Source organism: Dromaius novaehollandiae, chromosome 1 (genome assembly GCF_036370855.1).
Source record: "Dromaius novaehollandiae isolate bDroNov1 chromosome 1, bDroNov1.hap1, whole genome shotgun sequence".
In the NCBI taxonomy this organism is placed as follows: Eukaryota; Metazoa; Chordata; class Aves; order Casuariiformes; family Dromaiidae; genus Dromaius; species Dromaius novaehollandiae.
The window spans coordinates 155,459,664-155,531,752 of record NC_088098.1 but is presented as its reverse complement, the minus strand read 5'-3'; the positions used below and the strand labels follow the sequence as shown (position 1 = coordinate 155,531,752).

At 39.3% G+C, this 72,089-nt stretch overlaps 1 protein-coding gene across 2 annotated transcripts; it reads right to left on the bottom strand.

Annotated features, from left to right (window-relative positions):
• Nucleotides 1-34,221: 34,221 nt before the first annotated feature.
• Nucleotides 34,222-71,669, bottom strand: ANKRD10 (ankyrin repeat domain 10). Of its 2 annotated transcripts, none has more exons than XM_064503922.1 (6): nucleotides 71,287-71,669; nucleotides 65,121-65,273; nucleotides 58,378-58,469; nucleotides 42,764-42,999; nucleotides 38,823-38,918; nucleotides 34,222-35,921 (listed from the first exon to the last, which is right to left on the bottom strand). In XM_064503922.1, exons 1-6 carry the CDS (start codon nucleotides 71,485-71,487, stop codon nucleotides 35,437-35,439), a joined length of 1,263 nt encoding a protein of 420 aa, XP_064359992.1. In that variant the 5' UTR covers nucleotides 71,488-71,669; the 3' UTR covers nucleotides 34,222-35,436. The 2 variants fall into 2 exon arrangements, with proteins under 2 accessions (XP_064359992.1, XP_064359993.1); XM_064503923.1 differs by having other exon boundaries at nucleotides 34,222-35,903; nucleotides 71,287-71,668.
• Nucleotides 71,670-72,089: the final 420 nt, after the last annotated feature.

Here is a 72,089-nt window from a genome sequence, read left to right as displayed (position 1 = left end):
TATCTGACGATCTATGTTTTGCTTTTGCTGTGCTTCAGCTAACCACTCAGCTTCCCACATCTCATTTCTAGCAGGGTTCAGACAAACCCAAAACCTGATATCTATTTTTGGCTGCTGTTTTTTTATTACTACTCTAGCATTTTAATATGAACCTGCTGTTTGAAGTGCTCACAGTGGTAGGAAAAGTTTGATGCTGAAACACTCTACCGTACTGAATTTCTTAAATGAACTTCCATAGCAATGTGATTTTCTGAGCTTAGCTGTTCATGTGATGGAACAAAATGGAACTTGTTTTCTTTGTGTTGGTGTTTTCTTAATCTCGGTTTTCTTTTTCTAAATCCCATAACTCAGGAAACACAGGATTCAGAGTGAAGATACTGTATTTATCTGAAAAGAAGAGGAAGTTTTTGATGAAAAGGATGAGATAAAATAGCGTAAATTGTACATATAGGCCTATACCCGAGAGTCGGGAGCTGGCACCTCTGTCAAGCTGTCTTCTCTGCAAGGCAGGAGTTCCCATGCTGGTAAGAGCCCAGAGGCAGAGGAAGGCTTTTGCATCCCTGGGAGGTAAGTTACATACGCTCAGCCGTTTAGCTATACTCAGCCCTGGGACTGTGCCTTGCCAAATCCCTGACAGCGCCAGGAGCAGATGCAAGATCCAGTGCTTCACTCGCCGGGTAGGTGCTGCTGATCAGCCTATCTCAGGTACCCATGTGCACCTGGGCTCCCTTTGGGCTGTAAGAGTGAGCCTGCATGGCTTAGCTGGGGATGCAGAGGCAAAGGAGGCTTGAGAGAGAGGGCACAACCAAGAGGAGGCACCTGGCTTAAGCTCCAGTTTACTGAGATGGGGATACAGCTGGATGGCAGGGCTGGAAACATAGGTGACCCTATATTCAAGGTCAATTTTTTGTCTCACTAAAATAGATAGGATTGTCCTACGTAAGGGTAAATACAGGACATTGGGATATTCTCTGGAAGAAATTGAGAGAATGAAGAGAGTTTCTCCCACTTGAAATAATAGAGGGAAGACCCTCAAGAGGGAATGAATTTTAATTTGGAAACAGTAGAGGAAAGAGAGGGAGGGGCCAGCTCCCCCGAAGGCTGGATGTTGGAGTGTTTCTAAGAGCTGTCAAAGAAGGAGGCAGAAGCTGTTGAGTCCATTTCTTCCCACGTTGCAGGAAGCTGAGGAAGGGGACCTCTCTTAGAAAACACACACCTGCCACAAAAAGCAATTCCCACCACCACTGTGTGAATACTGCTTTCAAGGGAAATCCATTCCCAAAAGAAATCTTATGTCAGGAGCATCAAATTCATTTTAGCCAGCTCTGCTGCGCTGCCACTTCGGACAAGGTGCATGCTGGTGAGCCGTTTTGGTGTTCACAGTGGCATTTTCTGCTACTGTGATTGCTCCCTGGTACCTCTCAGCTGGGCACAGAAGCAGGATGGCCACATCCGCATGGCATTACATTTGTGTCATAGGCTCTGAGGAGAAGTGAAACTTTTCCTGCAGGGCTGAACCAAATCCAAGAGACATATACATGATGTCATTAGCTTAAGTGCACAGATTTCATGTCTGTGTCTGAACCCTGACATGAAAGGCTAAAGCACTGACCACATATGACCATGGCCATGTGCTAAAATACATATAAGAGCAGAGAGGGGATTGTCACACAGCAGACAGGTTTTGGACTGTTTTGAGAAAAGGTCCTTTGGTAGCAAGCTGCTGCTGGACATTGTGTCTCTTTACTCCTTCGGGATCGCAGATGGGAAGTACAAGTGGCTGGCAAAGCTCTGAAGTGGGAGAGGGGCATTTTAATCATGTTGCAAAAATAGAAGCTGCGAGCCTTGTGGCAGGGTGGCATGAGCCAAGGATCAAATGAGTGAGTCCTGCTCTCCCCACGTGCCCTGAGAGGTCGTTGGGCAGAGTGCTCCCAAAAGCCACAGCAGCCTGCCTACCCCCAAAGGGAGTATAGACAGTCAGCTCGCATTTTTCTTGTGTATGATAGTGTGCTTGTAAAACTGTAGTTTATTGGCTTATTAGAATATATCTGCTTTATGTTAACAGCTGTTTTTGCAACTTCTAAATTTATTTAACTCAAAGCAAGACCAGTCAGTTCTCTTGCATACTGGAAGCCTACTATAAGAAGCAAGAATGAAGATGAACATAAATACATCCAAGGAATAGGTGCTGCTGAGGAAGACTGAGAATTAGGACTAAACTGTCTTTTACATTCATAAGCACAATTCCCATTGATTTCATATCTCACATTTCTGATTATCTACGTGCACCATATCTTATTACCCCGTCCATACCAGCCTCCTCATCCTTCTGTTTCCAATTCTGCTTTCAGATGAATCCCTACAGCTTCTGCCAAAGTCAGTTGGAATTTTAATATGTTTTACACAATAATTTAAGTCAGTATTTTTCATTTTCAAGAACCAGTACAACTAGGGATTCATTTTGTTGTAATAGTGGGTCTTGATTTTTTCCTAAGGTTCTCATGATGCAAATGTAAGCAGGCTTTTATGGGATTGGACACATGAAATTACTCCCTACGATTCCCTCTCTTACTATAAAACATCTTACCCACAGCTTTCTGTAGTTTTGCTAATCATATTATGGGGATAAGGTTGTATAAAGTATAAGACAACTGCTAAATATAACAACAAGAAAAATAAATTGGCATTTAGCAAAGGTTGGAATTGCTAGTTAAAATGTTAAAAGTCTGAACCTCGTGGGATGCTAGCACTTAAAAAATCTAAGTTTTTGAAAAAACACAGTATCAAAGATTGAAGGAAAGGCAGGTAAATGTCTTGATACTTTCATATCAAAAAACTTTTCTCTGCTTCTATGTTCTGTTACCCATTAGAGAAAAGACCCTTTTACATTCCCCTAACTTATGTCAGATTAACATCTAATATCAGCTTCAAAATCCTTCCAGTTATCACTGGTTTATGATCCAAGAACTAGATTATCTGCCATGAAAAACTAAATACCTACTCTCCCAAACTACCATGCTCAAGGGTCCCCAAAACATGGTGGTCCTTCTCCCCTGATGCTGTCCAAGAAAAAACAGCCATCCCTCAGCTGCAGTTTTGCTCTGCAGTTTGCAGTTCAAGGCTAGACCTGTGCTAAAATTGGACTTGCTGCAATCCGTACTGGCTATGTGGAAGTTCCCATTCGCATGCAAACTTAGCACAAAATCTGGAGCATACCTGAGGGGAAAAGGAAAAGTTTATGGCCTACCACAGTACCTGCCCATGGGGCCACCCACTCTCTCCTTCCCGTGAGATGAATGAGTAAGCGTAGGTGAGACACAATGACACAGAGTATGCAGAGTAGAAGTCCTGTTACACATTTCCTTGTCACTGCCCCTGTAGACCTTGCATTTATTTGCACATGATGAGCTGATCCTTTCAGCAGGAGAGTGAAGGAGTAGTGTCAGCAGCTAGGGTAACAGCTAGGGTTATCTTGCCTCCCCATGATGAAGGGACCAGATCTGCAAGGGTTACATCTCACTCAGACCTAAAAAAGCTACGAAGTAAAAGAAACAAGTAGCAGCCAGTTGCAGAGAAAGAGGGGGAAAGAAAGGAAGACAGAAAAAAGGAAGATAAAAAAGTCTCTGTTAGTGAAAAGTCATGGAACAACGCTGCAGCTTTATTATTGATAATACCTACTGATAATACTTAAGTATTATCCTTCCATTTTTCCTAGGGTTTGTGTCTGTCTCGCTTTACAAATGCATGTCAGAGCTCCAGAGCAGATACTGCATATTTCCCAGCACTCCCTTAGCTTTTCTCTGGGCTTGTTAGCTCCTGGGGCTTCTGTTTGCCACAGTTATCATCAGTCCTCCCACTTCTGCTGCCCTAGCAAGCTGCACTGTTTGTCTGCACCGGGTTCATACAGACGAAATAGCTGAGGAGAGATGGATTAGCAGGAAAAAAACCATTTAAATAACCTGCTGGAGAGGAATGCCCAGCCCCCTTTCTATGCTCACCTACAAGGTGGCTGGACAGCAGGCCGTGGAGGTGGGTCTGGCGGCGTGGTGGTACCAGCTGCGCTTGGGGTAGCTACAGCTTGTAGGCAAAGCATTGCCAGCCTTCAGCTGAGCTGCGGTACTTGAGACACAACATGGGTAACCACATCAAGGCAAAGACTGGTAACTGAAGCCCCACCAAGATGCCAGTGTCGCATGGGGACAACCCCTGCAAGGGGGGTTAGCCGCAGTCCCCGATGCGCCATGTGCATGCTGCCAACCTTCCCAGCTAGGTGCTGCAGATGGTAATCTGTTTAACTGCAAGCCAGTTTACCATGGCACTGAAGATGCTGTTTTTAAAAGGGAAGCTTAACTCTGCGGTAGATCTGAAGCACCAGCAAGTTGTTGTGGAGCCAGAGCTACTTATAGAAACATTAGACAGTATAAAGTTTTCTCAGGGAGATCTGGTGGCAACCTTAATTCCCAAAGTACGGCTCCTTCAACTGCTGTTTCCTCAGCTTCTGCTGCACTGTATAGAAGATATAGCTGAGCTTGCTTTTGACCTGTGTGGTAGGATATCTTCAAATGACCTATATTCTTTTATGAAACATGTCTTTAATTTCCAAGCGGGACTCTTTTTTTCCAGAAACTATTATTTTTATTTATGCCCCTGCATAAAGTATGGGAAAAGGCATGCCCTAAGCAGCAGGCCTGGCTCGAGGCTTTTCCCCAGCACAGGCAAAAGCTGAGCCTTGGCAGAGGGCACGCGGTTCCTCCTGCTGTGGGCAGAAGAGGGCTAGAGGGCAGGAGACTGGCGGAGACACGGAGCAGCGCTGTGCTTGCTCTCGGCTTCCTGTCCCACCTCACTGCTCACCTCACTTACCTGCTGGTGAGAAGGGGGATCCATTAATGGTGCACAGATGGTCCAGGAAGAAAGACGACTAACGCTTTTTCCTTTAATTTCAGCTTTCCCACCTTTCTGCATGCGCATCAAGAGATGGTGATCTGCAAGTCCGTAATCCCTAATACAGCAGAGTAGAGCTACTGAGGTTTCTGCTTTCATGGTGTAAATTGTTGGTATAGCCTTTCTGTCAGAGTTTGGTTTTATGTAAGTTTTCCATTCCTTAGTAATGAACAATTCAGCAAACAGGCAGTGTTACAGGAAATGCTTTAATGAAATGTATACAAGCTGGTGTTTGTCTGGACAGCTAGATTCCCTTTTGAATACTGATGTTCTTGTTCTAGCTCTGCTCAAGAAACTTCTCTCATGCCTTTACCTCTCTCTCCCTCTGCAATGTGCTAGGAAAATAAATTTTAAAAAATCGTGGTGGCATTAGGACAAATGAAATCCACTCTTTTTAGAACAGTAGAAAAATATCAATATTTGTTTTTAAAGACTGAATACTTGTTACCTCAGAATTTCCAAGCAGTCTGGAAAAATAAAATTATCACCCCATCTCTATTTGAAAGAGAAAACTGAAGTACAGAGATGGTATCAACGTGTTCAAGGTGACACAGCAAGTCAAGGGAAGGCTGTGAAAGGAGCAAGCTATGAACTGCCTGCAGCGTATTCAGGGGAGAAAAGGAGGAAAGGAGGCTTATGGTTTGTCAGCCAATGTATTTTGAAATGGGACTCTCAATATATTTTTCCAGTAGCTTGAGGTTTGTTAAAATTGTTTTTTTTTTTAATTTACTTTGGTTTTTAGTAAGCAGTGCACTTGCAGAAGGAGCTAGTGTGCAGTCCCGCAGACTGGAGGGACGAGACGCAGCTCAGGCCCCAGGCTGGCCGTGGGCATAGGCAGCCCCGACACCTGCTCCCAGGACAGCAAAACTGCCCTGCAGAGGGGCAGTGAGGCTCCTTCCCATACCCACCCCAGCCTTCATCTGCACATGCCTTCACCTTCACCTTCATCGCCCTTGCCATTGCTGGGCCACCGCAAGCAGCCCCAAGCAGTGCAGGGGGCCCTGGCGTCCCCAGCGCAGCACTGGAGGGGAGCAAGCAGGTGACAGCTACCACATCTGTCATGGTGCTGGTGGCTGCCACAGCCTAGGTTTCTCCATGAGCTATCCAGGGAGCAGGATGTCCCTCTTGCTGTGCAGAAAACGCTTTAGCTGATGCTGCTTCCAGTCTAAGGGTCCCAACTAGGGCTGCATAAGGGTGGGCAAAGGTGTCAAAGGAGGATTTTTGCCTGTGCTCCAGGGTAACCTTGACACATCCTGGCTTTGCTGGAGCTTTTCTGCCTGTGCACTTCTTGGCCTGCCCAAGACCTCTTTCTGCTGGAGGCAGCATCAACCCGATGAAGGCAACCAGCGCCTTCATGGAGAGACTGCCAGGCTCTTGTGGTAGCTGTATTGCTACTCTCCTTAAAGCAGCTAGACTGGCAGCACAAAGCACCTTAAGAAGGTTGCTTGACAAACTGTTTAACTCTGATCCTCAGTTATTTTTGATTTTGCCTCAAGATTGGTCCATCAGTCCCTACGTGGAAGCCTCTATAAGTTTACTGTTATTACTGTTTCTCTGAACCCTTCTACTTACCTGCTTCATATTCTTAGAGAAGTTGCTAAATTAAAATCAGTTCAGTAAATTCCATAGATAATATACAGCTTTCACCTGCCTGAAGCTTTTATTGGCAACTGTTATCTGTAACTACAGATTTTTTTGCAGATGCTTCCTTCCCACTGGCTTGGTTATGGAGAGGCGATTGCTGAAGCAATAACCTTCTCATATACCCCTCTATGGTTTTGTTCCTTCAGCCCACGGGAGAAAGAAAGTCACTGTCTGAAAAGGTCATTCAAAACCAGATGCCTTGCTTGAAAGTATGCTGTAGTTTTGGTATGGAGATGGCTTGAAGCAGCAATTGCTGGGTAAAACTCCCTGGTTTGTGCTGTGCAGAAATCATGGCCTGAGGGGGTTCTCCTGGCATTAGTTTTAATGAATGGCATTTTTTTTCAGTCCTCTGCTTTCTACAGTAGCAGGGCAGGTGTTTGGTATTTGACACTGAACACTCTAAATGTCTGTGACTGCAAATGATGAACACTAGTTACAGATCTGCTCCTCACTAGTGCTAAAGAAGCATAACAAAGAGCCTGGTTCTCCCTTCATGTCTCTGACTGTATAGAGTGCCCTACCAACAGTGGGTGATAAAAAGGTACAGATAGTTCAAGGTACTATTTTTTAATATGCTTCCTGGTTTTCAGACTGATGTAAAAAAGAGTTTTTTTTCTGGGGATCTCAGTTCCCAGGACCAATGATGAGTGATGGAGATGTAATTTCACAGGATGAGAAGTCCATTACCATGGCTGTTAGAGCTGGGATCAAAGCCCATAGCAAAGAAATGGTGAAAATCCCCGCTATAGTCTAAAACTCCTTTGTTGGCTCAAATGTCTTCCAAAAATGTTGATGGGGTAGCTCTGAGTCACCAGAAGTTACAGCTGATTGTGTAACAGCCATCAGTGCCTTTGCTCTGCTACACCTCCCACCAGGCTATTCACCAACTGCATCTGCCAACTCCTCTCCTTCTTTTACTCCTGAGTTTGCCATGCCCAAAAGCATCTTTCCATGCTCTAAAAGCCTGGGCACTGGGCATCTACATTTTCTCTGGATGCTTGATGCAGGGGGGGCTCTGATGCTACCCCTAGCTGAAGTTATGTGTCTCCTAGGGAGCCTGAAATACCACCACAGCTGAGCTGTGCTGGACTCCATGGACAAGGAGCACCATGGGCTCCCTTGCCTTTCTCACCCAGTGAACTCCAAAGCGAGTCACAGAGGAGGTGTGGGAGCTACCGGCTTCTGGATTGCAGAAGAGTCTCACTGGCCATGCACACAATGACATGGATGTGGCAATAAAGCTCTACGGAGCATTTCAGCATCTGTCAGGACCTTGAGTAATAGTGGGCCAGTGGAAAGGCTCTGAATTAGGCTTACAGGAAGGTAAAGGGCTACCATGGCTGCGGCAGCTTCAGCACAGTAGTTGCCATTGTGTTTGCAAGTTTTAACTTCTGGCATCACCTGAAGCAGTTCTGCTTGCTGGAGGTGTTTAATTTGTTGCACATCCTCACCTCCCAAGCGAAAAAGAGTCGAGGGCAGGAGGAAAACAAAGTCCTCTAGGACGGTAAGTCAGACACTCACTGGAAATACAAACTATAGTACTATGTAATGCTTATGAAAATTCTAGGTACAACAAAGTAGATTGCCTAATCTATTCATCTCTTCCCTGATGAGAACTTACTGGTTTGGACTGGCCTCATTTTCTCTTTGACTGGAGCTCCCCGATTTCATCCTGTTTAATTTCCGCTTTCACTGACAAACTATGCTCCCGAATGTGAGCATTATTAATGTATTCTGTCTAATTATTTATACTAATCTTTGTCAAGGGAGGCTGAATTTGGAGAAATCCAGTTCAAACTGGTATTTTCCCTACTAGTCTTGTCTATCAGGCTGTCTTTTGTTGCAGCAGTGCCAATCACATCTGGTAAAATTTACATAACCCTAAGGCCACTGGTAGAGATGACCAACATGTAAAGCATCAGAGAGTGCGTGAAGGAGGATGAAGGGATTGAGGGGCTCCATCCTCCAACTGAAGGCAGCCAGCAGAGCTCTTCAGACTAAGGTTTATTTAAAGGTATATTCCTTCTAGAAGGGAAATTAAGGCATTTTATTTACAATACCTCAAGAGTTCAACAGCCCATCTGTCAGGGAGACAGGTAAAAAGAGATGCCTGGGAGCCCCTGAACAAACTGGTGCCCTGTTTAACTTGGCAGCAGTAGAGGTGCCACTTGTACCATGCCGTGGCACAGTCTGTTCTACCTGTTTTGGTTGGCCTGTGGGCACTGCTTGCACTGTTTGTTTTTACAGCTGTTATTTTCATGTAGAGTTTACTTGCACTCATATTTTCCTTACTTGATTCCATAATTGTGACCCTTCCTTAAAACCTTACTCTTTGCAGAGGTTTACGCTCTTAGCTTGATTGAATGTTTTCTGTATCTACATGCCCAGTCCTCCCCGGGAGGGTGGAAAGGGGAGAACCAGAGGCTACACAGGGCAGCTGCAGTCTGAGAAAGGCTTGGGGGAAGGCGAACAGAAGGAAAAAATATCACGCCAAACCAAATAAGAGTGCAGGGAGTGGATTATTTTCTGCCCTCCCAACACCAGTTACCAAAAGCTCTGAAGTAATAAAAAACTGTAACCCTACACATACAGTAATGTGTTTTCTCCAGGAAGAAATCAGAAAGAGCCTTCTTCAGGCAGTGAGCTTCCCAACTGAATAACAAACCCGAGGGAAATAGAGTAGGAAGGTCCTCTGCTGGCACCATCTATTTTCTATTGGTTTTGTGGATGTACCTGTCCTCTCATACAGCATCTGCCAAGTTAGATAAATGACACTTTCCTGGCAAGAACTAAAGACTTCGTTGTGAAGGGGGCAATCAGCCTGGCATGCATAACCTACAGTCTGTGAATGCCCAGTAGAGCAGGGGCCCTGTGAAGGGCCTTTGAGAGCTGCATCCATCTCTCCCCTTGCATATCATCAGCTAAAATGACTATCCACAGATCACCAACTGGTGCCTTGTCCTGCTGCTGCTGCTACCCAGTTGTGACACTTGAAGCGCATGGTGGCCAAGGCCAACAGTACAGGCAGGCAGTAGCAGGGAGGCAGTCTCATACAGTGGAGGTATCTCCTAGGAAGGCGCTGACACCGAAGGCGGGACCATCATGGATTTGTGCCCTCAGATGCCACTGCCCAATAAAGCTAATGCCCAGGCATCCTCCTGAAAGGTAGACCAGGGCAGCAGCAGTCTGGGGTATCTGCACCCAAGGCTTGGCAAGAAATCCTGACCAAGTGATTCTGTAACTCTTGCAGAAGCCATGTGTTGCCTCATGTGTAACTGCATCCTTGAGCCTTCTGTGTTTGATATTTAACTGCACCTCAGCATCGACCCAGCAGATAATCCAGTTTTGCATGGATCTGGCACTGCTGTTCATGAAGCCACATCCCATGCTCTGCTGAAGCCAGCAGCTCATGCTTCTGAGGCTTTTGGCACTTGAGAAGCATCAGACTCATAGGACAAGCCAACCACAACTCTGTTGGCTGTGCAAGGCAAGTGATACAAACGCAGGCCCATTATGACAGCTTCTTCCTAGAACTGTAGGAAACTTTATAAATGAACCATAGAGCAAAATTATAATTTTTCAGAGCTCACTGAATATAAAAATGGAATTTACCTACAGAAGTACTGCTTCAACAGTGTAAAGATATCTAGAATACCCTATTATGTTGATCCTTTGTAGCTGAATATTACATTACTGTTCAATGGCATACAGACGTCTTAAATTATTAATGGAATTCCTGCCTGTGGGTAAACATTGTAGATTCACATTCTGGGATTTTAAGAGCTCTCCGTTTGCTCACAACTAGGCCTGTTAAATACAGTTATTTGTTTTATTCATCCTAAATAGATCAATATCAACTGAAGAAATATTGGGGGATAGAGAGTGAGAGTAGGAGTAGGAGTAAAGCTACCACCAGTATTCCTCTAATCTTAAAGGATTTCTAAATCTGACTGAGGTTTTGTCCCTTAACCTCACTGTAACCTTGTCCCTGACCAGCCCTTGAACCCTGGGTGGAATTGATGCAGTTGCACTTGACACATATGGTTTAAGCAAAAAACAAACTGTCACCTCTAAACTAAGCTTTTCCAGGTATTTTCAAAAATTTGCTTTAAAAAAAGGGCTGTAAAGTGGTTCTCTTTTCTTTGACATGAAGCAGTTTGTCAAAGGCTACTTTAATAGAGAGCTCCATCTCTTTTTCAATAAATGTAAGAAAAGCGACATCTCAGGAACTGAAGTTTTCATAACCAGAGTAAGAGAAAACTCTGATGCTCGCCCTCAAACAACACGTTCCATCCTTAAAATATCCATTGCTACAGAATGCAGATCTCATAAATTACATACAAGCAATGCAACTTTCTGTTCAGCAGTTTGGGAACTAGCCTGAAAACTGCACCTTCATTTGCCCTTCCAGTCAAGGGAGTCCCATGGGCTCTTTTCCTGACTAATGAAACATAGTAGTGACAGTGACACTAGTGCAAGGATTTCCATGGGGGAGCTGGGTGCCCTGGCTCTGCTTATGAACCTGGAAGGAGAAAATAAGGCATTCACAGCAAGCCCTTGGCCATGAGCAGCAGTCCAGCCCCCAGAGCCACCGGGGATGCTGTCCTGGGCAGTCTGGCTTGCTCCTGGTCATGCAGAGGACTTGTCTTTGCGCTTCTCTCTTCATGCAAGAAATTATATTTCTCTTCTGCATCCTAACCTCTTTCCTTTGAAGCCACTAGAGATGTGACATGGGGCTCCAATCTGTTCATCTTTATTCTGCTTCTTGATTAGACACATGTATTTAGTGCTGCTGTTCTTCCTACTCTTCTTCTCAACAGGAACAGCTCCTTAAAGCAGGCTGTTGCATAGGAAAAATCACACTGGAGTAAAAGAAGCTGCTTTGCTTTCTCCTTTTTGGGTTGCCATTCGTGCTATCCCTCCTTTTGCAGCTGTCTCAGGGTAAGGTTTCATAAAATGGTGTGAGCCGACATAACAGCTCACTGGTGCCAGAAAGGGATAGTTCCCACTCCACCTCCTTGCCGAATTTCCTACCACTACCTCTGCTAGTTATGCCATGCATTGGACTTCTCTGTAAGGAAAACATAGTGGGTAGATTTTGCCATTTCGATGGTTAAATGGGCACAGAAAAGGCTCTGAAATGCACCAGCCATGCAAGGGTGGCGGTGGGATGGTGCAGGCTGCACCAGGGGCCATGGGACCAGCTCCTTTTCGTCCGCAGCAGGCAGCTATGCTGGCTCAGCTGCCTCTGAAACTTCAGCCACAGACTCTCAATCAGCTTTCTGCCTTTTGCAAGTGCTTCTCAGGTGCCTCCTTTTCTCCATGCAGAGCTAAAGAGTCTTTGGTGTGCTAAACCATCTTTGGGGCAGGCAATTCCACACAGTGTATGTCTCACATTGGGCCCAGGTGACTGTGCTCGCAGAAGAAATTCAAGGGAGAACAGAGAACTCTCCCTTTTGGAAAGACTGCTATATTTACTATTAAAACTCAGTTGCGCAAAAAGAAAAGCTCTTTGTCAAACAACAAGGACAAATAGAGTTGTGCAACTTCGAAAAGTACTCATTCTATGCCCAGACTTTGTAATATGGTTCTTTTTAATTCTCGTAAGTAAAAAAAAAAAAAGCTTTCTGTTCAGAGATCCCATTGAAAAGAGACCAACTCAGCTATTTTATTTTCAGTCTAAGTTAAACCTATACAGGCACTGACATATCCTTTCTTATATGAAGAATCATTCTAGCTGAATTAGGTCATTCCATTACTAACTATTCCATTCAATCCATACATTTCTTTATGCAGTCCTGTTGCCCTCTGACTTTACAACAAAGTCAGAAAACTTCAAGACTGAAGCAATGAAGATGGTGATTTAGTAGGTCATATAGAAAAAAGAAAAATTATTCTAAACTTTCTAAATTTGTGGAGAGAAGTGTTGTTGTATCTGATGTCTCATTTGCCACAAATAATATCCTAATATAGTATGTTTCACAATATGTTAATCTTAAATAAAGCCTGTAATTATTAAGACTGATGCTACTCACCTAAAATCATAGGATAATTATGGAAATGTGATACAATATGTTCACAATTCCCAAATAGTAAATCAAATAATTCCTTCCATCCCAATATCACCTATGAAGTGGTCAAATATACAATAACATTTCCAAATATACTCAGATTTGGACAATGAAAATGAATTTAACAAGATTTTCTGGTCTGAATGGATTGGAAAGAGTTTCAAAGTTAGCACTCAAACTAGATCTTTAATGGATTCTGTGTTACTTTGCAATGTGGTCCATACATAGTGAACTTGCACAGCATAACATTCAAAGATGATCAAATCAAAAAACCTAAGAATAATACCTTTGCTTTTCATGAAATTATCTCTTCAGAAAATTTCTAGGAGGAAAAATATCATACTAGCAAAGCACGATCATTCAAAATTCCCCCAGAAGCAAAAGTGTAAGGGATCTTGACACTAGAACATGCTTTTGAAGACTGAAAACTCAAATCTGATCCCTGAAGTCATATTTAGCTGGACTTGACATTCAGGCCCAGAAGGCTATGCCAAGTCATTTAAAAGTCCAGGACTTCATTTTTAGCCAGCCATTCCCACATTACGAATGCACAAACTCCATTCAAATTTGACCTAGAAAGACTTAGATAAGACTAATATTGCAACATGAATCCATCATCAGGAATTGTTACAAGTTCTGACTTTGTCTAATATGTCTTATTTGTAAAGCTGGGGCTTTAGTTATGGTGTAGTAGTTTTGCACTATAGTGCAAAAGTTATTTGACATAAGACAGGAAAAAGTAAAGCTGTGGTATTTCAGCCATCTGTCAGGGCTTCAAAATATCTACCAAAAAAAAAAGGAAAGTGCTTTAGGAAAGTGCTTTGAATACATCCCAGTCAGATATCCAACAGTGGGGGTATCAAGGTCAGACTATTAACCATCATCAAATCAGAGGTATTATAAGGAATTTTCAGACATGCACACAGTCCAAATCCTTAAGTGGTATAAACCAGCCTGTTTAGATTCAAGGAGATAATAAATGATTCTGTTAAACCAAAAAACCCTACCTGGCAAGTCACTATTTCCATCACAGACTCCTGCAAGGGCACAGGGCTGGCTCCCACAGCTCTTTGCCAGATGAGGACCTGAGCAAACAGCGTGCAGAGTACACAGGTGAAGGCAATCCATGCACATAATCAAGCAGTCAAGTCTAGGAGGTATATTAGGACTTCCACTTCTTGTGGCCTTCACTTAGTTGATTATTTTATTGAGCACTGAACATGTTCTACTTGGCTGTGGAAAAGAAGCTAATTTTTTTCAAAGAGGGTGTTAGATAAGATATTTCTTCTCTGGCTATCACCTGATATTACCAGCCCTTACACTTGCTGGGCAGCTTCATGAAAATCATGCACCCTTGCTCTTGACAACCTTCAACACGCATGTCGAAAATTAAACACTGGTAGTTTGTCCCAGTCCATCCTGTCCAGGAGCTTGCTGTTTCTCTAAGAAGCAAATGTTCACCATCTCCTGGCTCACTCTGAGATCACTTTATTACTAGGCAAGACTCAAAATGAAAATAAAACAGCCTAATTTGATCAAAGTAAAATGTTAAGCAAGTGATTAAAGTGTTAGCCATCCTCCATAAGAAAGGCAGGAAACAGACTGTACCTGACACTCATTGTGTGTTTTGTCTGTTTTCTCCTGCAGCCTTTGGTAGCTGCAGCCCTTGGTAGCAAAGGTCCCTCCTTGGTAATGCTCTACTTCAGACAACATCTTATCAGTGAGAGAACCTGGTCTCACCTTTTGTACTCCTGTTTGCACTTGGAAATTTTGTAGTTGCTCTCAGAGTGCCAAAGCATGTTACTCTACAAATGCAGGCCACCTCCACATTGTGCTGATGCTTGACTATTTACTACATAATCTTTTAACAGTATGAGAATACTAACAAAATTTTCTTAAATGTGACCGGTCCGGCAACTTGTTCCCGAAGGCTGAGTCTGACCCCAGATTTGGGGTCTCTCTAGTGCAGTGGGAGCTGGCCTGGGCCATCCCTGTCCCCATGGCCTCAAATGGTTGTTGGGCACTGACCATCTCACAGACCTGTGAACCGAGGTATGTGCTGTGCACACACTGGCTAGCACCTCAATTTCTTTCAGTGCTTGAGATGGCTTCTTTCTGAACACCTACCATGGTGTCAGAGCACTGATTTGGGAATGAAAATGAAACTTGCCAGCCTGCTAGACACACTGGACGTGGTCTATCACAGTGCTCGAGGCTTGGCACGTAAGGCCACAAGGCCCACGGCGATTGCAAGACCTTTAGAGCAAGACAAATGAAAACAAATTCAGTATGCATTGCCATATAGGATGTGGGTGTGCACCAGCCTCAACAGGGGCAAGTCAGCACAAAGAGGAGCAGAGTACAGGCAGAAGTCAAGTGGTTAATTGCTGAATTTGGACTCGAGTACAGCAAGAATGCATAAATGTGCGCAGAAGGTCCAAGCTCTCCACAGTTAGATCTGTAGTCCTTGGTTTAATGGCTAACAGGTACTAAATTGCTGATGAAACCAAAATCTGTAACCTGCACCTATAACACAGAGTTATTAGGTCTAAAAGCTGAGAGGTCTCACAGCCCGGAGGGCTGGCCTCAACTCCTGTATTTTTGACCTTCCCACTCCCTTGTTTTCCTCAGCACTCCCACTCTGCTGTACTTGTGAATTGGTATTATTTGACAGGGTAATAACCCACAGTGTAATAACTGTGTGTTTCAGAAACAGTTCCAGGCTGTGTCAGTGAACAGCTAACTACCTTCTACTTCTGGTTGTTTCAGAGCTTTTCTAGGTGAATTACCTGGATGGCTTTCAATTAAAACCTGCAACTTCTCCCTTTTAAAATGATGTATCTCCTCATACAGAAAATATTTTCTGAAATGTTACAGTAAAAGGCACACAAGTGACACATTTACACCAGGTCCATCTTCATTTCAGGTAGGTTATAGAAAAATATTGGGCTTATTCCAGCCAGAGGTTACCCTCTCTCTTCCCTAATGAAACTGTACATTCCAATTGCTCGCTGAGAGGAATGCAATAAGACTCCCTGTGGTGCTTTTCAGTACAAAATTGCATAGCCTAGTGTCTCCACAAGGCAGTATGAACTGTCCTCCTCCCTTTCTGAGGCTAAGATCATTTTTCCTGGTAGACCTGGTGAGTAAGCACCCTCACTTTTACTGCAAGCGATTTCACAATGTCAAGACATGGTATGACAGCACACGCTCTAGCTTACTGAGAAAGAGGGTTTTTTTAAAGAAAATTTTGTTCTATATCTAAGGTGTTAGTGTAATGCCTTTCTACATGCAGATGCCAAATGGAGATCAGCAGCTCTCCACTTACTGGATTTACACGATGTTATGCCACTTCTGATTTGCCCAAGAAGGAACCTGACCTTAAACACTTTTTTACAGCTTTCACTATTTGAAAAAGGCTTGTTCTGTGTAGTTTCCTGGTAAATTACCTAGGTTTATGCTGTGGGCATCTTATGATGTAGATTGGCCATCTTCTGATGTTCAGTGCAGACCAGCGGACAGTGGTGCCCTTAAATTTTTCCCCTACATAGTTCAAATTAACTATGAGAGAGATTTTAAGGAGAGTTGGTGTTTCAGTGAAAGAGGTTTTACCAGTGTTACAGTGCAGTCAAACTATCACATCACTAACGAAACATAGGGCAAGACTGATCAGAGCAATGTGGTCATGCAAACTGTATTTCAGAGCAGCAGCTGACCAGGAGCACTCCTGTACAAAATCAACAGCTTTTCTCTACAGAAAGTAGCACCTCTCTATCTTAATGGGTAGAAAAGCACCTTCTCCACAGAACTTGCAGAGCAGTTTGTGATAGACCACTTGTTACTTTATTAACAATTTCAATAGCAATTAAAAAAAAACAAAAGAAAGCAAGAAAGCATTAAAATAAATTAACCCTCATCCCAGTATCCATTCCATGCACCATTCCCAGCTGTTACCTTAATGGAACAGTTTTTCTGTCTGAAGGGTTCACATGAAACAGATGCTCCAGTGTCCCAAGCTGTATAACACACGTGTACAATTCGTTAGAGGGTAAATCGTGAAGATTCAGATGATCACCCCTAAGAAGTATTGTAGGCTACTTTTAGAAGTACTTCCAAAGAGTGTCTGTCTTTTGCTCTGATGAGTATTAAATAAATAAGAGCATCTTCCACCCCAGAGAACTGTCCCATGTAAATATCAACATTGTAGCTGCTGATATTCAAAGGCAAGGCAGCTTCAGAGGCTTTCATTTCAATTTTAGCTGTAGAGCCAGTACAGCTAAGAAAACTGTTCTCCTGAAGTCACAGTAGAGCCAGGCCAGGGGCAATTTAATCGAAAGGCCACGGGAAAGCTGAGAGGCACAGAAAAGTGCAGAGGTTAAGGTGATGCAACTTCTGGGGATGAATATATCGAAAATTCTGTGCCCCTGGGGGAGCAAAAGAAAGGACAGAAGTTGATAAAATTCAGGGAGAAAATGGTGAAGAACAGCTACAATAAGTTGAGTCCTATTTAAGCTGGACTTTCTAAAATAGGGATGGCACAGCATTAGGATGACTTTAGTGAGGACATTTCAGGCATCTCAGAGACTGAGAAGAAGGAATGTAGTCAATGGACATTGTAGTACTCCAAATGCTTGAGCAGACAGCGTGCGAGTGACACATTCAGGGGAGGTCAATGGTCACTCTGGGTACAAATTATTTAGGAATGACTCAGCAAGAGCTCGCTCCAGCTGGGGAATAGTACTATACCTCAAAAAATATTCTAGAATAAAACCAAGTAATACTGTCTCAGCTAGTAGCTATGGATAAAAGTTTCGTAGCTAACTAGGAGGAGGACAGTTTCATCGCTTTGCTATCTGCTGTCTGGCCAAGAGGATGACAGGGACTTTGAAAAGCCAAGAGAGGTCAGAAGTGCTGAAAGAATATTAAATATAATATATTTCAGTGATCCCCATGTTCACATGTGAAACATCACAGCAGAGCATGGTGTGGAGACAAATGTTAGACAACATAAATGCAAGCACAGTTAGTCAGAGTGCGCTATCAGAAAACTCAGAAGAAGCAATTATTGATTTAACCTCAAACAGTACACTGGGCCTGGCACATGTTCAATTTAAACATCCTTGCAGGAGTGGAAAGGTTAAAAAAAAACTCCATTACAGTAATGTTTAACTTCAGGGATATAAACCATGCAAAAACGAGTAAGCTTGTTTAAAGGTGCAGCCAAAAGGATAGAGCATTTGCAAGTGGAACTGAGATGCCTTTTGGATACTGTATTAGAAGGTGAGAGAAAACACATATTAGAAAAAAATTCTAAAAGGAAGCCCAAAAAGCTAGGCTTTTATCTTTTTAGACAGTAAAGGGGACTACAAGAAGTTAAGTAAACAAATAAATTCCTTCTAGAAAATGGAAGCCATCTCCCAATGAGGATAACATGAGAAAGCATAAACTCTGGCAGACTAAATGGAAAACCACAGTATGACAGGCCTAAAAAAAGATTCCTCAGAGTCTAAGAGCATAAAAATTATAGAGGCCCTTGGGGGAGTTCACACAAAACCCTCTTTCTTTGCAAATGACAAGCCCATGGATCTGTCCCAAATTAGTGTGTCAGTGGAAGAAAATATAGACCGAACTGATAGAAACAAACAGTAAGAAATAGTTGAGGCTCTGACAGGGAAAGTAAAGGTATTCAGATGTGGGTCTGCCACATCACTGCAGAGTATAACCTGCTGTTCAGGTGAGGCATCATTGCACAGGAACAAATTTTGCTAAGGTGGTGTCTGTTTTTAAAATGGCACTAGAGAATCTGGAGATAACAAAATAATCAGTCTGACTTCCTAGAAGACAATCTGGTTGGAAGGCTAATAAAAGAAAGAAGTAGTAGATGGATGAACAGTATATGTAAGAAAGAAGCGATGTGGATTTTGTAGAGGGAGTAAGCCTGTTTGATGAAATGTATTTAATCAAACTAATTTTTCCAAGGCTTCCTGATAAGGTCCTTTATCCAAGATTTTTGAAGAAATTAGGTTATAGGAAAGCTTTTAGGAACAACTTTAAAAGTAGGAAGTAAAGGTAGGGATAGATGAGTAGCTAGAAGGAGAATACCAGTGGAGTCTGCGAAAGATTTAGGTTGTGACCTGCACTGTTCAGAAAACTGGTAAGTGATTTGGGAAAAAAGCATACATATAGAGGTGAGTGGGTCTGTTGATTACACAGAATTATTTCAGAGTTGTCTGAATTAAAACCAGCTACAAAAAGTTGCAGAAGGATCTCATGGTCCTGATTAACTGCACAATAAAGTCAGAGATGAAATTTGGTGTTGTTACATTCAGAGTAATTCACATGGGGAAAACAATCTTAACTATATACCTATACGTAATGATGGGCTCTCCATTTGTAGTAGCACATAAGAAGGAGATCTTGTAGTGCTTGTGAATAGCTGTTCAAAAACATCACCTCAATGTTAAGTAGTAAACAGACTGTTTGTAATTACTAGAAAGGGAATGGAGAACAAAATAGGGTACATAATTATACCATAAATTTATGATGTTTGTCTTTTTCATGTCGTGTCATCCCATCTCAGAAGGTTTTAGCAGAATTGAAAAGGAAATACAGAGAATAACTAGACTCTGCCATATAGAACAACTTCATAAAAAATAGTGAAGAGAATGTGATTCCTATGCTTAGAAAATAGATGATTGAAGCGAAATATGATACAGCTCTCTAAAATTGTGTGCTGCACAAGAAAATGTATTCACCGTTTCTCACAGAACCAGGAGATTGAGGGCAGCACCCATTGCCCTCTGCTCAGTGCTTGTTAGGCCATGGATGGATACTGCGCCCAGTTTTGGGCCTCAGTACAGCAAAGCCGTCGATTAACTGGACCGAGTCCAGCGGAGCCACCACAATGGAGCTGACATGGAAGGAGAGGCCATGGGAGTGGGGCTTGCTCAGCTGCAAGGGAAGGCTGCAGTAAGCTGCTGTCCCACTGCGATGGGGGCACTGGGAGGATGGCGCCGGGCTCCTCATGGAGGTACAGAGTGAGAGGATGAGAGATAATGGGCATAAGCTGAAACAAGAAAGATTTCGACTGGATATAAGCAGATTTTTTTTTCCCAGGAGGACAACCAGGCAGAGGGACAGGCCACCCAGGGAGGTTGTGCAGGCTCCATCCTTGGAGATTTTCAAGACTGACCAGACAAAGCCCTGAGCAACCTGGTCTGACCTCAGAGCTGGCCCTGCTTGGACCAGAAGGTTGCCCTAGAGACCTCCTGAGGCGCCTTCCAACATGGTTTCTCCAGTGATCCTATCCCATGGTCCTAATTCCTCCAGCTATAAATTGTCAGAAGTCAGAAAGCTGTATCAGGGAAAATATGCCATTGGATAAGACTGTCCCTGGATCAGACTCATTGCATCTGTTTATTTGTTCTGTGTTCTTATAAAGGACTAAATTTAGAAAGTAAAAAAAAAAACAAGAAAAAAGTTAATCAAAAATGGGATGCCAGAGCACAATACCATGAGAAGAGGCACTGAAGTCTTAGCGTAAACTGAGACTTATGACAAAATGAAACTGTAGCTACATTTGACTCATGATTACCTTACTGACCTATTGCAGTGACAAGAGAGTGGTTTAAGGAATCAACTCTATCTTGTGTAGTGTCAGCTGCATTGGTTAGCAAGTTCCTATTACACGGCCAATGAATCACACCTGCCTGTAGCTGTAGCCCCCAGGCTGCAGAGGTGTCAATGAAAGCCTTTGGCACCCTGCACAGTCTTTAATGCACTCAGTGATGTGTGAGGCAGAAAAAAAAAAACAGGCTCAGGTTTACGCTCCTAGGATGAATTTGTAGCAAAGACCTTTCCATCATGAACTGACCTACCGGATCTGTAGCACAACAAGCACAAATTTCATAATGACATTTTTACAACTGTTTTAGCCTAGAACCATGTTTCAGTACTGAATGTATTCCTGAAAGAGGCGCCAAATGGCAACTGCAGTGAAAGAGGTGTTGGCCGTTTTGAAGTCCTGCAGTAAGGTTTCATACAGATACTTGGTACCTGGAGTGGGAGATGGCTCCCAGTCCCAGGGCAGGCTGTAGCACAACTTGCACATACTCTAGTGCAGAGCAAGGAACAGGATGGCTGTGGGAACATCAACAGAGCTCTCAGCACTACCACACTACTGAAAGGAAAATTAAAAGCAGTCACTGCTTGGACTACATGTCAGGAAGGGTGTGATTATGGAGAAGTCTTTTGATTATGGAGAAGTCCCTACAGTGCTCAGTGACACCTCTCTTTTTATCTTCTTCTGGTAAAAGAAGGACAAGCCACTTCCTCTGTCAAGGACTAGCCAGATACCTGGAAACAATGCTATTTGCTCATCTAATGAGGTAATTCTGTTCTCATAAATCATTCCAAGGTGAGGCAAATCCAGTTTTACCTCCCAGGTAGCTTTTAGACACAGCTGGGCCTTTAGTAAGCACTTGCAGAGAAGAAGATAGTGGTAACACTGAATCTGAAATCTAGACCTAGAGTTGCCATCAGCTATATCTTGGTCAATGCCTTGTTTCATTTTGTCTAAGACTGAGGAATAATCTTAAAGTATCTTATTTTTCTGTTCTTACTTGGTAATGCCTGACTTCGTAGGGCAAAGCATTACACTTTCACATTAAGTGGTATAGATGTTTCCAAAGTTTAGTACAACAAATCAAGCAAGAAATTCATTTCAGAGAGCAGGAGTCCCACACTTTCTCTTCCTCTCAAGCCAATTTCAAATGCTCCGCTTTACAAGTTTCTCCTCTTTTCAATTACAGGTCTCCCATGGTAGTAAATAAATTTGTTTCAAGAACACACGTTTCTCCTCTTTTCAATTACAGTACCCTCTCAAGTAATTTAATTTCTTTCAAGTCTTCAATTCACATCCAACTTTCTCTCCAACAAATATATACATCAGGTAGCAGAAATACATCCTATGCTCTACCTTTATCTTGAGGTTTTAGAATGTAGTTTTTGTCTCCATTACCTCAGAATTGACTAAAACCTCTTTGCAGGTTCTGCAAGAGGGACATATACCCCAAAAAAACAAGTATGAGAGTGCACAAGTGGGCTTCTGTTCAGGTCATCTCCTTTTGTTCCAGTAGCTGCTCTAATCCAGCTGCAGGACTGATGGTAGCTCTGAGTGTCAGGACTCCAACCTTATTTAGATATAAATGTATTCACTTCAATTTTCAGAAATAGCTGACATGATAATGAAACCCTATGAAGGCTTCATCATTAGCTGTTGCAGGCTGATATTTATTGCCCTTTTATCTTCAGAAAGACTGGTTAAAGTATTAGAAAGCATGCAGTAGGACAGAGCTGTAAGTGCATGTAAGGAGTTAACAGAGGGCTGAAGGAACTGGAGGTGCAGGACTGACTGAGGTGGTGGCTGGAACTATCAGTGCAGCCACAGAAAGATGGTCCTCTAGGGCCCACCAGAAGCTTATGAAGGACCAGAGAGCAGAGCAGCCTGCCAGTACAGGTAGGTACTCTATAAATCCTGTGAATAAACAGAGGGCATCAGACTGAACTGACCTTACATTGCTTCACTTGTGCTATACTAAATATTCAAAAAGTGAAACATGGGGAAAAATCACTTCATTATAATACAGGCCTCACCTAAGCTGCCAAAAAAGGGTTCAGACAGAGAGGCTGTGTGGTCCTCACTTAGCGTAACAAATAAATCTATGGTTGGGCTTTGGCATATGTGTAAGGTAAGCCAGTTGTGTGAATTGCTTGATGAACAGGCAAAAATATTTTTCTGATGCTTTACTACAGCCACCTGTCAGAGGATGGGTAAAGCAGTCAGTAATTCATGAAGATTCCCATTGAGCTTTCCTTTGGTTTTGTTCATCTAACCAGACCAATAAGAAAAGATAATTCAGACTTTCATGAGAGCTATGTAAGCACTATGAAAGTGAGAGACAGACTTCCTCAATCAGCTGTCCAAAGTCAGTATTACCTGATCTCTTTGCAAAAGCTTGTATCTGGCGACTCGATTGCTGGTGTGCGCTTGCCATTGCTGCCTGATCCTAAACCTGTGGCAGATTGCTGAGCATGCAGACTCTCTTCTTTCCCACAGTGCTAGACAGACTGACTTTAGTGCTTTTGATGGACAGTCATTACTGATTCCTGATGGCTCTGGGAAATAAATGTCCACATTTGCTCTTATTTTTGACATTAAAATAGAAAGTGCATTTCTATCTTCACTCTCTTCTGTTAATTGTCGTTCATTTCTCTCTGGATTTGGCTTTTATGTGCACACCAACTGACACCCTCTGTTTGTATTTATTTAGTCGGTATTTGATGAGATTCTGCCCTTTTTTTTCTCCCCATTTCACTGTAGTTGTAGTTCATTCAGTAGCTCCCTAATTCAATAGCTCTGTTCTGGGATCTGGCACAGTATTCTCTTTCGCAATACAATACTACCTCTTTCTTTAGAAGGGGTTGTTTTCCTAACATCCAAATTATGCGGAGAGGCCCATATGTTCCCATATTCCAAGTGCTGGAAAGCATAGCAAATGACTATTTAGAAAAAGCACTCTGCAGTCCTCTGTGCAAGCCAAAATGAACTCCTTGGCATGATGCCACTCCAGTTTACAATACAAAGTAGTCTCACGGAGAAGATTCTCAAGAGGGCACCAGAGCTGATGTGCACAGTGGAAAAGTAAGTGCAGCCAGAGATCAACTCAACTAGTATACTCAGCATGTAGTGCAAGGCAAAAACCTCCAACATTGTAAATGCTACACAAGATGCATGCTGAGGAGTACTGCCTTCCCCGAGATATGCAACGCTTAAAACGCTTCAGAGATTCCTAAAAACACCACAACCCACCTCTAACCATTTGGAGCATGCAAGGCGTTGTGCAGGTGTGCACAGATCTTTCACCTCTAGCAAAATGTTTTGCTGGGGCTTCATTAAATGCCTTCTGCACTTTGCTTTTGTCCCTTCTCAGCTTTCTTCTGTGTTCCCGCAACCCTCTTCCTATTTACTCCCCTCATCCACACTTTGAGGAGGCTGATGTTACTGGAGGGTTTTGGCTTCATTGTACCAGCTCCTGGAGGGCCTCAGTAATGGAGATTATGGGAGTGACCGGAGATTGCTTCTGAGCTGGTACGAAAAAATAAGACCTTATAATTCTTCTCTTGCAGCCCCTGCTTTCTGCTAAACAGAGGAACAGCTCCTTTTTTGCCCAAGGAAAGGCTGGGATATATCTTCTGTACACCACCGGAACTGTGAAGAAGAAACTGTACTGCACCTTGTTAGAAAGAGCCATGTCCTAGCAAAGGGGCAGTGGGACAAAGTAGCTGATTCCTGCCCCTCAAAGTCAAAGTTTTAGCCATTTAACGTCTCTTTCATTCCTGTTTGATCTGGTTAACCCCCTTTGGGTGGGGAACCTACCTCTTGCTCCATAATCTTCCTGCAGAGTTTCAGCTCCCCCAGAGAAGGGGATTTCCAGCCCTCACTGCTCTTACAAAGGACTTCTGAAGAGTTGATCCGTTAGCCTCCTGAGAGCCCTGCAGCTCCATAGCTGCAGAATTTGGGTTTGTTGTTTTCCCATCTTTATTTCCAATAGATTTGGAATAATCAGTTCTGGTTTTTAATCTCTTTTTGGCAGTGCCTCTGCCCCTTTACTTTTAGGGCACAGCGCATGCTCTGCACACCTTCATGGAGGGAGATGAGAGAGAATCAGAGGGAAGGTGAGAGCAGAGCTGGAGTCCTCCTTGCAGACAAGAAATAGTGTAACTATGCATGAGCTCTGGGGAACCCTAAGCATTCATGGTGACTGTGAACCCAGAAGGGAATCTGAAAATGAGACCTCAAATAAGGTAGAGAAAGCAGATTTTTAGCCTGACATATTACAGGAACAGGATGTGGAGGAAGGCTGGGCTAAAATGCATAATAAATCAACCTTTTCTTACAAGTAATCACAATGGGATACAATCCACAATATTCATATTAATTGATATTTTCAGATATGTTTCTATGGAGAACAAGTAAAAGAGGAGGAGAACAGAATATATTATAGCATTGCTGCCACCAGATGTTGGAATTGCTGCTGTGTGCTGTGGCATTTGGTCCCATCGTACCATGGAGTAGATGAGTCCCTGGTTATATTCTTAATTTATTGCTGTTATTGCTACTGTTGTCATTATTACCATCATTCCTGGAAGCCCTGTTGCTGGACTAGACTTTCACTGTGCTAAATTACATGTAAACACAGAATTAAAAAAAATCAGTCTTTGTCTCAAAGTACACATAGAAAAGTATACACCTAGGACGGGAGATGACTGGTGGATACAGGCATAGAGTGCAAGAAATCAGAGAGACGACGTTGGCCAACATGACAGGTTTTTGTTTCAACTCATCAGTAGCCCCAAAACAGAGAAAGCTGTTTTGTTTTGTTTTGTTTTGAAGGCATTTTTTTCAAGGGAGTACCTGAAGGAGAACAGCTTAGTAGACATTGAAGAGGAGTTTCCCCAAGCATGACAGCTAGCACAGGAAAAGCATGAAGCTGTTTGCTTAAAAATGCAGCAAGTGGGTGATGGAGCTGACAGGATGGCCCACATGGAGTCAGCAAGTGACCAGATGGTACTGAGTGACGGATGGTGTGGGTGGGGTGGAAGCAAATGGAACGTCTTTAAAGTGAAAGGAATTTGCTCATATTGGATATTTAATGAAAGAGCCCAAGGATGGAAATAGGGTAGAGGGTGACAGTCAGACCAACAGTGTGGGAAATGGTCTTTCAGCAGTAGTTTGTATGGAACTCAACTAGGTTAGATTTCATTTATCACCGTCAAAAATACAGAAGGTATTGAAAAATAACTGAACTGTGAGAAGATGAGAGAATCATTTTAGTTGTGTGGATGGGCAGGAAAGAGAAGAGATGTTTCCATAGAAGTGTTATCGAGGTTAATGCATGATGTGACTGGGAAAGCCCAAAGAGAGAGGAGAGTTGAAGAAGCCAGTCAAGCTGAGCGCGAACCTTAACAGACACGCAGAACAAATAAATTTTTAATTTACAAGTTGCACTGGGGCTGACCCTTATTGTAGAATACCTTTAGTGTTGTTTTGATGATGAGTTTCAAGGAAGGAGGTCAGTTTGTCTCTGAAAAATCTCCATATGTCCTTTCTGGAAGGATGTGGAGCTGCTAGCACTGATCCACATGGAGGACGTCTGTTTGCCCGTTCATTTGTTCTTCGGGGAGGAGGCTGGATGCTACAAATCGACAGGCCTCCACCCACAAATCAGCTCAGCTCTTTTCTTGCATATGGGAATCCCATTTACGCCAAGAAAGAGAAAGCAGTGGGTGGGAGATGTGGAAGGTACGTATAGATGAAGGAGTTTGTCATTGATCCTGATAGACAATCATGCTTTCCTCAGACTAGATTTTGGTTTCCAGCAGAATAGCCTGAATACAGAAAGGCAATGCTTGAAGAAATCGGATCCTGGTAAGTGTATCTACCTCTGTGACATGCTGTCCATCTTCCTTGAACTTCCTATTCTGGAGGCTCATATGGTGCTTAAGCAGATGAAGGCATGGTGACATAGCAAGGCGAGTGAGCAAGTCTCCCTGCCCTGAAGTCCTCAGCAGGGGTTTAGGCTATCTGCTTAGCAGGGACGAGGCAGCGCCTGGGCTGGACACCGCGCAGCGCTCCCGTGCCTCTCCGTGGGGAAAACTGGGTGCGTTTGCCGGCCGCTCGGGCGACGCTAACTTTCCACTTCTCGCCCCTAGATGGGAGCGTGGAGCAGGACGGGGATGAGGTTTTGCTGCATCGGCTGAGAGACGGGCTGGCTGGGGTGGGGGCAAGGTTTGCGGTGTTACTTTTTCTTGCAGCATCTAGTATCAGGCAAATGGGCCCGGTGTGTCTTTTGCTCCAGGTGCATGCTTTGTCCTTTGGAAAACATATTGCTGTGAAATAATCTCCCAGCTGTAACTCTGGAAAGATTTTGTCTTACTGATCATCGTAGGCATGGATCTTTGCATTAGTCTTTTCTTTTTCATCTGCTACTCCTTCTACTACTTGCGGAAATAATGTACCTGAAGTTACAGGCTTAGGAGTATATGCATAAATTGATACCAAGCATCATTCTGGGGTGCCATTAAATACCATTTCTGTGAGTGTTTATCTTCATTTGAAAATAGTTTTGCCTTTTGCAGATTTCAGCCTTAGTAATTTTAAGTGGTTTTCCTGGCAGAGCCAGGAAAATATGACCAAATGCCTCTGCCTGGATAAATCGCTCAAATTCAGTACAAATGAGTCTTAGTCCAGCATCTGAAATTTTGCAGCTTGGAAGCACATCCACACTGAAATCCTTCAATGCCTTGTATAGTATGGTCACTGAGGCCCTATAGAACAGCTCATTTTATTCATAATAATTTAAAACTCACCACCAACAATAAAATTGTTGATGCCATTTATGGTAAAGAGGTTACTACTTTGTTCTTGGGCCAGTAGGAAATGCTGAGTATTTTCATCATCTCACTTTGCTGCTTGGTCTGTCTTTCTCCACTGGTTCCTGAAATCTCTGCTACCTTCTTCAATCATTGCTGGATTTTTGGATATATCTTTCTATCCTGGAAAAGCTCTGGTGTTTCCTTGAGAATCTCTGGTCTCAAAGAGCTGCCCATATTTAGGATGGCACCTTTGTGTTGATTTTCTCTTTCCACAATGGCTAGTTCACTGGTCATTTTCTGAACTTCTTTCAGGATGAGGAAACCACATTTGTGTTTGCTCTCTTTAGTCTAATGCTGCTCTGTTGTCCTGGGCCAGAGATCGCCTGTGCGTACCTCAGTTCTTTCACTGTGCACATTCAGCCTGACAGATGATCTTGTTCTCTCATTCCTGCCTTCAGCAGTATTATTCCTTCAGCCGTTCTGCCTTTTACTATTGAGGCCACAGCAGGCTTAATCTCGGGCAGTGCACTGAAGACCTCATAAATAGGGCTTATTATTTTGGGCCCAGTGCCACGCTAACCTGGTTGCACAGCTTGCAGTCAGCTGATGTCTGGCAGCGCGGGGTGCGGGCAGCGCGAGAGCAGAGCAGCACTGCCCGGCGTCCCCATGCGTGCACAGGCAGGGGCTGTGCCATGCTGCTCTGAGTCCAGCAAAACAGTGCTTGCAAAGGTCCAGGCCCATTGCAGCTGAGGGTCCCGCTGCAAGGTGTCATCCCCAGCAAGCACGGTGTGATACCAGTAAGGCATGCGGGAGCTGCCCATCCCAGCTCCTTAGTCCAGGCATGAACCATGGTGGTGTCCTGACTCCAGACTGCGGTGTGCAATGCCTAGCTGCCCATGTGTTCCCCTCAGCCCTCGCTTTCTTTGGGAAGACAACACAGGTTTGCGGGTGGACAGGAGCCCTGACGTGCTCCGGCAAGGCCCTTTGTAGGAGACCAGGAAACCAGGACTGCAAGGTGAAACACTGAGCATGTGCTGAGCATGAAATGAAAAGACCTAGTCCTACTTAAAAACAATATTGTTGTGGCCATTTTTGCAGATTCGGATATACAAAATCATATGCAGTAGTTGAAACAAGGCAAGAAGCTTGAGTGCAGCATGCTGTCCATCAACACGCTCACCGAGGTAGCCTGTCTGAGGTAGCCATGTAGTTATGGCAGTAACAAGTGTACCTGTTTGACATATGACTTCAACAGATCATCCGTTTTGATCACCGTCTCTGTATTAGCTTACCTTAGCTCACATTCACAGGCAGCTTTTCAGCCAGGGTAACAGGATCTGTTTTGTTCCTAAACTCATAAGTTCTGAAAATATTTAGCAGATAAAACCCTTTTCCACTGATTACATCAGATCATAAAACCAACACAAACTCTTCTACCCGGATCCTTCTGCAGATCATATGGCAGGTCCAGCATGTTAACTGTACCTTTCTCATAGACAGGAATTGGCTACCTTAGGAAATATTGAAAAAACACATTGAAAATACTAAGGTGGGTCCTACCACAGATCCTTATTGATTTTCATATTGCCATGGAGGATTGTGTTTCTTTAGCTCCAATGCACTGCCTGGAGTATTTCTGCCTCTCTTAAACCTGCCATCTACCAGAAGCCACAGGACAAGCACTATTTTTGATGGATGGATGTAGCACTATTTGTGTACACGACAAAAGCACTGTTACACATTCAGAAAAGCTACGAGCCCCTCCACCTATGTGATAATAAATTCTTTACACAAATGTTGTACTTGGCAACTGTCACCAAAGCCAATTCGTATCCACAAGATGATGCTCCAATATGAAGAGTGAAAATCTATCTAGCGCGTGATGACAGGTTCTAATATGACAGTGTCCGATCCATCAGCTCCTGGAAGACACTGCTGTGATTCATCAGTACTAGAATTTCAGCTAAAAATGCAGATTTTAAACATTAATTAAAAATAAAGTCCAATAAATAAATCTCCAGGCATTTTATCAGCTACATTATGTATAGCAAAATCCTGAAGGTTTTATACTTCCTATAATTTACAGAATTTTCTGATTGGGTATTTTATTGTCTGGAAAGTTGCTTGATTCCAGGAACTACCATTCACGTAAGTGCTCTTCTGCATCATGCATATACTTTTTGCTTGGTACTTCTTACACTGTGTGCCTACCTGATTTTTATAATTTGTCTTTCTGGAAGTGATTTTTATAAAATGTGCCATATTATACAACATGTCAAATAGTAAAATAGCTAAGACTGAGATTCCAAGCTATACATCAATTGTTATCAATGACTTGATCCAACTCACAATATTGTTTGGGAACAATGAGAATAACATAGAAACAAATAAATCCCAACTTCTCCTCCCCCAAATAAAACCTGGCAAAAACCACAGACACCATGAAGCCTGCAGCAGTCACAGGAAAGCATATTTGTCCTTGATGAAACTGAGCCTTTGCAGACAGACATTCAGTCTAGTGTATTTTTCATCTTACAATTCCAGCCTGACAAGAAGAAGTATAATTAATACTGTGCAGCTTGATATTTTATTCAGCTGTAGATAGTCTGTTATTTTCCTTGTGGAACACTGTTCAGATTAGTGATAGAGCCAGGGGAACTGACTTTATGTCAAAACCTTGTCTCTCCTGCTTGCACTTTAGCCAGGTGAGGCTAATACCTACTGATGTGGAAATGGTAATAAAATCCTGTATGTGCAGTTGAGTCACACAGAAACCAAAAAAAGTTACTCATTAAAACCTGTTGTGCTTTTTGGAGGGAGAGAGACTGTCTGATTTTTATTCTCATCAAAATAAAACTCTCCACAGGTAGCATTCATTATGGTTTTGGGGGGGCTGCTGTTTAGAGGAATAAAACCTATTTTGAGTGTGGCAAAACTTTTAATTTGGATACATACTCTTAAGGTTATGGGACTGCTCTGAAGTATTGTAAACTACTTTTTTTTAATATTACAGCCAGATATGCTTTTAAAATAAACCATCTGTTTTAAAACAGACTTCTTTTGATCCTTGCCGGTGCACAGGCAGTCACCATTTGGAGGCAGGAAGCCCAGGGAATGGAAAGAGAGGTGTGAAATATCTGGGAGTCATTACACAACCTAACACAAATCTAATTACCCATTGCCAGGAATAGTAAACTATACTTAACCCAAGACTCTCTTTCTTTTCCTGGTTCAGCTGCATCTCAGAGACTTCCTACCCTGTGCTCATGTGTCCCCCAGGGCAGCGGCAGCAATGAACTGGGACGTGCCTGGGGTGCCGGCTCCCGCTCCCACCCCTGGGTTTCACCAGGACAGCCGCAGCCCTCCTGGCTCTGCCAGGGCCACCAAGTTTCCCTGGCCGTTCCTCTCTTTTACTCCAGTAGGAAATCCACAACACTGCTCCATCCGCGGCCAGCCCACCTGCCCCCAGATCAAGGCACCAGCACGTCCTCTTTGGAGCATCAAGAAATTGGTTTTAGCTATAACTCTACATGAAGCCGTAACCGGGAGTTAAAAGTAATTGATGCAAAAATTATAAATTATAAGGCTGCTAGAGAAGGGTTTTTTTTTTTTTTTTTTTTTTTTTTTGATCACAACGACCCCTAGAAAGCACTGTTGAAAAGAATTCTGCCAATGTAGTAGCCACCCAGAGCAAAATCTACCAAGAGTTGAGGGGGGTAATGGGGAGTTGTAGTGAATGTGTCAAATTGAGTGGCACCAATGTGAGAGGAGTGGATCCAGCTGCCTTACACACTATTAATTACTACTACTATTAATTACTGTTAATTCTCCATGTGGCTTGTTATTCAACAGGCTTACAGGGCTTATGGTACCATCTGTGCTGGTATGGTGTGGCAAGAGGTATTGCAGTGGCAAAAGAGTGCTAATAAGGGTTGGGGTTTTGGGGTTTTTTTTTGTTTGTTTTGTTTTTTTCCTTAAGCGTGGAACTTCTCACTGACTGGAAGAAATTGGCTGAACTCAAAATAAGTGGAAAAGTATGCAAGGCTGTACTTCAGAAAGCATGCATTACCAGTAAAAACTTGCATTGTAGATTGACTGTAGCATATACATAGATACCAAACAGACAAAAAGGTTTCTTTTTTAATTCTGTATCTGTTTTGTGCTCAGGACTTGCTTTGACTTTTGTAAAGAAGCTCTTTTGGATATATTAGATTTGTAATCCAAATGGCAGAAGGGCCTTTGTGATTTATAACTTGACTGTAAATATTAAGCTAGGGTATAACTTCAGACTGCAGAAAGAGGACAGTTTGCTAAGAAGTTTAGTAAAACAGACTTACAGAGAATCTTTTACTAACTTATGGAATATAAATTTGAATAAGGATCAAGAGTTTTCTTTTGATCACAATCAAGTGCAAAACACATGTTTAGAAAAGTTTATAGTGTTTGAAAGCATTTGCTATGGACCTCAAAGCCTAGCAGCATTTGTATATCAGGTTCAAATTTTATCATTCTTTTGCAACTGCTAGAAGCCTAGACTAGTATTTTATTTGGAATCTAGGGATTATGTCTAAAACTATTGAAAACTGTAACAGCCTCTAAAGCTGTCTAACATTACCCTGGAAAACTGTTGTTACTCTTCCAGCATTGCCAAACTTAAACCACTTTGTCAGAAATTTTCTGTACCAAATGACTGCCTCAAGCTCTATTTATTTATATTTATGCCAAAATATTGCAGCTGGTTTCAGAAAGGAAAAAGGAAAGAAACTACATTTTGTGGGAATTAGGGCAAAAACATGTATATAAACCAGAAAGAAATCAACAGAAATTTCATACATAATTGGATCTCAAGCAAAAAGACAGTCAAGAGGATTGTGAGAATAACTAGATAGTGTATTCCATATGAGCTACATGGTGGGTGCAATTGTGTTAAATGCAAGGGAGTGAAGAGTAAACTTTAATTTTGTAGAACCATTCCCAGGACCAAAGTATGCTAAGACAAAGCATCAGCTAGGACAATGCTCGGCTGATGAAAGCCTTGAAACAGTCTAAGAATATCATTACCCTTGCTAAATACTTACGAGAAACTAACTCCAAATGTTTAAAAACCTCAGATCTTTTCCGCATTTGCAAAGCACATCATAATTAAAATAGCTCAGCACTATTTATTAACAGAATCTGAAAATTCATAACGTAGACCTGAGGTGGCCTTGTCAGTCTTATCCTTTTTTTTTAATCAGCTGGTCTAACAGAACAGAAACAGAAAAGTTCTCAGTATTTTGATAGTAAGATATTTTAAAGCAATGGTCCTACGTCATCAGTAATTACATGCAGAAGGACACTACTACGTCTGGTAGAACTCATTCCACACTTAGCAATTTAGGCTATTAATCTAATAACTCAACCCTTTACCCTCCAGAAGTATAACTGAATCTTCTAGCTTCATTACTCTTACAGTTTTATTGCTCGCATGTATTTGAAATTAAAAGACAAATTGAAAGGCAGGAAAGTCCATACACACCTAAGAAAAAAATTCTTTACTGTGAGGGTGACTGAGCAATGCACCAGGTTGCCCAGAGAGGTTGTGGAGTCTCCGTCCTTGGAGATATTACTGACTGGCCACAGTCTTGAGCAGCCTGCTCTAGGTCACCTTGCTTGGGCACAGGGGTTGGACTAGACAATCTCCCGAGGTCCCTTCCAACCCCAACTATTCTGTGATTCTGCTGACTCCATGTTTGATAGACTATGGAAGATTCATGGTGTAACTTACTTAAAAATGGAATTTTAGATGACCTCTGCTATAAGTACAGGTATTGTCTCAAAAATCACCTGTAAAAAGGCAGTTTGTCTCAGAATTCTTATAAAATAACTATTTGAAGTATAAAAAGTTACACGTCTCAGCTCTTGCCTGAAGTACTCGGTCAAAAAGTTTATCTTTCACAACATTACCAGCAAAACAAGCTATCTAGCAAACCCGCATAACATTCATACTTGCTTCATTGATCTTGTATACTTAATTAGTGTAATACTTAGCTTCCATTATGCCTGAAAATGGATATACACCTTGAAATCTGTTCCTCTGTCAGCCTGTGCCTGAGCACACAAATCAACCAACTTAAAAGCAGAAGTGCTATTTAAAATAAGGCAGTAAGTTTTCTCTTTGAATTTGAAATACAGTGTCTTCCAAGTTATTTTTAGGTGAAGGGACGTGAAAAGCAAGTGTATGAAAACTGAATGTACACACTTTTAAAAAACCCTGCCTTACAAATAGAATATAAATCTTGTCATGCTAGAAATATGTACCCAAAATTGTAACATCTGAACAAATAGATGCAAACTTAGTTGTTACCCAAAGAAGAAAATCCTTTGGGAATTGCTTTATAGACAAGTACTTAAGATGAGAGTGCTTATTATTACAACTACAAGGTCCTTTCAAAAAAGCTCTGCAGAATACATAGGAAAAAAAGCCAATGATACAAAAAATTTAAGTTACTTTCTTGTGTTAGTATAATAGCAATGGCACATGTACTTCTGGGCACTACATCAAGAAATTAAAACTTCCCAAGAACAGGGCATGGATGCAGTTGTTTGAGTGCAAGCAAATGGTTACATGCATGCTAGAAACAGCCTGCTTCAGTTGAAATTCAGCTCTCATCAATCATCTTTGTTTCCAGAAGGTACCTAGGAGTTTTGCTGGTCTGGCCAACAATTTGCAAAATCACTGGTCAATCCATGCAGCTCAGCTGGAATGTTACTCTCAATTTGCATAAATTCCAGTAATCTTACATATGGATGGTGTACCACATATATTACAAAGTCTATTTAAAATATTAACTTTTCTGTAGCCTGTAGCATTTTGCCTTAAAATGTTCAAAGGACAATTTAACTTCAAAGGAAATCAGGCAGCCAAAGTTTTTAACTAGTTTTGGAATTCAAGACTGATACAGCCTTTATACACAGAACATGCAGTATGCGTTTCTATGATTCAGTCAAAGACAACTTGTTGGGCTGTTCACAATTTCTTCCACATTCTGATAAAAGATTACTGAGAAAGATTAAAGAGAAACATGATTTCAAAACTGTTAAAGACTTGTTCAAATTGCCAGTGAAAGTATCATGTCTAAACAAAATATTCAGATACAATGTAATATGGTTCTTTATTTTTTTTTAAATCCAATTTGTAAAGGTCCCTTTTTAAACAAAACAAGAACAAAAAAAATCAACACAATTCAGAGGGCTTATCTCATTTACCATTTTCTTCCCCACTCTTCATTTATCATACCACAATGCAGTAGCTTATATTATTAGTGCTCATATAGTGCACTTACATGAAGTTTTGATTTGTGTATTAAGCTTTAAATACAACATATTTTCTGTGAGCATAGCCCAAAGACTACACAACATTACATTTTCAAAGCATATGTTTAAAAAAAAGGACAATAAATGTATATCTAAGACAGTCAAACTCAAATATTTTGACTTGGCAAATTCTATAACAAGTAACAGTAATTTAAAACTGTGTACAAAGCAGAACAGTGCGAACATGCCTCCAGTCTGTGAGCTATGGTAAAATATCAAGCATACATATAAAGAAGAGAAGCAAAATAAAAATGCCACAAATTCAGAACTAACCTGAGGCATACCCAATTGCAACTGAACAAGGCAACCCACTTTCCCACTCTATAACGCAAAGAGCCCAGCAACAACAATAAGCACTTCTATGCTACAGAAAGTGAAACATTAACTTTTCAAATTTTGTCTTTGCATTTTTAAACAACTCGTTCAAAAAAACTGAAAAGGTGAACATCTAATTATACTAAACAAATGTACAAATTAGAAAGTTAGAGAAGCTCCGTAAGATTGCCACTTTTCAAACCTTGCATAGTGATAGCTGGCATTGATATTGCTACCATAGCTTCAGCAGAAGATATGAAAAAGGAAAATCTTTACTTCAAAGGGATGCACATAGGTAACATACAACTCATTTTCTTCACAAAACTCTGTTAATTGTTTTAATAAAAGGGAAAACAGTTCTAAAAAGGGAAAGATAGTGTTCACAAGCTTAGAAATAAAAAAATACAAAACCAGAACATTCCATAATAAAAAAATGAAAATAATAAACATTCCATCATAACAGCACCTGTTTTATCACTAAATAAGCCCCATACATGCAACAAACTACAACTATTGTATAAGGCTGTCAAATTAAAGGTTTACTTTTTATATAAACAAAGTGTAAAAATAGCAATAAGTTGCAATCTTCAAATTTAATGCTGTGTGGGTGTTCTGTCCCCCCAGATTCATTTGGTAGCAATTTCAATATGCATTTGACATAAAGGTCATTCATCTAGGAACCATGATACAAATACATTGTGCCTAAGACAGTATTATCATATTTCTGTTCAACTTTAACAGAATTGGAATGCTCAACAACACTACTAAGTTCAGGGATGCTCTCAGCAGTATCCCCAAAACCATGATAGTGTCCATAGTGCAAAGTATCTCCAAGGTCTTCCACCCATGAGGGTCGGTTAGATACACAGCTACTTGGGCTTCCATTCAGATGCAGAGATCCACACATATCAGTGGAACTATTCATGGCTTTTTCAGGTTCCTCAGTGCCATTACTGGTATGCATTCGATGCCTACTAGGAGAGGTTGTTCCAGAAATTACTCCATTAGGTGTTAATGTTAAACATTCTTCATGCCTGGTATCCATTCCACTGAGCTGTTGTGCAGCGGTGAAGTCCAAATGTCCATTGATGGCACATCCATTTGTCAGTGCATTCAATATGGAGCTACTGCTATTCATATCTGCATTAAGAAATACACCTGTCACCAAAAATTAAGAATCAATCAAAATACATCAAAATGTCTCCACTACACTCCACTTATTTTAAAAATTCTTCCATACACAGCTTTGAAAATAAATCTACCTTTTCTTTATCCATAACAATACAGGTAGTTCAAAGTAATGAGATCTGACCAGTAAGCTTGAAGCACAGATTCTAGTGTTGAAAATGTAACTATCTATCTACATTCAATGTGTAAATATACCTATATTAATCTTTCCAAAGACAATGCAACTTTTCAGAAAGTATTTTATTTAACTGCATGAAATAAGTGTAGGGTAGCAGACAATATTCTGGGCATTCTGAAAAGTGGAATAAAAGGCATCTTTCCATCTTAACTGTAATGCCCACTTGGGATGAAAGAGTAAACATATAGAGGAACTTAGTATCTGTGAGAAGATGAAGGTTTTTTTTTATTTCAGTCATAACTAAATTGTGGCTCTTTTTTCCTTTCTTGTGGGCTCTGAGAGTACAGTATAGACTGAAACAGGCCGAATAAACAAATGCTTATATTGGGGTACTAATATAAAATATGTTTCAAATTTCCTTTATTCAGAAAGTATTTCAATTTTTCTAGCAGTCTGCTAGATAAGATATTAAGCAGAAAAAAACAGGCGTATATTTAATGATAAGTTTATAATAACATCTGTACAATCCACATGCAAAATGCCATATACAATAGCAACAGCAGAGTGCACAGAAGACTAAAAAAATTAGTAGCAGGAAACAAAATGCTAAAAATGTGCATGCGAAAAACACTGACAACTGTTTTAAAGCAATTTTTCTTTTGAATTTAGTAATTATTACAATATTTTTATTTCCATAAACAGATTTCATCAGCATGTCTGAAAGGTATGTTTTTGCAGTGGTACTCAAAGTACTGGCACAAAAAATGGATGATAGATTCTGCCTTAAAAATACCTACGAGTAAAGGACATCTAAAATTTACATCTATATTGGCAAAGATTAGTAAGGCAAACCTAGAAACTACAGACATACATGGTGACATTTAGGTTTTACATTCTGTTATTATCCCTGGATATATGCACATATGTTTATGCATACATGAAAGCATCAACTTATGTGCAAAATAGGATTGTATTTACTGTTTCATTTCCAGTTCAAGCCAGTGAATAAGTCTGTTGGTAATGTGCCACATTTATAAAACCCTGGGTTCCTGTTTAAGTGACACATAATGAGTACCACTGTTTGACAAGGAAGAATCAAAAATTCTGGTTTTCTATTAGTCCTTTGCATGGTTATAATTTGAGATATGGATTATGATACTGATACTTCACATACAGTAATATGCAATGCCAAAAACGTATCAGTTTTGAAACTCTATGGATGTACTTACTGGAGTTTCCTGTTTCATCCCTACACTAAAGTAACCACACCAGTTCAACTCACTAACCAGATTGTTATTGAAGGTGGAAAAAACCCCAAACCCATCAAGACATCAACCCTACTATTTCAGTAAAGAAAATGTACAGAAAGAATTTCATATAGTGTTTATTAACTGAAAAGTGCAAAATTTTAACTGTTTAAAAATAAGTTCTTATTAGGCTGGCTTTGCCAAACCAATTTTAATAAAAATGGCACTACTGTTAGTTAATATGCAAAAGTAGGTAATGAATAGCTCTAGTGATAATTACAGAATGTTATTATTTGTTAAAAATTAGCACCTATAGTAACAGAATATATTTATGAAAGACAATCATTTTTCCATAAACACTTGGTAATTATCACTGGAAAATATCATAATCTACTTTTAAAGCACTGAATATATATATATATTTATTCCTAATATATTAAAATATCTATTCATTATCATTCCCTTTGGTGAATCTGATCTGTGGTACAAAGCATAAACATTTTTATCACAGAACAAATTAAAGTAATAAATTCATTTCAAAATGTAATAATGCACTATCATAGTAACTCCATGCCTTTACCTACCAAGGGCATGGAGAAGCTGACCCAAAACAGTTTTCATCAAAACTCTATACACACCCTGGGGTTACCAAAAGCATCTTGATTGAGCAGCCCTTAAAAAACTTATAGCATTAATACTCACTAATACTACTAACATTATGACTGTTTCATGAAGATCAGTACAAAATTCAAACACTGCTTTTCAAGGTACTTTAGTTCCAAATACCATTTTTAAGACCTGCAACATCCAGTCTTCTATTTGCATAAAACAAAAACAGAAGTTGTTCATAGCAGGATCCTGCACTTACACTGTTGTGTCTGAACAAATTTTGAACACGTGTATGTCTAGACTACTCTTTATAGCATTTGTTGAACTAATTTGAATATAGTTTAGTTGTAACATACATTATTTGCAAAGCTATATAAGCACTAGGATATGTTTCCCTACTAAATCTTCTTACTAGCAATTAAATCTATTTAATGGAAATGAAATCAATCGTTTAAATTATTCCTGAATTTCCTTTAACCTGAAATCATGGCAACTAAAAACAAGGCACAATGTAATACAAGCTTCAGGTTAAAAGTGAAACAGCCATAGTGGATTTCTGTTTATCTCAGAACTACTAATAAGCCTTCTCCTTTACTGTTACAATATGTTGAATGAAACAGCTGATTTTAGATAACTACTAAAACCCCAAATAATGGGTGTTACAGCAATACAATAGTTTTCAAGACTCTAGACAACAATGTGCAAAAATAAAGGATTAAGTTTTATGCTCAAATTAAAAATAAAATGCATATTGATTCTTGCAACAACAAGGAGTTTGCATTGCAGAAACAGTGTATATTTCAATTTCTTTTGGTCCAACAGAACTACTCTCCTGTTGTTTGGTGTCTTCAACCATTTGAATGTTGTTGTAGTTAACAGGAAACTGTCCACTCCCACCTGATACAACAGCAAACTCTCTATCAATGTGCATATTGTCAGCATCATCCGCACCTCCTCCATTCATCATTGGTATTAAGCCATCAAAGCTATAAGCTGGTAAAAAAAAAAAGTTTACATTTAGTCACTGATGCACATTTGAAAACTCAGCCAAACAAAAAATTAAGTATTTCTGCTACTATAACAAAAGCTTTTTAGAAAGAAATATAATTTTTCAGTTTTGAAAGCTTTAAATATACCTATATTTGCAATTCTCAATGGGGGAATAAGTAAAGATAAATAGTTGCACATTCATTATCCTCCATGGTGGAGAAAAATTACTAATTAGTACTAGTCTATCAGACTTTGCACTCAGTCTGATGTACTGTGAGAATGAATAAAGAGTAATTTAAATTATCCACACGTGGGCTTTACAGCTAGCACACCTGATAAACAAAAGCAGTTTCTATCTCAGAAAACATGTACTCTGTCAGTCCAGACTGCTCCCTCATTCACTCCAGGTTCCTGTTTCCCATACTGCACACTCCATTCATACTAGACTGCTCCAGGAACCTCAAGATAGAGCTCTCCTCAGATAAAAACTGATGAGTGGTTACGCTGCTGTGGGAACTGCTTTAATAAGCAAGATGGATTTGGCTTCACTAGCTCTTGTACCTTCCATCCAAGGCACTCCTCCAGTACCATCCCAGCAGATCCTGCACTGTCTCACACTGATGTTGACACACCTTTCTACACATTGCACATACTCTTAGCATCATGCTATAAAGATCTACTTTGGTAGACTGCAAGACAGCGCTCTCATTAGCTGGGGCACAACTGAAATAAACTACTTGTTTTTAAAGATCCTTAAGCAATTGCTGAAGTGTTTCAGGGCCAAAGAAATTATACAGGGCTTAAAGGAGACCATGGCCCTCATACCAGGGGGCCTCAAACTACCCTCAGCCAGGACAGGAAAGGCAAGTTTTGCTAGCTGCCTCGAGGAATATGGAAGTGCAAGGGTACACTTGGGCACTGCACCCCCATCCCCACCCCAAGAACACCTAAAAGTGGCCCTGCTGGGCCCATATTGCTGACTGGTATGGTCACCTGCTGCATATAGCAAGTAAGTATTGTGTGTAGGATGTACAGGACACTGCAAGACCTTCGGTGCCAAGGGCCATAAACAAGATATTAAGAGTAGGACCGCCACACATACACCTGTGTGATCAGTCCATTCTGTAGCAGGCTAACAGTGAGTCTTGTCTGTTGTGCATTACCCTCTGTCAGCCAGCCCAGGAAGCAAGGATAAATTCTTGAGCTACTACATTTCACAAGATATGGAGAGAAAATCCAGCCAACACTTCCACGGCAAAAGTAGAAAATATTTGGTATACATTTTGAAATTGCCTTGCAACAGTGGTGGCTACTGGTTTTAATCGTGCTTCAGTTCAGCTTCACCCTCTGGAACTCAGTTTTATATTACATCAGAAGAGAGTAACTAGTTTGTATCACAGTATATCCTGTATTGATGTTACATAATTTTGAGGCAAATTTCTTTTTAATACTATGCACCTACCTAAAAGCAGATACATGCGTACACATAAACAAAATTATGTGCAAGCAACCCCCCCCCACACACCTTGTTTAGCCATTCCAGGACAAAAGGTGAAGCACAGCTTAAATATTCCTCTTACTCCAACTCCATTGCTTCCAGTTTCATTGTAACATGCTTACACTGTGCCTAGTCACAGTATGTGTTTTTTTTTCAAAGCAGTGATTGTTCCGATTTGGGGTAAGGCCATCAAAATCCTACCCTTCCCAGCAAATACTGGTTGCCTGCACTCTCTCCATGTTTATCTCCTGAATCTGCTGCGTAACTAGTCTTTAAAGTAGAGGACAATATACTGGTGTGGTTTTAAAAAGAACATGATCACAAAATAGGGCATATTTTCTAAAAAGGCTAGGTAAGGACAAACATGTACTGATGACTTCTCATACCACACCTTTGTTGTTTAAAAAGCATCTCAAGAATAGTGATTTATTCTCACTCCAGCAGACTTTTTGCATGGACATGATAAATAATACTGATGCTGATGCCTTTGAGGGCAGACACAGATCAGAAACTTTAGCTTAAACAATTTGGAAGAATCTCCTAATAACTGTAAAAACTTTCAAGCAAACACGACAAGGCCTTTAGCTTTGTTTACAAAGGTCTTAAAAGTCCTGCTGGTAAAAAAAAAGCTCAAAAACCACCTACTCTGGCTGGTTAGATATCCTGTCCTTTGGCATCTCCATAATTGCTTAGGAGACCTCATTCACTTAAACATACTATCTGTATTTGTTCATTCCATCTAACTTTTCACTGCTGCGGTTGTTTATGCTTAAAGGTAATATAGAAACTAGGGCTATTTCATGGCAATACATATTCTAAAAATAGCTAGGCCAGTACCATGCCTACAGATTTGGGGGAAATGCTATCTATTAACCAGGCTGGAATCGTTTTCTGAAACTAAGAGATTACTGGTCATGAACTCAGAAGGAATACCTCTCCAAAACAAAAGATGTGTATCTTTGATTTCAAGCAGTGTCTCCTGGTAACAGAATATGAATTGCATGTATCGAAGATATCTTTCCTTGGATCTGTTATGGGCACCTGTAGACTGCATAAAGTTTCTTTTTCTAACCAGCTACTTAAGTGCTTTATTTCTGAAAGGCAGTCTTATATTTAATTGTATAGGAACTCTTCTCCATCATGAAATTACTTATGGTTTAGACCAATTACAGAAGGTACCAAATCCTGTTTATGATCAGCTATGCATTTCAATATTATGACCTCTGATGCTGGGAAAGTTGAAATGTCAGCTGGAGTCACAGTCATCTGGATAGTAAGTACTAAAGGAAATATTACTGAATGTCAATATTGATGTGATTTATGTTGTCTGTGTCATATTTGCCAACATCATTTCACTCTATTTCCACTCTTGTATCTGGAACAAAGCACTGGTTGAACTCATTTTATTTGGCTCATTGAAAGTCACTTCTGAACAAGTGACCTGTTAGAACAACAAAAACTTTGACTGAAGAAAGTGTCTTCAATGAAGATCTACGAAGTCCCTTTCCTGATGCTGGAGTCAGGATCAAGAAATGAGAGGCCTGAGTGCAGAATGCTGAATTCCTTTTAATAAGAATTTACTGAGATGGTCCCCAGAAAGGGAGCAGAGAGTATTATTCTCTCTCATACTATTCAAGGTGTTCACAAGATTTGAAAAGGATTTCTTTACATAGCCACCAAAAAGTATCCATGAGATTGTACCATCTCATTATTGACAGGAAAGGAAGAAATAATATCCTCAATATGTTAAGGCTAAATAGGAATCCTTAAGGTTCACTTTAGTCTGACCTCATCCTATAATCCCTTAAAGAGTGCTAATGATCCTGGAAACTTAAGGTATGTTAACTTAACATTGTAGGCATAACCCTTCTTGACTGAGAAAGTTTTTTGAGCCAAAATTTCTTTCACCCATCTCACCTAACAAACAGTTTTTGAAGTGGGAGTTAATCATGATGTGGCAAATTACCGTCATAACATCCAGGCATCTTTGTGAATTTATGTAACATTATTTGGGTACCCCAAAGACAGAACTGAGGAAGGAGTAGAAGCCAATTCCAGCTTCTGCTCTTCAGAACATTATCCTTGGCATCATGTAACTTAAACACTCTCTGGAACTAAAAATTTGGGAACACACCAAGTTGATGACAGGGAGAATCAGGATCTTGTGCACATGTATACTCTTCAAAGGATGGAATAACGATAATCATCTACTTGTTTTATTAAAATGCAATTTAGATATGTAAGCAAGTTTGTCAATAATACTCAACATCCATTCTGAACTGCTTTAAAATGTTTATTTTCCTTTCTCAGCAACAGTATCACCCTTCCCCTTTTACCTCTGGGGTCTCACCTTCAGTTCTAGCCTTCTTTACTCCAGCAGACTCCATATCTTCAAAGGATCTCTTTCGACTTGTCCCACCACTGAATGGATTGGGACCTGCATTCTGGTGAACCTCATTTAAGGTGCCATTGCTATAGAAACGATTCAGGTGACAGTTCTGGAGGTTCAAGAGAAACTGGGCACATTCTTGGAAGCCCTGGGTATGTGCAAGGTCTGCTGCTGTCAGGCCACTGGCATTTCTCAAGCTGTACAATACAAAGACACTGAATTACACTCATTCATCAACCTAGCTTGGCTGCTGCTGCTGCTCTTACTGACTAACTATCTGTTGGTGATGAGAGAAAACATACACTTAGCAAATTTCCATTAAGAAATTAGTTATCAATCTTAGTTTTATAACTAACTTAACTTTTCGCACATATATCTGGTTTCTAAGCAAAATTTGGGAGACAATACACTTTCAATAAAATCAATATACTATGTGCTTTTAAAAAAGCATCTTCCTATTTAAACTTCTCAAAATACTTTATTCTAAAATAGTCTGAAGTATTTCATCTTTACACAAACTTCAGACTAATTCAAGCCTTGAATTTTACCATCTTCTGCAGTTTATTTTGCAATCTATTTCTTTATCTTGAGTAAAAGATTAAATACTCAAAACAAACTTAACATGACTTGGCAATTGTCCATGGCATTCTGGTTTCTAAGGTAACAACAACATCACTATTCTTCCTAACAATAAAATATATACATATATAGAAAAAGATAGATAGATAAAGATGATATATTTAATTATGCTTTGCTTATACTTTTTTCTGGTCTGTTTCTCATTTCAAAGTGTGTGACATCATAAATGCTGAGACTTGCTTTGTTATTTGACCCAAGACTTTTCCATCTAAAAAGAGAAATGGCACTGGATTTTGAGTATTTTAATGTATCAAAGAGATTAAGAATTAAATCAGGCAGGACATTTAGAGCTGTAGAGATTTATTTTAAAAGAGTGCTATATCAAAAACATTTACACAACCATACAGTATGTCTATGCTTAGAAATTCAAACACTGTAACTTCATAAGGAAGTACATAAAAGAACAGAGACAAGAAGGCTGGAAATGACAAAACTAGCATGAAGAAAAAGATGCCAATAGATCAGGTTTTCTAAGTTTTTCTTCCTTTCCAGACAGATCTATTTCGTCAGAAAATTGGATTTTTGTTTCTGGGCTTCAGTAGTTTAGACAGGCACGTTACTTAAAAATCCAGAAACAGACCCGCTAACAGAGTAAGAGTTCAGAAGATTAACAGACCTGACTCCACTGTTCAAACTCACATGAAGTGCAGAACAAACTGCTCACTCCAGCTCACATTGAGAAAACAAAGAACAAAGACCGTCTTTGCTTCCTAGGATACTGCAACTTCATTGCTATAAAAAGAGCTTAAAAATCTTTATAAATTTACTGTTATAGCAAAACTAATTCTATAAATGGATACAGTTGGACTGCATAAAATTTGGAAGGATAAGTGAAGATGCTACAGAATCAGAAAATTCATTAACTAGGGAAGATCAGTATAATTTAACTCCATACTAGAATATTCTAAGACATCGCCTACTTGGACTACTAGTGAAAAATCTAGAGAACAGCAACAGACACTGGTCTAAAAAGAAAGAATTAAAAAAAAAAAAAAAAAAAAAAAAAAAACAGAAAACCCAAACACTGAAGAAACTAGATTTATTCAGTCAAAAGAAGTGAAACCTCAAGGTAGAGGTATTATTTTCAAATACTTAAAAAGTATCTGCAAAGAAACTAAACTCTTCTGTGTGTCTGGTGCAGACAGTATATGAAGTAATGGAATTAACTAAAGCAAAGGATATTTTAAGTTAGACATCAGGAGAAAGTTTCGGAGTGTAAGTTAGTTAAGGTTGCTGAATCTCCAGAGGTTTTTCTTTCCCCCTTTTTAAGAACAGATCATAATTCCACAAATTTTGCAAACATAGTCAATCCTTTCTGGTGCGGAATTAGATACCATGTTGAAGTCCCTTCTAACCACTATTCAATACTCTTTTGGTAGTTCTAGTTTACTTTTTTAGAATACAGACATTAAACAATGCAACAGGAAATAGAAATTTAAACATATTCTTCTTGAACAAAGAGAATAGCTCAATTTTCTCAAATCTGTTTTCAAGTTGCTAGTCTCAAAAGGATGGTGAAGGAAATCTAAACAAGAGCAAATGAAAGTTAGGCAAAGGTTAAAAAAAAGCACAATACAGTGTTGACTGACTGCCTAATTTAAGCAATCAAGGAATAAATAATACTATTAATTAGCAAATGTTATTGAACGTTATCTCTGCTTTGAAGAGTGGACTGCAAGACAGACTACAGTTACATCACCAAAGGAATGCTGAAATGAGTTGCTGGAGGCATTTGGAGATGTACAAATTAAGATGCAAGTGTGCAATACTACATGGACAAATTCTGGGAAGGGAAAGTTGTTTTCCCAAAAATAACAAAAATAAGCTTTAAGTTAGTGTTTGTCAGATATTAAAATACAATGAAGCTTTAAAAAAAGAGATTTTTTTTAGTATCTCTGCCCATCCTTCCCTCCCTGAACAGTTTATCCTTAACAAACAAACACTCCCTTCCAGAGGAGTATTTTAAGAGCAGTACTGCAGAGGTTCTCAAGGGGCTCAAGCACATTGGATATAACATTCTTGATGCAGAGATAGGAAAGACATCTCTCAAAAATCTGAGTCTGAATTTAACTTATCAGCTCCAAGGGAATTTCCTGTGTCAGGAAGTTGGTAATGAAAAAAAAGAGAAAAATACAAAGTTAAACAGAATAAAAGGGGATTAAAAGATCTAGATGAATACAGATGGTCAGCTGCTACTAAACAGAATACAACTGTTAAGTTCTGCCTGCTTCCTCTCAATGTGAATACTAATCGGAGTGTCTTTTCACTATCCAGCTGTCAACTTCCATGCATTTAATGTAAAGGTGATCTGGGACTTCAGTCCTTTCAAATTTCTGGCTTGCATTCCAGCATTACTGGGAAAGAGAAAAGGAGAGGTGGGTAAAGATAATAACCTCATAAATCTCAGTTCCCTAGAAAAACAGGCCAGAAAAAATTAAAAAGACCTATTTAATTTAGTTGCTTTTTTCTAGCCTTCTCTAGAAGCAAAATCTGCCATGGAAACAGAAAATGGCAGCAAGAACTACCCATACTATACTACCTCATCATAACAAAAGGCAAGTAATTCAAGAAAAAAACAGCAACTCAATTAGCCATGTGCATGAAAGGAAAAAAAAAAACAAAAAAAAATACAAAAAGCAAAAAGCCACACCTCTAGCACCTATTACGCAGTCTTACCAGATTGGCAGAGTTTTTTGATACAAATTAATCAAAAAATATTTCTAAAATATGTTATTAGATGAATGAGAAATACTACCATCACTCTGAGGATTCTGAGTGAACAAATAGAAAAACACTCTTATACAGTCTTCTAGAAGTCCTGAATTGGAATACCTGAATGAACTAAAAAGCTAGAATATTTATCACACCTTTCTTTAAAAGCACTGATCTGGACTTTGAGTGGTAAGTTTGAGACCACCCTTTTACAGCAGCAGTTACAAGGGGTTGGAATCACATCTATTATTAAATCCTTTCAGAATCTGCAACGTGTAGTCTACCTCAAATGCTGCCAGTATTTGAGAGTAATGTAGCCAGCTCAGCTTAGTCCCTGAGCTAAGAATACAAAAGCCACTGCTGTAACAGACTTCATTATAGGACTGAGATTAGAAACAGTTCACTCCACTGGATTCCTCTTGGTCTCATGTGTAGTCAAATCTCCTATAAGCTATCTGGCCATATGTCAGTCCTTGGTTATGAATCACAATTATGTAAACTGACTCTATCAAGAGAAAAGAGGAAGGAGCAGTAATCGAAGATTCATCTGGCTATTAGGTAGATTATACGATATGACATGGACTACAAAGTTTAAAAAATCAAACAGCAGGAAATTCAAAGAGTTAATCAGTATATAGAAGTAAATTTTCAACTACGAAAGCTATTAAAAATGTCCCTTGAAAGATACTTTTCTTAATTTCTCATAGCTCCTGATAAAGAACTTTTGACTAGCTAAAGGATACTGTAACAAAAAATAACCTCAAGACTTGCTGTGAAAGCAAGCAGTGGAGAAAAAAATGTAAACCTTTGGATAACATGGACAGAAATATCTCAGTGTTGCATATGCCCCTCAAAAAAACCTCTTTTCTACCCACTCTGTTTTTTTGTATGTTAAAAATCCCTCAGTACCAGTTACCATGTGAGTTTAACCCTAATCTTGAAGTATCTGAAGGTCCGAGGAAGCTCAGAATACACTACTGGATACTAAATCTTAAGGCAAGCTGCAATTTCGCTGCTGCTAATCATATAGCAAATATGACAGCTCTATTTCTGCAACTGTATTACCCAGAATATAGAAACGAATACAAGGAGAAATGTCCTGAAAAGCTGTTTAAAAAAAAGACACTGCGGTTCAGGAAAAGGTTATGTTTTCTTTCAGCATTCTTCTGTAAGCTAGGTTACCTACCTGAAACAAGACTAGGCAAGTAACAAGCAATACAGACTGATATTTTTCAAAGAAGGAGATCTTATTAAGTAGCTGTCAGTAAGGCAGGTGAGAAAGGATGGAGGAACATCATATTAGACAAAAGAAAATTAGCCTAAGCCTTGAAAAGTTACATACATCTTAAGATTAATCAGTCTTCTATTAAATAGTGTTCACTGATGCGGTGCAATATTTTGTAAAGGTTGGCCTAGTTATTGTCAAAACAAACACATGATCCAAAACCACAAATCCCCCTCTATTTCCAATTTTTTTAAAAAAAGTCAGAAAGCACAAGACACCTTTGAAGGAGACCAGTCCACCTACAGAAATTGGTGGAGAAACTGAAGAAAGTACACTGAAAACTATAGCTCTGAAAATTCTTTTTTTTTGGCATCTACTCCACACAGGAGTATATGTGAAGGGCTGAACTGAATAATCCCTGACTTAACAAAAACTGTATTTAGTCCTGGATAAGGTTAAGTGGTCAGAAAGTCAATTAGCTCTGCACTTAGAAACACGTACTTGTATCATTTCCAAAGCAATTCATATATTTGAAAGAAGGAATGAGTCCTGTTAAGATTCTTTCACTTGAGAATATTTCTTTTGGCTTTACAGTTTATTCATTATTTCCATGCAACTGTTATTACTGCAGAGAAATTAGAAACATGAAGTGTGATATTATTTACCCCCATCCTTCTATGTAGGCTAAAATCCAGGAGCTGGGAATGATAAAGACATTATTCTCCTTGAAATACCTAAGTATGAGATGCTAACTCCAGAGCAAAGGAAAAGAGACAAATATAACTGAAAAGATACATTCTTCTCATTATAAAGTTACTCTAAATAAAAAAAAAACATAGAAAAAGTTCAGAGAAGTCTGGAAACGGAAAAGTAGAAGTAGGTGACCTTAAAGTTCCTTGCCAGATTACATCTTAACTTGAATTATTCTGTAGTGACAAGTATTTTTTAAATAAATCCAAAAACATGTACTGTTTATTAAGAGTTTAAGATCTGACTTTTTGCATATACATTTATTCATATACCTTCTACAGTGCTTAAAACAACACTCTTATAATCCATTTTCTTCATCCATCAAGTGATGTCCACAGGCAGTCTTCAAAACTTTTGACTAATCTTGGTGTGAAGAGGACTTTTTTTTTTAATTCCATGTTTCTCCCTTCAGTTGACATCATCACAATGCCCATTTTAAAGGCCCAGTTCATCTGAGAGTCTTGGTGTCAAATTAAAGCAGCTATTAAGAGGATACTGATGAAGTACATGCACAGATAATTCCTTCTGAAATGCTTTTAAAAATGCTGCCTGAGGGTCTAATTCAATTATTCAATTATTAATAAAAAAGAAAGAAAAATGTATTATCTGACTAAATAGGAACAGCGTATAGAAACAGGAAGTTAACTTTCAGTTTAGTTTTAGTTAAGCAGGATGCTTTTCACTATTTAAATCTAACCACAGTTTGTTGTTTTGAAAAATGCTCTAAAGGAAGAAAAACCTGAAGCAAGCTCTCAGAAATGTGCAAGATACTTCCACTATGATTGAGTTATAGTAAGTAGAAAAAAAAATTAACCTAAAATTGTTTAAATGTAACTAACTTTCTTGTAAGAAAAGATTCACTTCAAGATAACTTACAAAATTTACTCTTAAAAGGATCTGCAGAAAGAGATAGACTTGTGCTTCTCGCATTGAATTTTAAATTATACTGTATTTACTTAGAAAATACCTTGATTCTAAGTTGTTTCAATTGTTCATATTTGTTATAATACTGGAGGAAAAAGCAAGTATATTTCTTCATGTCTTTACTATGTACTACTCAAAATACACTATCTTCCACTTATAATGTCACATACTTTGAAAAACAAATGTTTCTCTGAAAATTCAACATTAAATCTTTAAAAAAAACATGTATATATGTAGAAAAATCCCCTAAATGTATAATTTTAAATAGTGATTACATCACCTACAGCTTACTGTGTTTTTGTTAATGCCATGCGACAATCTAAGAAAATAAACCACAGTTTTTGTATATCAATGTAATATCTGTTAAAATACTGATCTCAACTTATCTATTGTTAGTTTACAAATAAAAATGTAGATAATTGTAAATTAGGGTAAGCAAAGCATGCAAATCTATAGATTCTATATCTGAATTCCTAGATTAGCATTAAAACCAATCACCGCAACAAATACCTCAACAGTATGCCTTGTGTGCAGAAAGGAAGCGATACTGAACATTCAATGCCACAACTGTAAGGTTTTCGGAGAAGCACCTGTGGCAGTTTCAGCAGTTTCTATATGGAATGCTCCCCCTTTCTAGGATTACTTGAAAAAATCAAGTCAATTCGAATTACGTAGCTGTAAAACATTGACATGTGTAGTTTTTACAGTTTCAGAATCTTCTGTTTGATTTAAACGGGCAATGGTGCATAAACAGGAAACTTATATCATAAGGGATCACATATTTGCAGGCAACATTAAGATTAAAAGTTACATTAACATACATAAAGTGCTGTAGCACATTATTCATTATGTAAGCCATTATCATGTGACCACCTTAACAACAAGACACTAAGCCTTTTATGCCTTTTAAGCATTATTACTTTCATCCTGAAACCAATTTGTCAGTTCTTCACTGAAATTTATACAGAATGGATTAAAATTACTGGTCAACTCATGGCTTCAATTACTTTAAATTTAGTATGCTGTATTTCAAAAGAATTAGTAACTATTCCTATACAAAAATTAGCAGATACAAGGATTAAAACAAAACAAAAGAAGAAAGAAAAAAAGATCAGAACACTAATACGCCCACAATGAGAAAAAAACGTTTCCTATAAACATCAGTATACTAGTCTAAAATTTCTAAAGCAAAATGTTTTTAAAATACTAAACTTTAAGTGTTTTAACCCTTTGGTGTCCAAATACAGAAGTTGTGAAATACTTTTTTTGGGAACATACTTTTTTCAGATACCAAGAGAAAAATATTCTTAACTAAGCAGACGTGTGTCATTGGTGGGGACAGCTATGAAAATTCATGCCAGGATTACATTCTGGGCCTCTACAAAAGCACAAGTTGGTGCCAAGTTTTTATTTCACAACAAAATATATGGCAGCTGAAATTATTTTAAACTTTTTAAAACTACGGTGAATAATCGTAGCACCTCCTCCAAAAATCATAAGGTGAGTATACTAGAAAGAATAAAGGTCTTTGAAGCTGCTTTGTTCACACCAAAATCAAGGTTCATCAAGAATTACGCAGCTATAACCAGCTCCTAGGTTCTTCAACTCACATCTGAGCAAATGCTAGCACAAGAAAGAATTCATTAACCATGGTATACAACATTAAAATACGAGAATCATGAGTAAAACGTCAAGGCTCTAAGTATTGTCAAGTGTTATAATTAATTTATATAGTTGGAATGTGCTGAATTTGTCTGGTTTAGATAATGACTTATTGCTCTGTTTTCCAATTTAACGCTTTAAGAAAGACCTTAAACAGGACTTGGATTTTTACTTTCTCTTGTAAAAAATGATTCATGTTTCCAAGTAAACTTTTGCCTTAACAATATACTACTATCTAACTTTGTCCGGTAGAAGCAATCAACAATATATTTTAATTTATACTTAATCACATAAGAAAGGATTCCTAAACACAGCTCACAAAAAAAGCTGTGAAGGATATGGTAACTTTTAAAATGACAGTCTGCTTGCAACATAGCATAACAGAAAAGACCTTTCCTGTTAAAACAAAAATAAAGATTCCCTAGATAGCTAGCAACAATGAATTTCAAATAAGCATCTTAGTAGTGCAGCCACTTTAAGTTCAAAGACAATAGAAAAGAGTTAATTAGCCATTCAACCTTATGAAAATCAGAACTATCACAGCTGCTGCTATTATGCTTCTAGAGATAGATTAGGAATTGTAGATAAAGTTGCTTACAATGCAGAAAGTGGTATGGAAGACTATTAAGGAAAAGTTCTGAGCAAACCCTGACTTGAAAAGATAATAGCCTTGCAACACAGATTCTGCCAAGATGCTTCTAGGAACAAATACGATCACCACATTTATCAACGTATAAATTGAAAAACGGTGACAATCTAGGATTAGAAAAATTAAGAAAGCAAGCTTCTATCAAATGTGCCAAATATGAAAGCAAGATAAAATTCATGAGAGTTAGTATAAAAAGCATGGACGGTAAAGGCTTGGGAATAAAACTAAAGAACTGAGGCAAATGAACTTCAAGCCACTGTTTTTATACCAACAGGAAAAAGAGCAAGCAAGAAAGGACTAACGGTATCAGATGGATTTATTATTTTCCAGTAATAGGCATCGAGAGAAAGATTTCCAAATCACATAAAATTTTATTTTTTGCAACAAAAATAACCAAATGTAATTATCTTTTCTTCAAGCAGATAGAAAATCTTTTGGATTAAGAAACTAGTAAAGTGCATGAAAGTGCTTTAAATGAGCTTAACAGAGTTTTTCTCAATTTAAGATTCTCTCAACTTAAAAGAAAATTTATCTACCACATATTATCAACATTGTGCAAAATAGAAAAAAGAACTGCTCTGAAACAGAAGAACATTTCTCTTCTAGAACATTCTTCCAAAACTATAGCTGCTGAAGCTATCCCAGGATTTGTTAAGCTTCCATGCAAGGAGATATGTCTCTTAACCTGTAACAAAAGTCACACATTTCACAACCTTTCGTGATCAACCTGAACATGCTACAGACCATGCTAGAACTGCCTAATGCTTTTGTCCATGTTCAAAGATACTAGCTGAACTATGATCAACTCCATAAAAAAGACACAAACTAGAAGAGCAAATAAAACCCAAACCAACAAATCTACCTGCAAAGGTTAGAACGTGTCGTAATCAACAATTCTCCAGTCATGTATCCAGTCAAAAATATCAACAGATCAAGCACAGTACCCTTACAGATCCTCACCACCACCAATATCTGAACTAATCATCAGAACTAGTCAATTCTATTTGTCAATATACTGCATCCTTGTTTCTGCGACCCCACTAACACGCTCTACCCAACTTCTACCTTCTAACACCTTGATTTCTACACCTGACTTAATTGCACACCACACTCAGCTTTCTGTTGCAAGAAATAGGTATTTTTTTCTGTGAAATAAGCTATCTTAAGGGAAGCCACACAGTGAACAAAAGCACAATATCATCTGAGAAGGCAGATCACTCCCACAAAAAAAACTAACATTCCTGTCAGAAATCTTAAGTTATCATCTTTTAAAAGTGTTGATACCATTTCACTGTCCTTTATCCAGCTCTTCTGGACTGAACTAAAGCAAAGAAACCAGTGCTATAAACCACAAAGTCTCATTGCTAATGAATAAGCTTCCCTATCAAGCTGACCCATATCCTGCATCCTTTCTTCAAGAAAGGTCACAAAATATCACTGCTTTAACAAAGAATTTAACTTTTTCCATTAAAAAGTACAAACCTCTTACATTCTTCTCTCTTTCTGAACTGATGTCAGTCACCACTGCTGTTATTTCACCTCTATTAAGAATAAGCCACTCAGACTGAGGAACCAAGTGGTGAGAATTTGCATAGTTTCCTACAATTACTCAAAACAGCTATGGCTGTGAAAACTATCTTTTTTCATCCTGGTTTACTGTAAGACTGAGCCTCTCTCTTCCACTCTTTGATTTACCAATTATCCATATATGTATGACTGGCCTCAGTATTCCCAAATATTTCCATGAAACTAATCCAAACAACTTATGATACTACCTAACTTCCTGGTCATCACCTCCTACAAACCACGTAAGTTCTTCTACAATGGTAAAAATCAAGAGTGAAACCAAATATGCAAAAAACTAGCAAGCTTTAATTGTAATTATTCTGAAAAAGAATTAGAGTTTCACTACATTTATACTGAAACATACAAGCACTTCAACTTTGCCTTTCCATAAAAATTTATGTATGATGGGAAAGGAAGCCAGTACCCCAAAACTTGTAGCCTCCATATTGCAGAATGACTAACAACAAGAATACTGGTGTGAGGGCCTTAAAATACTTATTACATACAATGAAACAAACAAACAAAAAAGTCACATATTTTCCTCAACTATACTGCACTGTCTAATAATACAACAGTATTAATTAATCTGGCCATTTAACTGCTATATGGAGAACAGACAATCAGGTTTGCGAAAGGAATTATCTATGAAGTGATCTTCAGAGTTGAAAAGTATTAAACATTACAAAAATATTAATATACTAATAAATATGTAAGAGCCATTCTATTGAAAAAGTGCCTAACTTATTTGTAAACAAATAATCAGTAAGAACTGGAAGTATTATTCTCAAGATGGAGTAAATGATCCTAAGAAAACAAAGTAGGATGTTGATTCTTCGACACTGAATCAATATAACAGTCTAGCATCCAAAGTAAAAAAAATGACATGGCAATATCATTTCAAATCATGGGTATGCAATACCAGAAGTTAGTTGCAGTTCAATATTAGAAGCTTGGTAGTTCAATTACCTAGATAAGGAATACAAACAAATGCTAAAAAATTACAGGTATCTGCTAAGTTTTTTAACTTAGAAGAAATCCAGACGTGCAGCAATATCTGCTTTCCAGATAATAAATAACTAACACAGGAGATATCCAAATCCTGAGACCCTTGAAGAGAACAGGCCAGAAGAATTTCCCCTTCAGACTTCAGAGGAACTGACTGTTTACATAATAACAGAATAACCCATTTTTAAAGGTCTCTCTATGTTGTTTATCGTCATGAAACCTACACTTCACTCTTCTGTCTATTCAGTAAAGACAACTGAACTTCAGAAAGGCAAGAAGTTGCAAAGGTACAAAGAAGAACAAAAGCTGATAAATCACTGCAGAGGTCATAATTAAAATTTGAAACAGACTTCACTTCAATGAGAAAAGTACTACAAGAATTTCACAAAGGGCTGATCCAAAGGCACCAAGAAGAATCTATATTAGACAGATTCCTACGTTACAGGGGAGGGGGAGCAGTTGTGAAGAAGAAACAAGAGGATTACATTTGTTTTTAAACAATGCAAGGCAGTTCACAGCACATCAGCTGTAAAGATGAATTAAGCCAGTGTCAAAGAATTAGAGAAAAGTTCTCACTAAAAAAATAAATACTGGAGATGCAACATTTCTGGCATTGTAAAAGGAGTGAATGCTAGTCAGCTTTAATACGCAAGTGGCTGAAATGCTTCCCTGAACAAGAAGCAGATGAATGTCATGATATGAATCTGTCATCTGGCAGAAACAGATGTACTGGTATATTTATTCCAGCATGTCAGTTATTTTCCCAAACCTGAAGACCAGAGTATCAGAAACCAGAAAGGAAAATACCTCTTCAAGTCCTTCTAGCATCCCATCATGGTAGACAAAACTCTGTTTTCCAAAAACCTTAAGATTTCTGCCTGGGAAAAATAAAAGCTTTCCTATTCCAGTATTCAAGCATCTTGATCAACCTAACTCTGTAGTAAGCAAGTAACAATGGTATTATTTTATCAGTACAGTCAGAAATGTTCTTCATCAAGATTTTCTATGTTCAATTGGATGGATACATATAAAGCCACATCCTCAGCTTAAGTTATATCTCTCTCTATCCCAGAATACAGATGAAACAAAAACTAGTATTTGAAGTCTCTCTCCTAGCTCTAGACTAAGTCACTAAGGAATATACAACTGTTCAAAAGACAGCTGCAGAAGAATTTTTATTCACAAGTAAGTGGACATGATACACAATTGAGTTGCATTAAAACACAGGCATGAAATGAAAGAAAACAGTTCAAATTAGTATAATTAACAGCTGCATCTGCTTAATTAATTTTTAATTTATTCAACAATGTCCTATGCTTATATCTGAATTTTATATTTATATATAAGCTCTGATATAATCTTTGAAATTGTATAATATCCAGTGTTTGAAAAATAGTGTACTAAAAGAGCAAAACAAAACATGGCACCAAGATGGCTTTACCTCTGTAAAGAGCTGTGGACACTTGGTTTGTCACCATTATAAATAATACACAATCAATCATACATAAATTGCATCATTATGCCTTTTTAGTGAAAATCCAGCAGTTATTATGGATACTTTTAAAAGGTACTATCCACATTAAAAAGTCAGTTACACAGCAAACCTTTTCACTCATATGAGGACATTGTGACCACCTGCTTCCCCCTCTTCAAGGGTCCATGAATACCATAGTTAGTGGAGCAACCATTTTTATGGCTGTAGGACATACTGTGCACAGAATATGCTTCAGCTAAAATGAGAAGGTAAATACCACAAAAGAAATCAAAATATTTTCACTGGGGTACAATTATTATTGTTTTATATTACTAAAAATTTACAAAGGAATAGAGACCCAAATTCTCTCTCATCAATTAGGAAAACAATGCAACATTCAATGCAATTTAGAGACTGCAATATATTGTATATCTCTGTAAAAGCAATAGACTAACAAGCCTGCAACAGAGTAGAACAATTCAAATGAGGTAAATTTATTCAAACTAAAATTCTTACTTTTATCTTTACTGGACTATTGTCAATAATCTTTGGCTTCTAGTACAACTCAATCAGTGAATAATGTATGGACACAGTAAATGCTGATATCAGAGATTACAGTAGTCCAAGTTATTACATTTTAAGAGCAGTATTTCAATATCACTTATTAAAAAATACATTTATTGCAATATTACACTGTCAGTTACTGTTATTAGTGTAATAATGAAATCTAAACATCCCTGTTTTACTTTCTATGTGACACTAGTAATGGTGCAGCACTGTTTATTATATATATCAGATATAAGGAGGATACTTGACTATTTGCAGTCAAAAGGGATATTCTCTGCACCTTCATGTAACTTTTTGATACCATAATAACTATACAGAGAAATAAAGAAAAGCCTGGATTAGAAGACCTAAGCCCCATAAAAAAAGCCAAATTCATCATCAGTACAGATCAGCACATCAGCTCTGCTGATTAGTACTTAGTTCTATATTTAATAAAACTCTTGCCTTGGTCCTACAGAGTTAATTATCATTTCAGTTAAGATATACTAACTGGAACTTGAATGTGGATGAAGTCCCCCCCCCCCTTTTTTTTTTCCTAATAGAAGCCACAAAATTAAGGAGATAAAATTTGCAGAGGTTCTACATTTTCAAGATTTACAAAAATCAAGAAATCAACAGAACCGTTAGATATGGGCCCAGTTTTCAAACCTGTATCACTGAGAATTAGTATCACTGTCAGAAGCATACACATGGATTTGGTCTAACTTAAAATATGGGGTCTGAAAACGAGATTCGATGGAATAAATCCTGACCTCAGTCAAGTCAATAGCTCTCTCTCACTCGGGTCACAGGGCCAGAATTTCACCCAATATTAAACTACTTGGTGAAAAGTCCTGGATCCTCTAAATGACTAAAAATGAGTCTCTCCTACAGCCTATTGCATTGGCATGATTGATGGTAACATTTCACGGACATTTTTATTCACCTATAAAACTCATGGCCAGTGTATGCTACTGTAACACAGATGGAATTTAAAGTTACAAAACTGAGAATCCAAATGATTTTCTGTTCAATAAAACTGCTATAAACCTGCGCTATTTCTGCTGCATTTTACATGAGAAAGTGACCAAAAATGGCTTTGGTCAAAGGTGGACATTATTCTCTTCAAACTTTTACAAAAATGTTTTCCCTATGTCTTGCAAATATGATGTTTAAAAAACTTTTTACTCCATAAATTAAAGTTGCAGCCATATCTCCATGCTCAGGTACTCAGCTACATATTTTGAAAGTCTTATAGGATTTAACACTTTCTCTTCTTATTCTGAAGTCACTCATTTCAAACTGTTTATGCAGTTCTGTAACTTCTCTTTTGATTGAATGCTTTCTGAAAATTACAAGATTACATACTAATTGATGATGATAATTAAGGTTTGCTCAATTCCACAGTAAATTTAAATCCAAGTTTATCTTAAGACATTTGAAAGTGAATGCAAAATGGGAATTTATAAAATTAAGATTGATTTCATGAAACTTGTCAATAACTGATCTTGACAGCTGCATAAATTACTTCAGTGTTATGTTTTATGAAACAGTTTGTTCATATGAAGTAATTTGCTCATTACAGCTAACTTAAAAGTTACTGTATTTCCTGAATAATCTATGATACCATTGAAAAAGTTAAATTTTAAGGTAGATTTATTAGGACATCATTACAAAAACAGTAAGATGGAAACCAAAGGGTAAAACAAGAAATTAACTATATGATTATTTCACTTACAACTCAAAAGTTTCATATTGCAGGTTAAAATACAACAGACTAGTTATCATTTAATATAATAAGGCTAGTTCTACTTAAAACAAATTGCTAAAGTATTTACGTTATTATAAGCCATAGAGCTTATACTCAACATTTCTAGGTGAAAACTGCATCCATTTTGTCCATGCTGTAAGTTGCAAAAGTTTGTGAGATTTTCTGAATGTTTTTGCAGTACATAAACCTTTAAAGAAAAAAGTTAACAGTGCAAATACACGATATACTAACAAACAGTATTAAACTAACGGCTAAGAGTGAGTGAAATGCTATTTTGCACATAATGTTGCTTTCGCATTGCTTTCTAAATTTATTCACCAGTGTAAGGTGTAAATTTGTTGTAATAAATAACTATATGTTTTATAAAATGCACAATTTGGGGGCATTTCACAAAAGCGTGCTAAGTATCATTTTTGTAGATCAGATATAAATGCAATACTAATGTAGCACACTGATATCACTTGAGTACAGTATGCTTTATTACTAGACATGCAACACATCTTGGGCATTATTACAGTTGAACATGTCTAGCTGTCTTTTAATCACGTGTCTGCCGTTTTGATTTTTCTTTATGACATTAGTATCTGTGTTTACCGGTCTAAGTTAGTTAGCTAAACACACAACAACCAACAAAGCAAAAAACCTCACTTACTCTATTTGCGCACCATGAGCCACAAGGGCACTTATGGAATCCATACTACCAGACCGTGCTGCTTTATGAATAGGAGTTTCACCAACATAATCCTGTAAAGACAAACTACATTTTGTCAAGTATCATCTTTTTAAAAATGAAAACTTATATTACTCATTTTAATTAAGCAAGTAGATACATAAATGCAGCATTTATTACCTAGCAAATGCATCAGGTACTTTATAATATTATTTTGAAGTCTGCAGTAGGCTCTGAGGTACATTAGATACTTAGTAGGAAGTAATGGCCAGGGCGTTAACTCTTAAGATGGGCATTATCCAATAACCTGGTAATCAGTACAGTCATATTCCACAAACCTGGTTAAAGGCCAGCACATACTACAATAACAAGTTATACTAACGCCATAATATTTCATTTCCTAGCACATTTGCTCCCTAATACCTTGCACTGAGCAAGCCATCTTGAGTTTAGAAGCAGTATGCTCATGTTTGTGGGACTATACTGCTCCCAGATCTTGCTGACACACTGAAAAGTACTGTAATGCACCTTGAATACTCACCAGGTGAGAAGTATCTATGCATATCTCCACTGCAGTATGAATATGACCCTGGGGTTCACAAGAAATATACAGACGAGATCTCTCCTGAGACATGTTATGTTTGACCCTTTTGTCCTATGGGCTTTTCTTTTTTGAGACTCTCTTTATCCATTTACATTCCAGTAGTGTTAACTAGCACATCTAATCGTCTAGCCTTTTCACAATATCTGCAAACATACTGGGTAAAGTGCGTTGCAGAAAGTAATAATAAAGGTAACAAAGATGTCCTTATAAACTAAAGGAAACTGCTAACGCTAGCAGAGTTTTGGAGGCAGAAAGAACAAAAAAATCCTTAGAGTCCTTAGTGATTAGAAGAGAGCCATACAGTCCTCCTTCCCCAATGGCTGTCTGTAGTTGATGGAAAGACGACTGCCTTCCAATGAAGTTTACATAATTTCTCTTATTTATTATTATTGCACCCATTTATTATTTCTGGTATTTATCTTTACTTGAAGTTACAGGAAGGCAGATGTATTTAATAGGGATAAAGTTGTATTAATATGGGAATACATGGGAATTTATTTGGCACTATTTTTTCCAAAATTATTTCCTTCATAAAATAGTTCATTTCCCATTATGGAAACTGTCTTCAATTTAGTATTTTGTTATTCGGCTTCCATTCCCCCTTCCTGCTGAAGAGGAAAGAGTGCAGAAAAAGAAGGGATTTGCATCTTAATTTTGCTCATCATTAATATTTATAATCCCACTCAAAAGATATACATTCAGTACTAGAGTTCCGTTTAGGGCAAGTTATTTCAACTGGGCATGCATACGACAGAGATGATGAGGATCTTTACTAGCCCCATACACACCTAGCATGTTGCTAGGTATGCCAGCTATACTGTGATAAAGCCTGGAGAACTGAATGAAGTAAGTATTGCTGCGGGGAAATGATGAGAAAGGAAAGGCTCTTCTTCCTTTGCAGAAGAGCTCCTCACCAAGTAACCTAAACTTGAAGCAGCTAATAATCACCCCACCAATATCGAGAAAAAGGTAAATACCTGAGAAGTATACGCCTTAAGAAGGGCTTCTTTCAACCACTAGCCTAGAAAAGTCAGTATCACCTTCTCTGCAGCCAAGGGATTGAGAAAATATTTAGAGAGTTACAGAATATGTGAATTTAGATTTTTATACCATTCCTTTTAATTACTGCACCTAATTTTCAGTTATCACTAATGTTCATTATCTTCTTTTGAAGTTCTCCTAGGAGACTGAATCTATTCACACTTCTGTTTATCTGAAATATCTTCCTAGCTCTACAAAGAAATTCTCTCTAGGTCACGAGCTAGAATGGAAGACAAAAATTATTTCCCACTGAAAAAAGGCTTTAATGTTTACTCTTTCTTAAACAAAATCAAGCTTACAGAAGAAAGTAAGGCTTCAGAACAGTTCTATTTAGATTCAACAACTAGAATGGATGGCCACGCACAGAAAAAGAACAAAAGAAGTTTTTCAAGAAGCTGCTGAGAATAGTTCAGTGGCTAGGTTACCTGGCTCTATACTTGGCATCATACGTTTTTGGGCATAAGACACGCCTCTTCCCTGCCTCTTTTTTGGTTACATGGAGCAAACTAAGTTCTAATTTCCCATGGAGGAGGATCACTGTCCTTTCTGAAGACAACTGCAGTTTATTTAGTTTAGGTTTATGACTAGATTATCTTTGAGTTGTATCTCATTTTACTGAATAACTACCTAGCTTCCCTCCTTGTTCTCTTTTTATATCTACGCTGAAGTCTTTGCTTCTCTGCTTATTCCCACTACTCTTTTAGGGGTGGTTATTTATTCAGTCCAGTCTACAGTCATTTTTTACTCAATTTCCCTCTTCCCATCTTTTGGGGATACAAACTTCTGTTAGCTTTCACCTCTTTCAGTTGAATCTGGAGAAGAAAACATGACATTGCTCTAAATGCCTAAATGATTCTGTTAATTTTTATCTAGTTTACTCCTTTAATCCTCTGCCTTTTATTAAAAAGTAGAAGTTACTTACCTGTAACTATTCCTTTTATGACAAGATGCTCCCATGCACATTAGCACTGGAGGTTTTTTAACTATGGGAATACTTTAAAAATACTTCTAGTATAGAAATCTTACTGAGACATGGAAGCACCATCTTACCTGACAACAAATACAAACTAATTCAGTTCTTTACTCAACTGACAGAATTTCAAATTCTATGAACCGATCACATTTCCAAAAAGGTGTTCAGATTTCTTAGACCCAGCACCCTCTCGTTTCTGAAGCCAGGTGGTGAAGAAGGTAAAGATGACTGTAGTACAGTTCCAATTCTTTACTAATAATGCTTCGAATTCATGATTGTTTCTCCTTCTGGATTTTGAGGACAGATGAGAGCTGAAGGAATATTTTTATTTATCTAGATTTAATCCAGCATGAATAGGTAGTTTAAAAATATGAAACTGTAACACAAAGGAATGAGATTATTTTTCTCCCAAAGACATCAATGTGTTTACAGTTCTTGCCAGCATGGGTAATCCTACCCTCCTTAGTCTTCTTTCTTGCTGCCATCACTGCCACATGGTGATAACTGGCTGGGTGAAAAGTTAATTACCACCTGTATAGAAGCAGTATTTCTTATCCCTTTTCTGTAAGGTAAGCCACATGAAGCTGTTTTCTGCAAATCAACACAGGCCATTTCCAACAGGAAAAAAAATTAATATACTAAGTACAGAAGGAAAAATATTTAAAAGAATTAACAAGCCTTTTATTAAAAAGGACTCATGATTATCTGTGCATAGCTGCACAGATTCAACCTATATTATGACAGGGATAAAGCAACAGGAAAAAAAAAAATCAGGGAAAGTAGCAGCAGTATAATTGCTTTGCACTGTAAGAGAGAACTAAAGCAGGCAGGCAGATAAGTGGAGGTGTTGACTCACAATGATACTAAGAACAATTAGCAGGAATAACCAATGAAACAGAGAGAAGAGAGGAAGGAAAAAAAAGTAAAAAAAAAACCCCAAAAAACCAAAAAAACACCCAGTAGGGGTTTCTTTTTTGTCCAATGCTGGGTAAAAATAGGCAGGATCATTGCTTGGTACTTCAGCTTTCTCCTGTGAATTTTTATGATCCTTTGTAGGGAGAGGAGGGAAGAAGAAAAAAAGAACTGTCCACCATTCAGAGAGAGACAGATGCAAGGGCAAACAGGGGCTTCTGCAGTGAATTTATTTCTGAGAGGAAACAGAGGTTTCAAAAATAGGAAGAAAAGTTGCTGAGAAGCATGATATAGTTGTGACAAGCACAGTTTTCAGTGGTTGTCCTTAATCATTGCTGCCTGAACATGGTCCTGGGCAACTGTCACCAGTACGGAGATATGCGTCTCAATGTTTTCCTGAACTTCTGTGGCTGGCAGTGTGAGCCAAAAACCTCAGGGCAGATGAGGAAGCATGCATAAAACTTCTACTGAGTACTGGAGGTTTACATTGGGACTCAGACTCAGGTGGATTCCTTTCCAGAAGCTATCCTTTTCTTTTCCCAAAGGTGATAAATTAGTTTGGAGCTAACGACTAAGAAACAATTTGCAGCCAAATTTTTACTAGTTTAACTATCAAGCATTACCAGATCTCTCTCAACATGTGTTTTGAATCCAGTGTTGTTAGAACACTTGTCCTCACACAAGCACTAGCCAGTGACTATGTCTATTTGAAGGACAGCATCAGTCAGCTGAGAGGAACGATCAAAATATGAACTGGGAAATAGTGCTACAAAAGCTTGGAAGCATGCATGGAAGCCCTAGATGATAACCTGAAACCGTTTGGAAATAAATAAGAAACTAAGATCATTTATTAAGCAGTTCCAATAAGAGTAATAGAATTTGACCTTAAGTGAGCAAACAGCTGGAAGGAACTGGGGGAGATGCACTATGCTTTTCAGGGTCAGGTATGAAACATCCCAATTATCTGCAGGTTGTGTCTGCTCCTACAAGTAGCACCTAAATACACTGTCTAGCTTTCAATTCTTGTGCAGGTGAAACCAGTGTGACTGATCAGCAGCATCTTAACAAAGACAACTTAGAGACTTGTTTTTGTTTCTACTACCATTTTAATTAATTAGAGCTATCTTCTTACCTTATTACCAAACCAAATCTAATTAAGATACTTCTTGCATGTTCAATTAATATTTTGTGGGGTCCCCACCCCCAAAAGCAGCTATTACACTGAAGTGTAACTTGACCCTACCATTATCAACAACATATTGGTAGGTTACATTGTGGAATACGTGTATTATTTATGTTAGTGTCCACTCCTTGTCAGTATCTAAATCCATCCTTGGAAATCTGTAGGATATAATTATCACTATCCCAGCTGAAAAAATTCAGGACCACATCACTCTTCCTCCTGTGGGGGACCACAGATCTTTCTATTATTTGGATTTGCTCTGGTGACAGGACATCAGTTTAGAAAGAATACTCCCAAGTCATGAAGACTAACCCACTCCTTAAGTGAGAATGAGTTTCCAGTCTGCTTTTAACTGCAGATTATACTGCCTTCTGCTTTCCCTTAAAGACAACTACATTGCTGCCCTGAGCCCAAGGAAGGATCTCTCCAGACTTTTCTCCTCTTCTTTTGAGGGCTTAGGCACTACTTCCTTCTTTGTTATAACCTCACCCACTAGATGTGACAATTTTTTTCCATCATGTTGCAGGACAGCAACCTTGTTCTTCAACCTCACTGGTCAGTTCTGTCTACCCTCACAGTTGAAGCTTTCATTCTTCTCATTCATTCATCTGCACTCATTCTTCTCTTCTCATTTAGTAGATACATGTAGATCTTTAGTCCGTGCATGCTATATCTCCTCTCTCATGACCATTGCTTTACATTCTCACCTGGACTCCAGATGCATTTCTAGTTCTTGCATTTTCTTTTCTGAAGATTCTACCGCTACGCAGTAATAGCTTATTGCATAAGTTACTTGTTTCAGGTATCAAGGAGAAGATGCAATTTATAGCCTCTGCATCCAGTCACCTTCATTGTTTCTACAATTCTCTTGGTGTCTCTCACAGCTGTTCTCAATGCACCGGCCTTCTTTTCTGCAAACTCAACACAAACTTCCCCATTTCTTATTTTTGCATAACTAAAAAGTTCTAGAAATGCAAAAGTTCAAGTTCTTCAGCAATCTTAGCTTAACTTTATTGCATATAAAACACAGTCTGGCCATTAAATATTTTACAAAAAAAAATAAGATGCTTCAGGCCAGAGATTTTATGGCTGCAGTGCTGTACTACAGCTTTAGTAATTAATATTAGAGCATACACATTTACTATCATAGAACATTATAAATAAAAATTTCCAGTACTGATATGAAGGTACATATTATGCATACAGAGCACAGAAATAGATCCTTTCAGTACTGAATGGATTCTGCAAAAGCATGAAAGTTTTAAAAATTTGATTCTATTACTGTACCAGAGTACAAGAGTCCTTTACATATATTTCACTGGATTAATCCACTCTCTGCTACCAAACAAAGCATTATCCATATGCAGAGTAACAGTAGTGGAAAATTATCAGAGAAAAAAAAATTCACTCATTCACGCTTTGTTAACAAAGTACATGTTTTTGATCTACTCACAGGAAGTTACTAGCAGAACTTTGGAAATAATCTAAAAATGGAAACCGTGTGAAACCAAATACAACTTAAGATAAACCATGGCAGGCCTTATTACTACTAGCTAGATTTATGACTAAATCATGAAGAACCATGAAGGTCTTGGGATTCAGTAAATAATGGTGAAGTTCATTTTTCAATTATTGATATATTTAAATAAGTAAAACCTTTCTCATTAGTTTTTCTTTTATTTTTTTTCCTATAGGGACATTACAATATCAATATAATTGCTAATGCTGTCAACATCAGGCCAGCATGAAACCATTTTGTTTCAAGAAGTAGCAAGATGTCAATTCCTAATAGAAATAAGCATGTTCTCCAAACCTTTAGGGGCTTAAAGAACATTTATTAGTCCTACCTCTACAACAACTATCAGTTATAGGCCTTTTTCATCAAGTCATTTGACTTATGCTGATGTTTAGGATATAATCTTTGTATGTACATGTAGACACATGCAGTAAAAAAGGACCAAAACCATCATTCCAAAATTATACACAGACATGAAACACACATTAGTCCATACCTGTTTGTTTATGTTGGCCCCCACTTGAATCAACCAAATCAGACACTGAGGATGTCCTCCAAAAGCAGCAATGTGGGCTGGTGTTTGAGCAAAACGTGTTGTACTGGCATTTACAGAAGCTCCAGCTCTCACTAACTGCATTAGGCACTCCAGCTTTAAAGACATGAGGGAATAAAAATAAAAATTTTATAAAGATGTGCTATGACACAATTAGCAAGGGTTAAATAAAAACATCTCAGAAAACTAACGTAACTGGTGAAACTAAGTAGATGCAAAACAATCAGTTCACTCTGTTCCCCTTCTCCCTATGTTCTTTGATCAGAGACCATACCTGAAAAGCACTTAATTCTCCCCCTCAAAACTGAACGTTGACATTAATTTTTGGAATAGGGAGGAGGGGGCACAAACTCGGAGCTCACCTCAACAAACAGTTGGTTCACTTTTGTTAGAGGGGGGGAAAAAAAGTTTCTGCTCTAGCAAAGCTGCAAACATGATAATAAACAGACATTACTAATCAATGTTTGCCAAAACAATAGGGTCTTGTTAGGAAATATACAGAAATATTTTTCAGAAAGTTTAGAGTAAAGTAAACTGGAAAATGCAAGGAAGATTTTAAATTTCTTTAATGTTTTCCTGAAGGAACTGAAGCAGATTAAGGAAAACTAACAGTTTTAAAGTTAATCTATATCTAATGAGGAATAAACTACTTTCATCACTTTTCTGTTATTACAGCTGAAGAGCTGTTAAAATGAAATAGCATGCATGTCTGTAGTAGCGCTAACGAAAAGCTCTTTGCTTAAAAAATATATATATATATATTTATTTTGCCACTCTCTATATTCTGGCTTTCATTTTCCTATCATACTAACCAGAAGTGTCAGATATCAGAACAGCTGCTATTTTTAAATGTTCATAATATCACATTTGTAGACACTAAGAAACCACAGCCATGATGACCTCAACTTTCAAAAATAGTCAAAAAGTACTCTTTTCCTGTGTCACATAGTGACATTGTCTTTTTGTTGATAGGAAAAGGAATGCACTATTGTAAAATAAACAATTTAGTCTAGGCTTCAATTTATTGTGGTTAGAAAACAAACACTACCACACACACAATAACAAAATAGAAAAAAAACCCCTACCGCAATGATTAAGGCCATTCAGTCATATAAAACAAAAATCTACTGGTCAGTCTCCCATAATTAAAGAAAATGTTTATTAGCCATACCACAGCTGTGGAATAATTTGTTCATGAAGGAGCGATTAGAAAACACCAGAAAGGCCGCTGGCAGCTTGATTAAGGCCAAAAGCATAAACATCAAAATTCCAATGCTATTCTCTGCTGCTGTATAATGTCAGAGTCTTACTCATATATCTTTTTTAACCTGTAAGTTCTTGATCTCGACGAGTTACATAAATGAGACAAAAGGACCAATCACTATTAAAGTATTTTTCTATTAGTTTTGCAAATAGCTTTTCCCTCTCTGTATAGTTCAAACAAGTACATGTGAACCATATATTTCACAGCATACAAAAGCACTTTAAAGGATTGTAGTGGACTTAAAATTAGACATAAGAAAAGTACCATTAACTCACCATGAGGAAAATGTCCAGGGGTGAGGGTAACTGAAATATTGCAATACTAATGAATCTAGCTCCATAAACCTTAACATTAACCAAAGAGAAAGTATCTTTTTAAAAAGCAAACAAGTACCTGTACTGCAAAAAAGTGATGATAGTTACATCAAGGTATAGCAAAACTAGTATAACAAAAATATAATTCTAATGCTAGGTTATCCAAACAAATGCTGTATTTTTTTAATCTTAGATTTTCCTTATTGTCTACATACTAGCACCCCCAATATGGCTGTTAACCCTTAATAAATAATTACTAATGATGGAAAAAGCACCAACTACACCCAGAAGTTCCTCTGCCATAATTGCAAACAAAAGCAAAATTCAGCCAGTTTTTAAAATAGATTTTAATAGAATTAACTTGAGACCCCTCTCATATAAGCATTGTAACTTCAGCAAAGAATAAAATTTCCTGAATAGAAACTGGGCTGAAAGAGGTAGGCATTACAGTCTGCCAATTTTTTTTTTGGGGGGGGGGGGGGGGGGGGGAGAAGGGAGCGGAACTGGCAAACCAGTGTCTTCTAGCACTTTTTAAATCTGCTTTGTAAGATGGATACATGTCATGATTAAAGTATACAGCTTCGCATGTAAATTTTTTTTCCTTGTGCTTTTCCTTTTCGTATCTCTTACAGGGTACTAACAATGAACACAACGTTGCATCCTATTAAAAGCTGAAGCCTGCTGTCTTCTATATCATGGCCGGCAGAAAAAACTGCTTCTTTCAACACTATAGAAAAGTGAGGTAAGTTACTTCTGTGGGTAGGAAAAGGCAAACAGACCTCAAATCAAAAACCCATTGGATTACTTATGTTTTAGAACAGGACACAAGTCTGCTTTTGTTAAGCACCTTTTTACCTATAGAGACATTTTCCAGTGTATTACTATACCTAAAATGGAGGTGAAAGTATGATTTAATGAAGATGGACAATATCCATGTAGTCCATGATACTTGCAAAATATCAAGGAAGAGATGGACATTTTTATTTGTAATACTTTTGTCCCAAAAGAAACCGTGTACTGCACTATTATTTTGCTTGCTATAATGTAAATGGTCAAATGGGAAAAAATATATTTAAAGAAGTCAGAAAAGAGTATAAACAAGTAGGTACAGTTAAAGAAAACAGTATATATGCAAGCAGTTAAAATAGAAATGAAAATAAGTATAAAACAAAGCAAAGCAACAGCAGCTTTGTATTTTATCCTTGCCTTTTGTTTTCTACCTGTATGGTAGCTTTTGAGATCATTAATGATTTTTACATTCTGATCCATCTTCTTTTCATCAGAAAACTACAGAATACCAGTAAAATTTAGGGCACTACATAATTAAGTCTAATTTGAATACAGCAGCTCTAATGATAATCCATTTAGATATCAAGCTACAAGCAGTTCTCTGCTGTCAGGGTATATCCTGAAAATACATTGTAGAAATGAAAAAAAAAAAACCCCAAAACAAAACAGAGCATATTTTCACTAGAGTTTCGAATATTACAGCCAGGAATGCTCATCTATTATTTTGAATTCACTTTTCTTATAATTTATTATTTTTAAGCTCTTCAGGTATGTTTCAACAAAGTAAGCCATATTTATTCATATATACCATGTTTTCATTTTTTTCTTAAGATACCATGTCTTTATTGCTGCTAGACTAGTATTTCCCAATAAAAAGCTTTTTTCCCTCTTTCACATATCCATTCCTAATGGATCCTGCCCTTTGACTGTGCTTCCTCATTGTGGCATACCTACAATTGTATGCAAGAAGGTAGTTCTACAAAGCCTTATTCTATAAGAATTGTGTAGTGCCCTTTGATAAAGTAAGGCTTTCTTCCATGTTCAACTTGTGCAACAAGTAAAGGAAAAGAAAGGTTTGTATATTGTTAAAGCTCACCAACCCTGGACTGATGCTGCATGTGCTTGTGTGCACACAGGTATGAATTGTTTTAGATTTTACTGCTTACAAGTCATTCCACAAAGACTTCTTCCAGAAAGGAACTAGTGTTTTTGTCATTCCAGCCTCATGCAGAGACGAAGTTAAAGCCAATACATGTCTCCTGGACCATACTGCTAAATTACTCTATGCCAAAAGAACAGGCATGAAGTTCTGTTGCTGTCTAGTTTCTTTCAGGAAAAGCATAACAAACAAGTGAAAAGCCCCCCCAAAATCTAGAGAAACAAAAAAGTACCAGAAGAGGGAGAGAGTCTTGCTGAGTAACTACTAATGAAGACTTCAAAACCAAATATTTCAAAACTCCAATACTTTGAGAAAAAGCAGAACTTTCCATCTGCAATTATGAGCAGTCTGAATTTGGAAAAAAAAAGTCATAAATAAGAATATAAAAGCCATGCATGGGAATGTTTGCTGAAAGCAGCCACTGTTTCACTCTTGGTAATTACCTATTAGAGGGTGAAAGGTAAAAGTATAACTGTCCCTAGTGAACACAAAATAAATCAAATTTAGGATCCAATTACATTAGTGCATCTTTCTGATATGTGCTGTATAGTCTCTAGCTTTTTAAAAGCCACATATTTGCAGAGTAGTATAAAAACATCTGTAGCCTGTATCACCTTTGCAAATTCCATTTCCCTTGACAGATTTGTTCCCCTCACCATATGCAACCGAAAAACCCCCCCAAAACCAAAGCACATTTTGCTGTGGGTACGTAGGAATGCACATTACAAGATACCGTGCTTATATTGTTCCCTTTGTCAGCTGTTTTTCTAAGAGTCTCTGACAGGAACGATAACGCACACAAAAACCTCATATATCCTAGCATAACGGGTAAAAAGCACAAGAGGCTCGGCGGGGGGAGGGATTCTTCCAAAGCCCAACTCCACATTGGAAGGGCAAAAGCAAGACTGCCACATGCATGGACAGAAGAGAAATTCTTACAAGATGGAGAAAGGAAACAGAAACCACAAAATAACATCACAGGCAGAAAATTAATAATGCCAAATCATAGCATTTTGTATGAGGTTACTTCATGACAAGTTTTTTTTAAAGCATTTATTTCTGAATATGAAAGACTATTAGCTTCCGAACAAGTAAACAACCACTTCAGCTATGTTCCTACAGTGCCTCTTGAACAAGCACTGCAGAACCCATCATCTAACATACAGAATCCATCCCTTAATGCATGTTCATAACTCATTATGACTGCATAAGCATGTTCATTTTCCTTCCCCGGTACACAATCAATAAACAGATAGAAATATACTGGGAAAGAGAGGGAGAACAAAAACAAAAAAGAAAAAAAATCCAAAGAAACAAAAAAGAAACAAAAGCCAAAGAAATCACTGAAAAAACCTACATCTATCTAGGCTAGAATTCTGCATTGAAAAGAATATTAATAGCATTAAGAGCTAGGAAAGGCCTACATAAATCAATAGATTAGGATATCATCCATCTTAAGCTTTTAAATTTAAGGGTAAGCCAAGGAAGAAAGGTATTCTAGAAAAATATTTGGGTAACTTTTCCATTTGGCTGTTTCCTAAATAGCTGCTAATTCCCATTTTCAAGCTTGTTAATCCACCACAGGACTATTTTTAAAATGGCATTAGGATTCTTACATAGCAGGCTTCAAACACTGCCCGCCAAGCTCAGAAAGATCACCGCATTTTTTAACCTTAAGGTTCAAAGGGACCTGAAGGCAGAGGTTTCAGGAACACGGACCGAGCAACTTCTGCCCTTCACTTAAATGCACAACTGCCTCCGTGGGATCAAGAAACAACATCTCTAGTTGATACTTTTGATATCTGGATCTTTTCTGCACCGCAACGATGCCAAGGCAGTTAACTCCATGCTCATGTGCGTGCACACAATTTATCTTTCACATTGAAGGCAACAGAGGAGCGCTCTACAAGCCCAATCATCTTCTTCCCAAACGCCTAACAAGCCGGTCGTCATAACAGAGGCACAACAAAACAGTCTCCAGGTGTGGAGTCTAACGACGACAAGGGCCATGACTAGACTCTGCGGACAAAGCATGAGGCACGAGCAGAGGGTGCGTTAGTAGGGACGCGCGGGAGGGTGCGGGGGGGGCGCGGCGGCTCCTGCCGTCCCGGCCGCGTGGGAGGTCCGAGGGGGCAGCGGTGGGCGGAGCCCCCTGCCCCGCCTCCTCCCCATTGGCTCCCGCGGCCCCTCGCCGGTGACCCGGGCACCTTTTGAACGGAGACCCACGGCTGCCCGTCAGCGCGCCCGCGGGGCCAAGCGGAAGACGAGGCAGATGGACGCCCGCCACCGGGGATTGGGGGAGGAACGGTTCAGCGGCGGCAGGTGCCACCAGCCCCACACGGTCCGCCCCATCGAGAAAAGCCCGAGCGCCGCGGCTCTGCTCCGCCAGCGGATGAGGATTACCCCCCCTCCCCCCGCGTGGTGCCCCGAGGAGAGGCGGGCGGGGGGCGCCTGCCGGCAGCGCGCGCGCAGGGGGCAAAGATGGCGCCGCGTTGCGCGCGAGCGGGACTCGCGCCCTTCTTCCTCCCCCCCCCGCCACCGCCGCCGCCCGCCCTCGCCCCGCTGGTCGAGCCGGGGCCCCACCTTGCCGAAGTGCGCGGCCCAGTGGATGGGCGTCCAGCCGTAGAAGGAGTCCTCGGCCGCCAAGTCAGAGCGGGGCGAGCTCTGGAGCAGCGCGCACAAGGCCGGCACGTCCCCATCGCGGCAGGCGCGGTGCAAGGGGAAGCGCAGGGTCAGCAGCTCCTCGCTGGAGAAACCCGCCTCGGGGCCGGCTCCCAGCGACATGGCGGGCGGGCAGGGGGGGGGGAGCGCAGCGAGAGAGGGGGTGGTGGCGGGAGGGGAAGGAGGGGGGGAGGAGGGAGAGGGGAGAAGAGAAGCGGGCGGGCAGAAGCGCGCTGGCCAGGCTGGAAGCGGCGACTGTGGCTGCCGTTAGCTGCCCGAGCACAAAGGGAGCGGGGCGGCGCCGCGCGCTGCTCCTCCCCCCGCGGGCGGGCGGAGCAGGCGCGCGGCGGGAAGCGCGCGCCACCTCCTCCTCCTCCCCCCACGCAGCCGCCCGGCAGGGGCGGGGCAGGAGCTGGCGCGCGGCTGGCGCGGCCCCGCCCGCGGCGCGGCTCTTTTTTTCTGTTGCCCCAGGCGCTCGCTGCCCGGCGGGGGCCTCGCCGGGTGCTGCTGGAGCGCGGGGCGGCGCTTGTGGGCTGGAAGCAAAGAGCTAGCCGGCGCCGCAGTGTTTCTCGTCCCCCTCTGCCCCGGGGGAGAGGCGGACGGCAAATGTTTCCGCTCTTCTCCGTGCGCGGGCGAGAGCTGCCTGAGGGAGGGCCCTGCCTCGGGGCAGAAAGCGTCGCAGGCGTTTTCCAGCCTTCGCCGGTAGCGAGGGAATCGGTATCCCT

Coding starts and splice junctions, on each gene's coding strand:
- ANKRD10 (XM_064503922.1), bottom strand. CDS start 71,487: ATGTCGCTGGGAGCCGGCCCCGAGGCGGGTTTCTCCAGCGAGGAGCTG. Junction 58,470..65,120: donor GGGCCAACATAAACAAACAG/GTATGGACTAAT, acceptor TTGTCTTTACAG/GATTATGTTGGTGAAACTCC. Junction 35,922..38,822: donor AGAGTTTGCTGTTGTATCAG/GTGGGAGTGGAC, acceptor TTTTGGTGACAG/GTGTATTTCTTAATGCAGAT.